This window comes from Panthera uncia (assembly GCF_023721935.1).
Source record: "Panthera uncia isolate 11264 chromosome B2 unlocalized genomic scaffold, Puncia_PCG_1.0 HiC_scaffold_25, whole genome shotgun sequence".
Lineage (NCBI taxonomy): Eukaryota > Metazoa > Chordata > Mammalia > Carnivora > Felidae > Panthera > Panthera uncia.
In genome coordinates this window covers 16,125,453-16,197,541 of record NW_026057581.1, presented here as the reverse complement: position 1 = coordinate 16,197,541, position 72,089 = coordinate 16,125,453, and the positions used below count along the sequence as shown (strand labels likewise).

Genomic DNA, 72,089 nt, shown 5'->3' with positions numbered 1-72,089 from the left:
AAAGGCCATGAAAGATGCATGGGAAGGGTGGAGACTGGAGCCTGGCAGGCTAACTAGGGCATTGCTGTAGTAATCCTTCCATGAAGCAGTGAGGTCATGGACTGGGGCCGTGTCACTGCAAATATAGTGGTTTAGTTTCATTCTTTTGCATGCGGCTGTCTAGTTTTCCTAACATCGTTTATTAAAGAGACTGTCCTTTCCCCATGGTATGTTTTTGGCTCTTTTGTCATATATTAATTGACCACATATGTGTGGATTTGTTTCTGGGCTCTCTGTCCTGTCTGGTCGGTCTATGTGTTTGTCTTTATGCCGTACCGTCTTGATTATTATAGCTTTGTCATATGGTTTGAAATCAGGGAGAGCAAGGCCTCCAGCTTTGTTCTTTCTCAAGATTGCTTTGGCTCTTCAGAGTCTTTAGTGGTTTCATACAAGTTGGGGGGGTGTTCTATTTTGAGGGGAAATGCCATGAGAATTTTTTATAGGGATTGCATTGAATCTGTAGATGACTTTGGGTCACATGGGTATTTGAAAAATACTCTTCAATCCATGAGTATGCCATATCTTACCATTTATCTGTGTCTTTTTCAATTTCTCTCATTAACGTCTTCCAGACCACATACTTCAAAGATTTACTATCATTTATATTACCCTTCAGAGAAGATACTCTGGAAAGCTAGATTCTTATTCTAATGACATTGTCATTACTTAAAATACTTTTTAATTTTCTTTCAAACCAAGTTATGAATTATGCAGACAAAAGTTTCACCACTTACGTTACACCTCACTTTTGACATCATAAGATTTTCCCAGGCTGGTCACTCAACTGACATTATACCAAGTAACTTCTGATTATTTCCAAATGACAAATCCAGCCTCAAATGGCAAACATTAGCACCATTGATACGGCATTTTTAAAAAGAGTGCTGTTTATTAAAGTTAGCCTTAAATACCCAAATATGAAGAAAAACATTCTGATTCCAAATAGAAAAGCAACCTTATGGGCATAAATGCTTGACTTCAAACCAAGAAAGCTTTTTCACATAACTTTTTAAAAGTATATGTCAGTCTTTTCCCAGATTTTTAAGTAGTTATCCCTGACTGGCTACTTTTACTGAAGCAATGACAAAATTTTCAGGGATGTATTTCCAACTGAGGTCAACTCAGCAATTTCAAAGAAACTGACCAATTTAAATACATGCATTTAATCCTTCCTTCTCATCCATTAGCTCTCAGTATGTATGAGAAGGAAATGGCCCTATTTTTCAAAGTCTTACAAAAAATAGAAAGGAATAAATAACGATTTCAAAATGCTTCATAATCTATTCACATCATGTTCAGACTTTTATTAAAAAAATTTTTTTTAATGTTTTATTCATTTTTGAGACAAAGAGTGAACAGGGAAGGGGCAGAGGGAGAGGGAGACACAGAATCCCAAGCAGGCTCCAGGCTCTGAGCTGTCAGCACAGAGCCCGATGCGGGGCTCGAACCCACAGACTGTGAGATCATGACCTGAACCGAAGCTGGACGCTTAACCAACTGAGCCACCCAGGTGTGCCAGTGTTCAGACTTTTAGAAATGAAGGACAAGCAAAAGGACAAAGGGTCTTTCATTTGCCCCCACTTTAAGTAACTTCCCCAGAGTTTCCAGACCAAAAAAAACAAAAACAAAAACAAAACCCCAAAATCAAAGCAAAACAAAACAAAAAAAAACCCAAATTATCATTACAAAAAACGTCACTTTGTTTGAAATGAGATCTTTTTAAATACTCCTCTTAGTACACATGGACCATAAATTTTTCACTGCTGATCTTCCTTCTGGAGTAAATGAAAATGCTTATTTATCCTTCTGCATTTTGTGCATCATGTTTCACGGTAAAATACTAAACTGCACTTTATTTAAGCTTGGAAATCCAGGATGAATACAAGGAGGTTGAAATAAAAGAGGAGGTTCCCTTGGAAGCCAGACCTTGAGAAACAAGAAATGCTCCCTGGTTGCTCAGAGGAAGTTGCATTTTATTGTGCAATTTATTGCTTACACACAACCCTTGGCCTAATTCTGAGAGATGCCACCAATTCAACTGTTGCCCAAACACAGTGCCTTGCTCAATCAAAATCTGTTCATTTGATTTTTAAGACACGGTCTTCCTTTCCTTTGGTCGTTGGTAACAATAAATTAAGAGGCGGAACTGAATGCCCTAGTTGATACAACCTTTTCTCATACTTGGAATTGAGTCACGTGACCTGGGCTGTAAGGAGAGCACTGATTTATCCTATCCCACTCTTATAATTCCCTCAGCATTTATGCAATATGTATGTGTATATACATGTACACTTACATTTTTATATATTTATATATTATGTAATACATAAAATATATAATAGATATTATTCACATTATGTGTAATACATATATGTATATGATTATATATATTACTGTGCATATTATATACAATATATATAATCATATACATATACATACCTTTATAAGTAAATAATAATTTGATTGTATATCATATATAAATGTATGATAATACAGGTTAGATATGTGTGTTTAAATTTTATTTTTGTTTTTATTTATTTCTTTTATTTTTTTAATGTTTATTTATTTTCGAGAGAGAGAGAGACAGAGCATGAGAAGGGGAGGGGCAGAGAGAGAGGGAGACACAGAATCTGAAGCAGGCTCTAGGCTCTGAGATGTCAGCACAGAGCCCGATGCAGGGCTCAAACTCACGAACCTTGAGACTGTGACCTGAGCTGATGTCAGACACTTAACCGGTTCAGCCATCCAGGCGCCCCTAAATTTTTTGGAATGTTTGTTTATTTTTGAGAGACAGAGACAGAGCCTGAGTGGGGGAGGGGCAAAGAGAGAGGGAGACACAGAATCTGAAGCAGGCTCCAGGCTCTGAGCTGTCAGCATAGAGCTCTAGGTGGGGCTCAAACTCACGAACCGTGAGATCTCAACACTGATCCGAACTCAAATACTTAACTGACTGAATCACCCAGGCGCCCCTTTATATGTGTATTTAATATGCATATATTATATATGTATATTTTATATATAATGTTAGTGTATACTCAGTCACAGGTTGTTTTTCACCGGTTTTTTATTGTTTCTAATGTATTATTCTCCCTTAAACCTATGCCGAGGTCTTCAAGGGTAGGAAAAATGGCTTCTTTGAAAAAGGATTATAATTAAAATAATGAAAGAAAATTATGAAAACTATTAACTTGGGTTCAAACTTGTGCTTTTACAATGGGCCCAATATTCTCATTATGTTCCCAATTGCCCCAGATATTTACTATATGAACTTGAAACAGTTATATTATCTAAGATGGCATAAAAAAATGGCCACTGAAAAATTTATGTTCAGAGTTCTTGCTTTTCTTTAATGCAGCAAGATATTTCCAGTTGAATTCAATCTACTATGGTAACTTAATCAGATGGAACTTTAGCAGGGCATGACGTAGCAGGGTAACCTTCATTCTGTAGGCGATACAAAAAATTAGGCAGTTGGAATGGGTAGAGGATGCTGGCCTGGATGAGTTAGCAGCATTCTGTGATAAACTCAGATTGTTTTGGCCTGATAGAAAATTTGGATCACCTAGATTTGATTATTAAACTGAGTTCACCAGTAAATGCCAGGAAATAAAGTCACTGGAAACATCAAGTACAAACGAAGGCACTCCTAATAGGAACAGTATTGGAGTATTAATTAGGTTAGCTAAACTGATAAAACAAAACTCCCACAACACTATAGCTCAGCACTGAGAAAGTTCAAAGTAGGTTCCAGATCAACAGGGGTGTTCTGTGCCCTGTTCTGTGCACTCTTTCAAGAACCCGAGCTGATGGCCGCTTTGATGTCTTCAACCTGTGGCTTTCCAAGCTGCTTGGGTATCACCAGCCCAATGGGTCAGAAAAATGAAAGAGTGTAAAGGGAGGTTATTTATAATAAGAGGCTATAATAACCTCTGGGAGGTTATTATACGCCAGGCCAGGAAGGGGCACACATCACAGCTGGGCACATTTCATGGCTGTCCCTAACGCTGAGGAAGTCTGAAGAACGCATCTCACTGCATGCCTTCGGAGGATGAGAAAAAGAGAATTCAGTGAATAGCAGATGTCTATGCCACAAAGGTCATACAACAAACAGGTCTGCTTCTATGGTTTCTGTAAATTTCAAGTCTCGGAAATCTTACTAAAATAAGTCGTTTTGGGGAGTAGCAGTTAAGTTTCAGGGAGCTGAAGTCAAATGGCATTAGGCTAGGTGACCTTGGCAGGTTACTGGCTGCTCAGAGCTACACTTCACTCATTCGAAAAGTAGAATGACAGCAGAACCTTCAAAGAGTGTTGTGAGGGTCATAGTCCAGCCCATGGAAGACAGAGAGTGTTAAATAGTAGCTTTTAAGCTGTTTGTAACACTTCCTCTTTTCATTTCAGAGCTGCTTTCAGTAATATGAGGGATGTCCCTTCTGCTGAATATGTTGTATAACCCAGGCGTCTTCAGATCTCCTGAATTTCTTGGGTTACCTTTGTGAGGGTTCATTTTATGTGTCAACTTGACTGGGCCATGAGGTGCACAGATATTTGGTCAAACGTTATTCTGGGCGTTTCTGTAAGGGTGTTTCCAGATGAGATTAAGGTAGACTGAGTAAAGCAGGTTGCCTACACTAATGTGCATGGGCCTCATCCAATCAGGTGAAGAAGCTGGGGGGGGCTCTTTCTCCTGCTCTTCAAACCACAGCCAGAGGACTTTCCTTGATGTTCTCTCCGTTGATGCCTATGTCCCCGTCCAAGTTCTGTGCTGTCCCAAGCCTGGGCCAGGGAACACGAGAGGAGCCAAATATAGGACACTAATGGTCTGTCCGATGGCACTTCAAATCCTGAGCCCCAGGGTCATGAGCCAAAGTCAAGAGGTGGACACTCAACTGACTGGGCCACCCAAGCACCCCTTCCATAAACATTCTTTTCTTTTCTTTTCTTTTCTTTTCTTTTCTTTTCTTTTCTTTTCTTTTCTTTTCGAGAAATGGAGTACATGCTCTGGGAAGAGTGGCAGAGGGAGAGACAGAGAAAATTTTAAGCAGTCTCCACCCTCAGCGTGGAGCCTGACATGAGGGGCTCGATCCCACGACTCTGGGATCACGACCTGAGCTGAAATTAAGAGTCAAACGCTCAACCGTCTGAGTCACTCGGGCACCTCCATAAACATTCTCAATGTCAATGATGAAAGAATAGTATGAAAACGTATAGAGTTGGGAGGGAAAGAGGGGGAAGGGAATGCTTAAGTACTCAGATTTCCTCACCTTTCGTAGCTGGGTTGAAATGATATTTAAGGTGGTTAAGATTTAGAAAGAATCTACAGAAGAGCTAATACCAGTGGTTGCCTGAGGGGTACCAAGTGGTACTTGGGAACAGGGTTCAAGAAGACTTTTCACTGAATACGTTTCACATGATGAGAGTTTTCAGCCATGGGAATGTATACATTAAAAAAAGGGACGAGAAGAAATAGAAGTAGATGCTTGCCCATCAAGAGAATCCTTGAGGCACCTGGGTGGCTCAGTCGGTTAAGTGTCCGACTTTGGCTCAGGTCATGGTCTCATGGTTTGTGGGTTCGAGCCCCATGTCAGGCTCCATGCTGACAGCTTGGAGCCTGGAGCCTGCTTCGGGTTCTGTGTCTCCTTCTCTCTCTCTGACACCTGCCCTGCTTGTGATCTTTCTCAAAAACAAATTAATTAATTAAAAAAAGAGAGAATTCTTTACAAGTCCTTCTTGCATATTCTTTAGAAGAAATATTGTTCAGAAAGCTGGCATTTCCATATGGTTTTATAAAAATCTATTAATATTTAAATACACTAATAGTAAAAAGCTAGCATTAATTATTTATAGCTCTCAGACTCCATTCTGAGTGCTTATCTGACACTCACATTAGCCCAAGGAAATATTAAAATAAAATATGTAATATATAAATGAAGAGTATAAATAAATATACATGTATTTCCCATTGTATGAGGAAATTGGAGATTAGAGAGGTTAAGTAATTTGCCTAACATTAAATGTTCACATCTGGAAAAACAGTCAAAGTAGGATTAGACCCGGGTAGTTTAGCAGTAGAAGTAAACAGTGGAAAAAACATACAATCTGCTATAATCTAATGGGGAAGAGGAGGGAAAACATATGTAAAGAAATGGAGGTAAGTAGTTTTAGGATTGTGTGGAGTGGGTCAATAAATACATTCCAAACAGAAGATGATGTGCATATATATCAGTGATGGTGATAGAGATTATCATAAAAAATAAAAACAGAATTTACCCTTTTAAATTATAAGGAATGCACAGACAAAGCAAAAGAAATACAAACTATACTAATTAAATACATTGTTTTAAAAAGCAACAAAGGGGCGCCTGGGTGGCGCAGTCGGTTAAGCGTCCGACTTCAGCCAGGTCACGATCTCACGGTCCGTGAGTTCGAGCCCCGCGTCAGGCTCTGGGCTGATGGCTCGGAGCCTGGAGCCTGTTTCCGATTCTGTGTCTCCCTCTCTCTCTGCCCCTCCCCCGTTCATGCTATGTCTCTCTCTGTCCCAAAAATAAAATTAAAAAACGTTGAAAAAAAAATTTAAAAAAAAAATAAAATAAAATAAAAAAAAAATAAAAAGCAACAAAAATAGAAATCATAACATAACTGTGATACAACTAATACCACATACCTTTTATAACAACAAATAGAAATGGTTTAGATTCCTCTATTAAAATAGCCTCATGCAAGGGAAATTGAAGCAAAAACGAACTTGGGGGACCTCATCAAGATAAAAAGCTTCTGCACTGCAAAAGAAACAATCAACAAAACTGAAAGGCAACCGAAGGAATGGGAAAAGATATTTGCAAATGACGTATCAGATAAAGGATTAGTATCCAAAATCTATAAAGAACTTACCAAACTCAACACCCAAAAAACAAGTAACCCAGTGAAGAAATGGGCAGAAGACATGAATAGACACTTTTCCAAAGAAGACATCCAGATGGCCAACAGACACATGAAAAGATGCTTGACATCGCTCATCATCAGGGAAATACAAATCAAAGCCACATTGAGATACCACCTCACACTGATCAGACTGGCTAAAATTAATAACTCAGGAAACAACAGATGGTGGGGAGGATATGGAGAAATGGGAACCCTCTTGTCCTGCTGGTGGGAAACTGATGCAGCCACTCCTGAAAACAGTGTGGAGGTTCTTCAAAAAATTAAAAATAGAATTATCCTACAACCCAGCAATAGCACTACTAGGAATTTATTCAAAAGATACAGGAGTGTTGATTCATAGCGGCACATGTACCCCAGTGTTTATAGCAGCGGTATCGACAATAGACAAACTATGGAAAGAGCCCAAATATCCATCAACTGATGGATGGATAAAGAAGATGTGGTACACACACACACACACACACACACACGCACACAATGGAATACTACTTGGCAATGAAAAGAATAAAAACTTGCCATTTGCAACAACATGGATGGAACTGGACTGTATTATGCTATGTGAAATCAGGCAGAGAAAGACAAGTATCATATATTTTCACTATGTGTGGAATTTGAGAAACTTAACAGAAGACCATGGGGGAAGGGAAGGGGAAAACATAGTTTCAAACAGAGAGGGAGGTAAGCCATAAAAGACTCTTGAACACAGAGAACAAACTGAGGGTTGATATGTGGGTGCAGGGGAGGGCAAAATGGACGATGGGTATTGAGGAGAGCACTTGTTGGGATGAGCCCTGGGTGTTGTATGTAAGTGATGAATCATGAGAATCTACTCCCGAAGACAAGAGCACACTGTATATACTGTACATTAGCTAACTTGACAATAAATTGTATTTTAAAAATAAATAAAATATTACCAATACTGTTAAAATATTTTTAAAAAGTCTCATGGCATATCAATCATAAAGTCAAACTCAACAACAGAATCCCTGAAAGTTGTTCAGAAAGTTATTCAGAAAGTTGAAAAAGAAAAGACAAAATTATGCTTGGCAATGGTGCCTGGATGGCTCAGTCGGTTAAGTGTGCGACTTGGGCTCACGTCATGATCTTGTGGTTTGTGGGTTCAAGCCCTGCGTCAAGCTCTGCGCTGACAGCTCAGAGCCTGGAGCCTGCTTCAGATTCTGTGTCTCCCTCTCTCTCTGCCCTTCCCATGCTCGCACTCTGTCTCTCTCTCTGAAAAATAAATAAACATTAAAAAAAATTTTTTTAATTATGCTTGGCAAATACAAGCAAAAAACATTTCTGTTAGAGCCAGAACCTTAATATTAGATAAGATTAAATTAAATTTAAAAACGTCTATACTACAAATTAAGAGATTTTTAATTACAAGGTGTTAACCTTAAAAATAAAACTTCCAGTTATTTTACCAGCAAAAACGGCTTTGTTTGGGAATTAGTTGTTAAGCAAACTTAGGCAAAAACCAAAGGCAAGTGGGCTGAATAAAGGAGAGGAATGCTCTTTATAGAGTAGAGGGGAGGCTGATATAAACAAAAATTCCATTGGAGTAAACTGGGAGTTTTAAGTGTAGTGGATCCTCATTGGCTGGGCTGTTGCCAGGTTAGGAGGAAAACCTTTCTTCCTCCTGCTGGGATAATAAAGCAGTGTCCATGTGCAAGGTCCATCTGATGACAAGTAGTAGGGCCCCAGGGCTCCCCTGATCCAACCTCCAGACTCCATTTTAGTGACGTTTCTCTTTATTAATTTTCACAAAAGAAAAAAATCATAATCAGACTCTAATAGACTTGAAAAATATAGAATCGAAATTCATAAAGGTCAAACCATAAAAATAGGAGAAATATGTAGAATTAGAGTATCGGTAGGAGACTGACCTCACTCAGCCTGTATTGGACTGTCTCATCTGTTTCAATTATTTGTTGCTTCTACACACCCATCCTTCCCCTCTTTACTTGTAGGTAGAATATATTTCTTTCTCCTATTCACTTCGGTCTTGATCATGCAACGTGCTTTGGCCGAAGGAATGGGAGTATGTGCATGGACCATATCTGTTCATAAACTTTAAGTGCACCTGCTTAGCCTGGAACTGACAAACTCGTTCCCTCCAGCACTGGGATCAGGGTGAGGTGGGTGAGGTAGGATCATGAAAGTTCAGGGTGAGACTCTGTTTCGTGCAAACATTTTGACCTGTTGTTCAACATGGATTTTTGTCTTAGTATCGATGTTAAAAATATTGAGTGAGAATGGCATTTATCTTGATCCCTGAGTTTTTGGAGTCCTCTTAAAATTTGTATGCAAGGCAAGAGCCCTGGTTGTGACCCTAGTTCCTGCCCTAGACCATGAGCACAGCCTGAACCCAAAGGGTGGCTTCTCCTCCAGTTCTGCATCTGAAATGAAAAGGCCTGGAGCTGGGCTGAGCCAGAGCAAGCAGGTACCAGGGAACAGCAACTGATCTTCAGTTCTCACGCACCACAGACAAGAAACGAGATGTATTGTTAAGCCAATGAAAATTTGAGTTTGTTTGTTACGCAGCATGGGCTAGTGAAAATCTAAGGTACAGCCTATGTATATTTAGCACATAAAAGTAAGATGGCGAAGACTGTTAGTAACACAATAAATATGGTAGATCTTACTCATGTATATACCACACTATTCCCTAAAAATGGAATACACCTTTTTGTGTACATACTCACTTACCAAAGTTAACCATACACTGGCTCATAAAGAAAACGTGAATAAATTCCCCAAAGTAGAAAATAGTATAGATAACATTCTTCGACCACACTGTAAAAGCATTATGAACTGCTAATAAATATAAAACCTCCTCCCCTAAAAGTCAAAAATGAGAAGGGAGTCTCTCTTTGAAGTAATTTTAAAGTAGACATCAAAACGAAAGTGGCAGAATTTCTGGAAGGTAACAATAGAAAATGTTAATGGAACATTATGTCTCGAAAGCCACAGGATAGACCTGAAGTAGCACTCAGTGAACAAACTTAAAATACTTGTACTTCCTAAGAAACAAGTAAGAATAAAAGTAAATGAATCAAACAGCTAACATAAAATTTATAGAAAACAACAAAACAATGCAAAGGAAAGCAGCAGAAACTGATAATGATAAAATTCAAAAAAATGTGAATGAATATATAGATACATGAAGGACTGACAAATATCTCTAAGACCCAGTTAACTGGAAAAAATATAAAATGAACAGCAAATATAATTGAGATAAAGTGAGGGAAAGCGTAAAGTCACAAAATGAGCAATGTGTTGGAGAAATTAAAGGAATTACAGGAGGCGTTGGTTAACTCTGAAAATTATTTTTCAAAATGGTGTCAGAGAGCTAAAAATAGACCAAAATAAAAAAATATATAGGAAAAAGGATCAAGAAGAGAAAAAATATCTAAGTATATTGATTGACCTAGGAAAAATAATAAAAAGTAAAAAGTAAAAATAATAAAAGTAAAAAGTTGACAAAAGAACTGCTTCCCCAAAGCATGGATAGCAGTTTTATGGTTGAATTGCTCCAAACATTTAAGAAAAAGAGAAGCCCACATAAGGACAGTTTCTAAGTATTTTGTATAAAGCCAATACAAAATTAATTAGAAAACAAACGAACAAAAAAACCCCTAAATCAAACATGTCTCTAAACAGAACTGCAGATCAATCTCACTTATATCAATGGTGCAATTCTAATAAAAGATTAAGATGCAGAATTGAGTAGCATATTAAAGGAATGGGAAGGAGTGCCTGGGTGGCTCAGTCAGTTAAGCATCTGACTCTTGGTTTCAGCTCAGGTCATGATCTCACAGTTGGTGAGTTCGAGTCCCGCATTGGCTCTCTATTGTCTGCACGAAGCCTGCTTCAGATCTGTACCCCCTCACTTTTTGCCCCACCCCAGCTTGCGCTCTCTCTCTCTCTCTCAAAATAAATAAATAGGCACTTTCCATAATTTGGCTATTGTTGAAAGTGCTGCTATAAACATTGGGGTACAAGTGCCCCTATGCATCAGCACTCCTCTATCCCTTGGGTAAATTCCTAGCAGTGCTATTGCTGGGTCATAAGGTAGATCTATTTTTAATTTTTTGAGGAACTTCCACACCGTGGCCATGACCAAGTGGCATTTATTCCAAGAACACAAAGAGAATATATTAGGAAATACATTAATATCATTCACCGTGTACTTACAACCAAAGGAAGAATCACATGGCCATATCTATAGATGCTGAACAGACATTTTCAACAACTTTTCAAAACCAAAATTCTTAAAATAAGAGATCAAGATTTCTCAATTTACACTACACTCATTTGTAAATTAAACATGATTCCACTAAAAATATAACCAGTAACATTTTTAGAATTAGGAAGCTTATTTTATTTTACCTTATTTTATTTTATTTTATTTTATTTTATTTTATTTTATTTTACTTTTTAGGAAGCTGATTTTAAAGTTTCCCTGGGATAATACACATTCAAGATTAATCAGAAAAACATTGAAAATGAGTAATAGACAAGAGGGAACTATTTCAGGTTTTGAAGGAAATTCTACTGTTAAAGAAAATAAAAACAGGATAGTACTGACACATGAACAGACGAATAGATAAAACAATGAAAACCTGAAAATAAATCCAAGTATATAAAGAATTTGATACACGATATAGCTGGAATTTTAGGTAGTTACATATTTTAGGTATTTAGGTGGGAAAATGATGGATTTGGGGACAACAGTACCCATCTGGAAAAAAAAAATTGGATTTTTACCAAACTCTTTACATTAAAAAAATTCCAAGTGGACCAAAGTTGTAAACAAAAACACCCATAAAATATTTAGAAAACATATAAGAAGGTTTAAAAATAAAATCTGAGAAAGATTCTCTCTTTTAATGTTTGTTTATTTTTGAGAGAGAGAGAGAGAGAGAGAGAGAAAGAGAGAAATTGGGAGGGAGATCCGGAAGCCAAACCAGGCTCCAGCTTTCACCACAGAGCCCAAGGCAGGGCTCAAACTCATGAACCCTGAGATCATGACCTGAGCAGAAGTTGGACACTTAACTGACTAAGCCACCCAGGCGCCCCAAGAGGAAGACTTTTTAAAGCATGAGTGAAGATACCATAAAATGAAAGCCTGACAATGTAAATATCAGAAATTTCTGTATGACAAAAAAAATTATTAAAATTAAAAGAAATTGACAAACTTTTTGGAAACAATAAATGAAATGCATATCCCAAAGATTAATTTGTTAAATGTATAAAAGCCCTTACATATAGTTTTTAAAAGATAAATTATGTGAAAGGAAAACGGGTGAAAGTCCCTAGAAAAGGTAATCCAAAAGTTCCTATACACGTAAAAAAAATGTGTAACCTTACTGAAAATCAGAAAAATGTTAATTAAAATACAGCGAAATACCATTTTCACCATTTTGATCTTGGTATACAATGCTTTCTGATGTTTAGCTCAATAGTGAAATAATTTAAGAACTGAAATGTAGTGTAGATTATGTATCACAAATCTACAGATGCTGTTTAGTTAACACATTATTTTATGTTTTTTTAAAAAAATATTTGGCCTTTCATCTATAATATGACCAGGGTATATGCAGGGTAATTTGTAGACACTGATTTTTAGGGTGAAAACTGCATCTCATATGTTGTAAATGCAGAAGTGTGTGTGTGTGTGTGTGTGTGTGTGTGTGTGTGTGTGTGTGATTTTAGCAGTATTTTTCTTCTTATGCTCATATTAACCTTCAGAGTATGAATTCTCGGAGTCCAAATATCATTATGTATTCTCTTTCTAAGACTTGGGATAATAAATAAGGTGGTAGAGGGAGGGCACAAAAATAAGGTGGAAAATAGGACTGGAAGCATTGGCAGTTATCTGTCTGTCCTGCCATCTCAAACATGCCCCTCACCCTTCATGACTGTAGATGGAGGTCATATCCATTGCCAATATGGATCAGCTTTTCCTTTTCTGGGCAGCCCCATAAAGTAGCTTGGCATCCTAAGTGTGTCGTATCTTACTGGGGAAATAAAACAGGACACACCTTTGTATTTCCTGGTCCCAGAAATTTCAGCTTTTTAAATTCCCGAGGTGGGCAAATTGGAATGATACAATTTTAGTAGGTAGACTAACTACATTTAGAACGTGAATTTCCACAATGTCATTTTGCGGCATTGTTTTTAGAATTAGAGCTTTTTGAGAAGGAAATAGTCTTGTACTTTGTTTCTCTGATTTACTGTGATGGAAAATGTCTCTTGACTTTAATAGGTATGCTGAGAAACATTGCAACATGTAAATTTCAGTGCAGTAGTTATTTTAGAATAATAATTATGACTCTTCTTCCTTTTGTTTCTGTCATTTCTTCCAATTGAATTTTCTTTTCTTCAAAAAAGAACCAACAGTGCTCTCATTTCTGTGTGTGTACAAAGATTTGCACAGCCTTGTATATGGATTGTGAAAATAAAATAGTCTAATAGTGTTGAGAAATTTCAACTCATCCTTGTGACAATTGAATCTATAGTTTTGTTTTTTTTTAAATTTTTTTTTCAACGTTTTTTATTTATTTTTGGGACAGAGAGAGACAGAGCATGAACGGGGGAGGGGCAGAGAGAGAGGGAGACACAGAATCTGAAACAGGCTCCAGGCTCCGAGCCATCAGCCCAGAGCCTGACGCGGGGCTCGAACTCACGGACCGCGAGATCGTGACCTGGCTGAAGTCGGACGCCTAACCGACTGCGCCACCCAGGCGCCCCGAATCTATAGTTTTAATTTGACACGGGGCCTAGCATAAGGAAGGAGGTCTGTGTTATTGTTACTTAAAAGACACCAAAAATTTCAAGAGAGAGATACTATCATTATTCCCATTTTAAAGCTAGTAGGTAGGTGCTGGAGCCAGTGTTCAAGCCATATTTTCCAGGTAATCAATCTATTGAACCTACCCCACCACTCAGGGTTTAGAACCCAGTGAAATGTGTAAGAACATGAAATTAGGTTGCCTACATAATGTGACTCTGTGCTATAGTCCTGGATAGCAAGAAAGGACGATAATAAAGTGAAGGGAAAAAACCCTCAATAATGTTTTTCTCCAAGGATCAATATCATTTTATATTCCAATTGATTTTGAGAGCTTTCTTCTGAGCCCTCTTTGGACAATTAATAGGATGCCTAAGACTTATGGATGTTCCCTTATCTGAACGTAAAAAATAAACCAAGAACTGTTTATTTCACACTCAAGAGCACAAGATTGAAAGATACCTCTAGGGTTCGTTTCGTGTGTTCTCTGACTTCTGGCAGGAATGTGACTCAGCCATTCCTTGATTGTTATATTTATTCAATATCAAAAATCTGCAAGGAAAGAAATTATACAACCTCTACTTGCATTAACTCAGTTTTGAGTTTCATAACTCTGGCTATTGGGAAAATGTTCAATTCTCTCAAGAACATAGGCTTCCAATACAGTAGGTATCATTACCTTTATCAAGGCAAAGACAAGTAAAATGCAATGCATTAGCCTAGAGTAATGACCTTAGTCTCCTTAGAATCCTATAGATTCTGCTTAGCATAGAACATTATGGATAGTAGGTGCCAAATAAATGCTTATTAAATTGAGCTGAAAAGCAGTGGGAAAATTGTCAACTTATGAAAGCACAACTTGAGGCTTCATTGCTGCGTCTTACTTTCTCAATTCCTAAAGTCACTTAGATTTAGTTTTAAAAAAATATATGGAACAAAAAAATGCTGACTTTTCTATGAAGTTCGTTCAATTATTCATTCAGCAAATATTTATTGAACATCATGTGCTAGGCACTGCCCCAAGTTCTGAATATTTTAAATATATGTATTTAATGAATGCTACTATGTGTATATAATAGTGTGTAACCATAAGAACCGCAATTGATTCCGTGTTAACTGACTAAAAGTTCCTGATGTGCGAATTTAATGAGCTGTTGCTATAAACCCTTCACGGAACGTGATCACATTCTCTAATATCACTAATCAAATAATGCCAAATCTTTTAATGTTGCCACCAGGTAACCTGCACGTCCCCATTCAGCACCTTAAATTATGGAGTTAATTAGTGAGTTGAGAAAGGTAATGTCATAGCAAGAAAGAATTCACAGACTAGGAATTTCAGAAACTAGGCTCTGAAGTGGCGTCACCTACGTCAAATCACTTAATTCTGCAGGATGAGTTCTCTACCTGTAAAGTGAAATGAATTAGAAAAATGTTAAAGCCTCTTTTAAGTGTCATATTCTATGATATTAAATTGATTAACATCTAATACTTCTAAATTGTAGAGGAAGATAAACTCCACATTATGAGTTTTGGCTCAATTCCAAATCATGATGCAAAAATTTCCCTTTCTTGTGATATCAGGCAGGTAGTGCATACATGTGTACAACGGAGGGGTTGAAAAAGGAGGGGTGCAGAGAGCTGCCTTGTGCATATTTATGCTATCGCCAAAACTGAGCTTTTATTTTGCAAGTTAAAAGGTTTCAAACATCAAGGAGGAGTTTAGTTCGCTGTGGTTGTAATTTAGCTCCTCCGGCTAATATTGGATACAGAGAAAGGCAGCAAACCCTGGGAAGAGAGTCTATCTAGTTTCAGTGGTAGGGGGAAAAAAATAACGGGAGACTTTCACAATTTAGATAAAAAGAATACCGCAATGGGAGAAAAAAAAAAAAAAAACTAGATCAGGGGATGGCGTGGAGGAGTAGGACACCTGACAAGCCTCGTATCAATCGGTGATTTCAGATGCTAGAGCGACGGGAGGCCCAAGTTCTTGCTGAGGGAAGGACTGGATGAAGATAAAACGGGTCTATTTCTGTTTTAGTGGCTTAAAAATGCATTCCGCAGGTAGTGACCTATCCAGACCACCTGACTTACTTAAAAAAAAAAAAACCCGCAAATAAATGAATCTAAAATGTTGAGATATTTACGCCCTTTAAAAAAAAATAGTAACTTGTACGCAAACATCTTTATCAAAAGCATTTTATTCGAGGCCGAAGATCTGAAATGCCACAGAATCCATCACACGGGTTTGAGCACCCCTCACACCACCGCAAGGTGGGTCGGGCTGCCCCTCAAGCCGGGGCTCCAGCATCTCGCAGCATGTCGGTGCCTCGCTTTCCCCGGGCTACGACTCCAGCTCTCACCAGGCGCGCCCCCGGGGCCTGGGGGCGGGGAGGGAGTGGAGGCGGTTCCCTCGGAGCACCCAATCAGCAGTGGGGCCGGGCGGTGGCGCTAGTGACGTAGGCCGCGCTTCCCTCCGCCCCACTGCGGGCCGACGCCGGGCGCCGTCAGCCGCGCGAGCTCGCGCGCGCGCGGGGAAGGGGGAGGAGGAGGGCTTTGGGGGCCGGCCGGCAGTCGGAGGGCGGCGGGTCGCGAGAAGGGGGAGAGTGAGCATGCGCAGCGGCTCCGGGGACGGCGGGGGAGGTGGGGACCTGTGCGCGCGCGCACGAGCGGCCCGCCGGCGGCCGCGGGTGGAGGGGGCGGTTCCTCGAGTGTCGGCGGCCGGAGGGTGGGCAGGCTGGCGGCAGGTGCCGCCGCGGCCGCCGCCGCAGACTCCTCCGGGCCTCGGGTCTCTTCGTCCTCCGGCGGTAATGAGCTGGGCCCCGTCGGGGGCTGCACCTGCCGTCTGCCCATCACCCCGGGCCTCCCTGCGTGACCTCGGCCTCCTCGCGTGCCCGGCCCCCGCGGCGCGGGGCTGCCCCTGAGAGGGAGCGACAGCGGCCTCTTCCGCCCCGAGTCTTCGCTCGGGGGCCGCGCGGGGAGAGCGCCCGGCCCCCTCCCCTCCCCCGTACGCCGTCCTCAATGTCTCCCCGGCGGGGAGGGGGCTGCCTGGGAGACGCGCTGAGCTGCCCCCCCCCGGAGGCCCGTCGGCGGCAGCAGCAGCGCCCGGCCCGGCGCCCCGCAGCCTTCCCCGGCGGCGGCGGCGGCGGCCTGGAGGAGCCGCGCACCCGCCGCCGCCCCCGGAGCCTCGCAGCCGCCGCCGCCACCCGGCGCCCGAGGAGAGGGCGGCGGGCGCCCCCCGGGGAAGATGAAGGCGGAAGGGGGCGATCACTCCATGATCAACCTGTCGGTGCAGCAGGTCCTGAGCCTCTGGGCCCACGGGACGGTGCTGAGGAACCTCACGGGTAATTGATGCGCCCGGGGTGGGGACGGGGATGCGGTGCCGCCCCCTGCCTCCTTTCTCCCTCCCGAAGAGGGGCCGCGCTTCAGCCGCCGCACCCCCGTGCGCGCCCCGCTCTCCGGCTCGCGGCCCCTGGTCCCAGAGAGGAAGGTGTTAACTGGGTGCACTTCGCGCCGGTCCCCGGGGCGCTGCGAGGGTCTGGATCGCGGGCGGAGAATCCCCGACCCCCGCCTCCTGCCCGGCTCGGGGAGGGCTCCCGACGGCGCTGCCTAGTGTAGTACGCGCCGAATAGCGTTAGTGCGAGTCTCGGGCACAGTTCGCGTGGATTTACCAGCCCCCCATCCACGCGCGCACGCACATAGACACACGCACGCACACTCCGCTTCTTGATGCTTAGGTCTGTTTCTTTCTGACACATCTCAGACCGGATACAGGGCTTAAATTCTGTATTCACAACGATCAGATCAGTTTGCCTCACCTGTTAAATTTTTGTTGCTGTAGATGACTAATGAAGTAGGGTGTAGTGGGCCAGAGACTGGGCCAAGGTCTAGTGCATTCTAAGCATTTCAGCTTTGACCGCATTATCTCCTCCCTCCTAGTTCCTATTTCCTTTTGTCTGTCTGTCTCTCTCCCTCTGGCCTCAAGCTGCCGCTTCTGTGACATTTGATTATTTATTTACTTACTTATTTATTATCATTTTTTGTATTTCCCTTCATTCGTCAAGGCTGTCAGGAGGGAATTGGACTTCACTACATTATAATAACCTAAATTGTAGTTGCAAAAGTGAGCAGTAATGCCCATAGATTTTTATCGCATCTGTAGGTTTGCTTTGTGAAGAAACTTCCAGGTTTGTTAAGGTGGAGATTCTTACACTCTTGAGTTCTGAGTTTTAAAAATACCCTTTAAAGATGAGTGTTTACAAGAAGGAAATTCGGTTGCAATTTGGCGACTCCTCAGTTCTCTGCTTCTCAGAGAAAAAACTTAGAAACATACTCAGGATTTAATTCTTGAAAACATATAAGGCTAATTTTGGTAGAGCATTAGTATTTTAAAATCCATTACGTCAAAGTGGTTAAGAGTGTGGAGAGTATTTTACAAATATAACCTGTCCTGACAAGGTACACACGTGTGAATTATGTATATTGTCTTGTATATGTATATTTCTCAGATATTTGTAGAAAAGAAAATTGATGGAATTTTATACCACAGATTTTCTTGAGCACTGATTTTCTTGACACCGATTTTCTTGAATGTGGCAACTATAAAATTAACATCGGTTCTGGATTGATTCATGGTGTCCTCACTTTGAATCTGTGGTTATTTGCTTTGGAGCAAACTGACCTTACATGATGGTTGAGGGTCAGAAATACGTTTTTATTTCAAAAAAAAAAAAAATACATCGACATGAAGACCATTTCATGATTCAGTTGAGTTTAGAGATACCTTATGTTCTCTTACTTCTGGCTCTGCTTGTATTTATCCACCATTCATTTCTCAAATATTGTATTGATAGTGTTCGTAGGAGTGAAGTGAAAAGAACTTAAGAGTTGGTATTTTTATATGTTAAGGACTGGCTTAGCTCATCATTTATTTAGAGAAAATTAGTTTGGGGAGTCATAGAGCAGTGTAAATGTAACTTCCCACTTGGCCAGATTTGCCAATATTTTTTAAATGTTTAATAAGATTCCAGTCATTATAGTGGCTTCCAGTTCTTCAAGTCCCCCATTAGGTTGATAATAGCAGTTTCAACCCAGGATTAGCTCTCATTTCCCCCTAACATCATCTCAATAATCATTTTCTCATCAGACTTTGCCGTTTCATGCAAGATATGCTGAACATCCAAAACTAGTTCCTCAGGTCGGACTGAGGAACACAGGGACCTCTTTTACTTCCTAAATAATGAGTCTGAATGTGCAAAATTCAGTTTGTGAGGATAAAAACGGAGGGAGATAATAGATTAGACGTCTTCTTTGCCAGCAGGTCGGCATACCACATGTTAGGAATCACTTCACGTCGAAAAAAGTGGATTCTAAAAGTGGCAATATTGTGATGTGGTTCCTTATGGCCTTTTCATGCTGGTGACCTTAGTGATCCCTTATGTAGCTTGGTCATTAGTCGAGAGATGCTCCCTACAGTGCCATTTAGAATTTGGTCTACTAAAAACAAATACACCTCCTAGAACAAGACAGCCACCACTTAGTGAGTGCCTGCTATCTATCATATATATATGTCACTTAACATATATATGATTTCTAATCTTAATAACTTTCCAAAGTAGAATTACAGAGAGGCCCAGAGAGGGAAATTAAATTGCCCCAAATCCTGTTGCTAATAAGTGGCTGAACTAGGATTTCAACCCCAGGCTTTGTCCACAGAATTACTCTTTCCGCTTTTTCACGTGACTTTTACTCTTTACTTTCCTCAGGCAGAATGAGTTACTTGCTTCCCCCTGCAACTTCTGCTCCATGTATATGCCTTTATTATTATATTGTTCAGTTATATTATAATTTTTGTGTCTACTAGACTGTGAGCTTTTGGAGGGTGGGTCATTGTCATAATCAATGGAATTCTGGAATTTTAGCATTCTACCTAGTACATATAAAAATACTCAATGCATGTTTTTTGAATTGCAGTTCCAAAATAATACTTAACAGTTGCATGCTTTAAACATTCTAGTTGCATTATTTTCCAGACACGTCTGTTGGAGTGAATGTGCTGTTAATCAGGAAATGAGTCGTTTAAGCAGCTTTTATGGATTGATGGCCATACCTTTAAACCACACGTATGCCTATTAAATGCACTTTTTGGGGCTAGTTACCATGTGTTCTTATATTTTATTTAATCTTTTTAGTAATCTGGAGAAAGATGATTGTTTATCCTTATTTTGTGGATTCAGACATTGAAGCCAAGAATAATTTGGTTAGCTCTGATAGCTAATATGTGAAAAATAATTACCTTTTTTCAGATTATGGTAACACATTAACTCAGAAGGCATATAAAGTTGGAGCTGAGATGGCTAATACAGAAAAAAGCGTAGTGTAGAACCAGACTGATTTGGATTTAAGAAGTGACTGTGTGAAAGACTTATAGAAATCTGGTTAGTAGGAATTCTGGTTAATTAAAAACAAAAAACAAAAGGAGAATGTATTCTCATTTCTATTTCTTTTCTTTACACAAACCGACAGGTGTTATTTATTCTTATGTTTGTATTTTATCCCAGACGTGAAGCAGGGAAGTTTGTTTTTTTTTTTTTTTTATGTTTTTTTTTTCTTTTTTGAGGGAGAGAGTGTGAATGGGGGAGGGACAGAGAAAGAGAGACACAGAATCCGAAGCAGGCTGCAGGCTCCGAGCTGTCAGCACAGAGCCCGACGTGTGGCTCAAACTCACAAAGTGTGAGATCATGACCTGAGCTGAAGTTGGACGCCCAACTGACTGAGCCACCAGGCGCCCCAGCAGGGATGCCTTTTTGTATTGACTTTTATTTTTCTTAGAGACCTTTAGAAAATAGTCTTGTGTATGTATTACTTTGATAGAAATAAAATTTTTAAAAAGTGATAACAAAAAAAAGTGATAATAAGAACCAGAAATTAGAACTAACTTTAGAGCTAGAAGTTATGTAGTTTGACTACTTCATTTTAGAAATAGTGACACATCATCATGGAAGTGACATGGCTGGGGCAGTTAGTGACAGAGACAGGCCTTGGGATGATGTTCACTGACTTTTAGTTCTGTCCCTCTCACTTGATTCCACATAGATTCTTAACTCTGGCGCGTCTGATGATAAATCTTTTTTTTTTTTTTTTTAATTTTTAACGTTTATTTATTTTTGAGACAGAGAGAGAGACAGAGAGAGAGCATGAACAGGGGAGGGTCAGAGAAAGAGGGAGACACAGAATCTGAAACAGGCTCCAGGCTCTGAGCTGTCAGCACAGAGCCCGACGCGGGGCTCGAACTCACGGACCGTGAGATCATGACCTGAGCCGAAGTCGGACGCTCAACCGACTGAGCCACCCAGGCGCCCCGATGATAAATCTTAATATACTTAAGAATAGCCCGGCAGTATTCGCCCCAGTGAGCCCAAGAGTGTGTGAATGCAACTAAGTTTTGGCCAGCAAATAAAAGATACTGGAATATGGAAGATATGATTGAATAATAATGCTTTCCCCAAACTTGAAGTTACGATTGCTGGTGTAAAAGTTAGTGATCCATATTTATTATATATCCAGTTTTAGAAATCCTACCAAATTTGGTCTATTTATTTTTTCTCCTTCCTGAAGACCTAGTATAGGGATTGCCTGTAGAACAGATTCATATCTGGAGACCCCATCCCTTCAGTTAATCGCCATTGCTAAAGTTCTCTTCTGTATTCACCACTTCCCAAACCGTGTAATTCACAAGATTCCAAAATTGTTAACTGTGTGTAGGTTAGATGCTTCTTCAGCTTACCAAAGTAGAGATAAATGCCTTCCCCTATGAAATAGTTTTTCATTCTCTCCATATGTTCTAACCCCCCCACCCCCGATCTAAAATTATAGTCTATGAATGTACTCTTTCCGTTTTATGGGTAATTTGACTTAAAAAAATAATCTACAGTGAAATGCATTCCTTTGCTTTACTTTTATTTTCTTCATCTACTTTGGCTTCCAACTTTGTGTTCTGACCCAAATTTGGTTGCTAAGAGTTTAGAGGAGAATTTTTTGCTTACCACAAGGCAGGATCCCTAAGCCCGTGGGTAAACACAGAGCCAGGCTGGTATTGGGAGAGGGATAACTGGTCCCTGAGAAAAAAGGCACAGGCTGGCCTCAGGCTCATCTCCTTTCTCACTGCCAGCTGCAGATGTAGGGCGGGTGCTCCTCTCTTTCTGTTGGTACAAACATTGAGAAGCTGGGGATTCAAACTGGAAAGAAGGTCAGATGTCTTTGTGTATAAAATATATATGTGCTCATTTTTCTGTTAACATACACTTACAGTAAGTTCCCTTTTAGATTTTATAGTTGCTAAGCTACTGTAGTGTTAATACTGACTGTCAGCAAAAAAATAAAGGGGGGGTAGTTTGTATCTACTGTACGTAGTTGGAATGGTTCACACTCACATGTATAGCCAGCACCCTCAGTATGTTCCCAAGTAGGTATGCATCTTCCGGGGTGCCCTGTGCCCCAGCTTCTCATTGGGTTAACTTCTTCCTAAATGCTCTGCTACAGGAGGTTTTTCCTGAAGTATAGGTGAAAAATTCCTTACTCTTTTGTGGTACAGAGCCAGTAAATTAGTGGTGGTGTGATTCGTACTTTATAGGATTTTGCTCTTTGGAAATTTTACCTGTGTATCTTATTGAGAAAGAAGCTACTGTAATTTTTCAAAAACCGGAATTGTCATCTTCAGTTTCTTTCTTAATTTCCATCTCATTATCTTTGACTCATGCATCCGTATCCTCTGGCAATACCAAGTCTGACATCCAGGTGACATTTCTTAAACCTAAAGCAATTTCAGGACAAGCCTTAGGACTGGGTAAGCTGTAATTGTGACTCTTTCGTAGCTAACTACCAGAATATAAACTTATCTGTGCTTTGTTTAGTAATTGAAAGGAAGGACGGGAAAAGTAAGATAATTCACGAGGAGGAGTCAAAATGACCAGAGCTATTTTTTCTTGTAGAAAGGAAGCCTAAACAGAGGAGGAAGGATGGGTCGGGGATGGGGAGGAGTCACTGGAGCCAGGAAAGGAAATTGGGATTAAGAATAGTTAGATGTAAACTATAAAACTCCTGGAGAAAACAGAGGCAGTAATCTTTTTGACATGGGCTGTAGCAACATGTTAACTATGTCTCCTTGGGCAAGGGAAACAAAAGCAAAATCAAGCTGTTGGGACTACACCAAAATAAAAAGCATCTGTACGGCAAATGAAACCATCGACAAAACGAAACAGCAACCTCTTGAATGGAAGAAGACATTTGCATACGATCTACCTGTTGAAGGATTCATACCCAAAATATATAAGGAACATAATAAATAAGAAGAATGAATAATCCAATTAAAAAATGGGCAGAAGGCCTAAACAGACATTTTTTCCAAGGAAGACATCCAGATGGCCAACAGACTCATGGAAAGATGCTCAACATCACTCATCATCAGGGAAATGCAAATCAGAACTACAATGACATCACCTTACATCTGTCAGAATGGTAGAATCAAAAAGACAAGAAATAACAAGTGTTGGTGAGGACGTGAATAAAAAGGAACCCTCAGGCATTGTTGGTAGGAAGTAAATGAGTGCAACCACTGCGGAAAACTGTGGAGTTTCCTCAAAAAATTAAGAATAGAAATGCTGGATGATCTAGTAATTCTACTACTGGGTATTTATCTGAAGAAAACGAAAATGCTAATTCAAAAAGATACACGCACCCCTACTGTTACTGTAGCATCATTTACAACATTTATTTACAATAGGCAAGATGTGGAAGCAACCCATGTGTCCATTGGCCGACTGATGGACTGACTGATGAATGGATGTAGAAGGTGTGTATGTATACAGTGGAATATTCCTTAGCCATAAAAATAGGGTGAGATCTTGTCATTTGTGGTAACATGGATGGACCTCGAGGGTATTACGCTGAATGAAATAAGTCAGACTGAGAAAGACAAGTGCCATGTGATTTCACTTACATGTGGAATCTAAAACCAAAACAAACCAATAAATGAACAAAAAGAAACAGGCCCGTAAATGTAGAGAACAGTCTGATGGTTGCCAGAGGGGAGGAGGATGGAGGGATGGACAAATGGGTAAAGGGGAGCGAGAAATACAGGCCTCGGGTTGTGGCATGAGTAAGTCACCAGCCAAAAGGTATAGAAGAGGGAGTATAGCCAATGGTATTCTAGTAGCATCGTATGGGGACAGATGGTGGCTACAGTTGGGGGGAGCACAGCATAACGTATAGACTTGTCCAGTCACTGTGTTGTGCACCTGAAATTAACATTGTGTGTCAACAACACTTCAGTTAAGAGTCAGATGTAAGAAGAGAACCCCCCCCCCGCCCCAATACAGCGTGTTGAATTTACCGTAGTATCAGATGAAAAATTCTAATAAATTCCAGAAGTCTTAAATAGTTGTGTTCATTGAATATTCACTGCAGGCCCGATACTGTGCAAAGCATTTTGCACGCATCTCTTTTCTTATAATTGAAGTGGCCTCGTAGCTTGCCGCTTTATTAAATGTATACGATTAGATCAGGTACCATAGGCTAGTTGTGTTTTTAGTGACTAAGTATTCCGGCAATAAAAGTTGGTCATAGAATAAACAGTGGCAGTGGAACCATTTGAAAAAGATCTCATTAGACTCTCAAATTCCAGTAACCTTAGGTAAATAGATTACACTTGAAAAGAAAAGGAGATTTTTCACCAAACTTGGTACAAGTAGGAAGAACCAAACTTTTACATGGGTCCAGTTGAATGCGTTCTTATAAATCTTGGGATATGATCTAGGAAGTCTTTTGTAAAAGTGAAGTGGTATAATGGAAGCTTTTGAAAAGCAGAGGATACCTGTATGCTAACTACTCTTGCCTAAAAGTGTCTAGCTAAGATGTTTTTGTCAGGGTTGTGACACTGGATTTTCATGATAAAATTCCTCCCTTCTCCCATTTCCTACGGTCGATTACTTTGATACAACATAGTTTCTGAACCTTGCTGCCTATCACAATCACCTGGGTCTGGTTAAAGGTACAGATCCAGGATCCCAGTCCATATTTATGGAATTGGGATTTGGGGAACAATCCTATATTTTTAAATCTGAAACTACATTTATAGCTAGCCCTTCTGGTGATTTTGTTATTGAGAGCTCAAGGATGGGGGACATCCGATTTTTAAAAATTAAGTTTCGTTGTGATCAGTTTGTAGTTGTGTTGTGATATATAAAGCAAATTAATATGGAGTATTTAGTATAACTAAAGACTTATTAAACTTTCAATATAAATGACTCATTTATTTCCAAGAGGTTGCTGAAACCCAGTTTTTAAAAAGTGACTATCTTTTAATATTATTAATTATTAATAATATTTTACTGTTTTAGTGATGTTTTCTTTATATGTACTACTAGCGATAGAGAATGATTCCTATTAAATGATAGGATTTTGAAAATTCGAGGTGGTTTAGGTATGTTACATCTGAAGTACATGAGAGAATTAAACATTAACAAGATTTATGTAAACACTTAGATAATGTTATTGGAATTTCCCCTACAGAATAAGTGGGGTTCTGTTAGATTTTTGTATGCAAATAGAGTCTAAAGAAGCAATAGAATCTCGAAATTTATGGGTCAAGAAACTTGGTTTTATCCTTAAATGCTACAGATTGGTTTTTGTACTTTAGACAAGCCACATTATTTCCCAGGCCTTGGTTTCTTCATTGGTAATACAGTCTGATGTTGGCAGTTTTCATGTTGATGTTAAGAGAAGGCTGATTTAAAAATTAGAAAGTTCTGAGAGAAAAGATTAGTAACTATGAGCTAAGAGAAACACTTACCATTTGCATATAAACTTGTTTCTTTAATCTTTAAAATTAAGAGATTTTTAAATTTCTTCAGAGCTTCTTCAGGCCTTTAATAGGGTGAGGTTTAGGACCTAGAAATTCTTTGTTCTTGGAACATCATTTAAGAACTCTTAGAATTAGGCCTTTTTTTGTTTTGTTTTGTTTTTAAGTTCATTCTTAGACATTTACTGTCTCATTTTAGTGATAATTTTATCTTTTTTTTCCAACTACTTTATAAAGAATTTTTTATTATGGGAATCCTAAGACCTACATACTCATCATCCCCTTTCAGCAGTTATTAAAATGTGGCTGATCTTGATTCACTTTTTCTCTTTCATAGGGGAGGGGAGAGTCTGGAGTATTTTATTTAATTAATTACCTAACTAATTTAAATTTTATTGAAATTCATGCTAGTTAACAAATTATGTACTAATGGTTTCAGGAGTAGAATTTACGGAGGGCACTTGTTGGGATGAGCACTGGGTGTTTTACGTAAGTGATAGAATTAGGCCTTTTTAAAAAAAAATTTTTTTAATGTTTATTTTTGAGAGAGAGAAAGAGAGGCCCCGAGTGTGAACAGGGGAGGAGCAGAGAGAGAGGGAGACACAGAATCCAAAGCAGGGCTCCAGGCTCTGAGCTGTCAGCACAGAGCCCGACGCGGGGCTCAAACCCACAAACTGCAAGATCATGACCTGAGCCGAAGTTGGATGCTTCACCGACTGAGCCACCCAGGCACCCCAAATTAGGCCTTCTTAAAACTTGGTTTAGGAAACTCTGGATTCAGGATCGGAAGATCCCTTCTAGTTCTGAAATTATGTCTTTGTTTTATTTTGTTTTGTTTATCCTTGTGCAGTATGACTGCTTCCTCAGGATCACTGTCAGTGATAGCCACAGTGTGACGGTCCTGACCATGCACGTCCATTACTTACTTGCTGAATTTTCCTGGTTGTGCTTTTATTTCTGAGCTGTCACTCATTTGGTCCTTTATTTAGATTTAACTTTAAGAATTTGTCTATATTGAGAATTTCATTATACGCTCGTTGATGTAAAAAGTTCATTTTTCAGTGTTCAGTGTCAATATCCCTTGGAAATACCGTATCATGAGATTGTAAAGCATTTTGACAATTGCTGAGAAGACGTTTTAGATCAGTAACTGATTCAAACAAACATGTAGTTACTGACTTTTTTTTCCTCTTTTTTGGTGTGGCATGTATAATTTAAGATACTTGAGGACCCACAAGTGATGACAATTAAAACCATTGTGAAATGCTGTGTTATAATTTCATAATAGATTCAGATTTTGACACTTAATTCTTACACTTTTGTAACTGAGTAGCTAATCAATTATGAGGAAGAACAAATTGAATGACATCTTTTAGGAAGACAGTGCTATGACTTGAATATAGAGCAGTTTTTTAACTATTTTAAATAGCCTTAACCTGATTGCTTTAAAGCAATGATACTCTGATTGTTTTAAATTAAGAACTTGCTTTTCTAAGAAATTTCTTTTAGTATTCAATGATAAGTACTATAATTTACAGTTTGAAATTATATAATTAGCTGGAAAAAGGGTAATTTCGTAGAAGTGGGTAATAACACAAGTGTTGCCATAAGCTTTGAGAAGGGCGATATATTAAAGCAGCTCTTGAAGGTGTCACAATTAAATTTAAAAACTAGTGTTTTTGCTTTCTTTAAGAAGCAGAAGCAGACAGCTATTAAATATTTACAGTAGATGTAACTTCTGTGTTAAATGAGGTTTCGAGTGGACAAATGCAGCAGCTTATTTTTAAGTCTGGTTAATATGTTAAGAGTGATTAAAAATAGATGGCCAACCAGACACATGAAAAGATACTCAACATCGCTCATCATCAGGGAAACACACATCAAAACCTCATTGAGATACCATGTCATCCAGGTCAGAGCGGCTAAAATCAACAACTCAGGAAACAACAGATGTTGGCGAGGGTGTGGAGAAACAGGAACCCTCTTGCACTGTTGGTGGGAATGCAAACTGGTGTGGCCGCTCTGGAAAACAGTGTGGAGGTTCCTCAAAAATTAAAAATAGAATTACCCAAAGACCCAACAATAGCACTACTAGGAATTTATCCAAAGGATACAGGTGTGCTATTTCAAAGGGGCACATGTACCCCAGTGTTTATAGCAGCACTATCAACAATAGCCAAGTTACGGAAAGAACCCAAATGACCATCAACTGATGAATGGATAAAGAAGATGTGGTTTATACACAATGGAATACTACTTGGCAATGAGAAAGAATGAAATGCAGTTGCCATTTGCAACAACATGGATGGAACTGGAGGGTATTAATGAGAAGTGAAATAAGTCAGAGAAACAGATCTGTGTTTTCACTCATATGTGAAATTTGAGAAACTTTAGACCATGGGGAAGGGAAGGGGAAAAAATAGTTTCAAACAGAGAGGGAGGCAAACCATAAGAGACTCTTAAATACAGAGAACAAAGGGAGGGTTGATGGGGGAGGTGGGGGAGATGGGGCGGGGTGATGGGCATTGAGGAGGGCACTTGTTGGGATGAGTACTGGGTGTTGTATGTCAGCAGTGAATCCCGGGAATCTACTCCTGAAGCCAAGAGTACACTGTATATACCGTATGTTTAGCTAACTTGACAATAAATTCTATTTGAAAAAAATAGTAAAATAAAAACATCACTGCCAAATTAAAAAAAGAGATGATTAAAAATAAGGAAAATATATTCTATGTTTATATTCATTTTAACCTTTTTTGTTCGTTGCTTTGTGTAGAGTTAAGCTTCCATCTAGTATCATTCCTTCTGTCTGAAGAGCTTCCTCTAATAGGTCATGGAGGTGCTCAGGTGGTTCATTCTCCCAGCTTTTTTTCTTTCTGAAAAAAAGTCTTCATTTCTGAAAGCTGTTCCTCCTGAATATAGGTATCTGGCTTTACAGGTTTATATTTTTTCCTCTTTCAGTCTTTAAACAATGTCGCTTTATTGTTTTTGTTTGATAGTTTCTGACGGGATGTTTGCTGTACTTTTTATCTATTTTCCTCTGTATGTCATGTGTTTTTTCCCTCTCACTACTTTCAATATTTTCCCTTTATCTTTGGTTTTTATTCATTTCACTGTGATGTATCTAGGTGTGGGGGGGGGCTTATTTTTATTTTATTTTGTTTTGGTTATTTTGGGAAGTCTCTATCTTTGCTTGAGATTCTCTGAGAGTCTTAGATTTGCAGTTTGGTATCTTTCATTATTTTTAGAAAATTTTCAGCCACTATCCCTTCAAATATTTTTCTTCTCCATTCTCTTTTTCTTCTCCTTCTGGGACTCCAGTTTCACATTATGTTAAACCATTTGAAATCATTCCATAGCTCTTAGATGGATGGTTCCTCTTTTCCCTCCTCCTCCTCCTCTGGTCCTATTCTTTTTTCTCTCTTACCACAATTTGAATAATTCCTATTGGTCCATTGTTAAGTTCACCGATTCTTTGCTTAACTGTGTCAAGTCTGTTGATGAGACCAGTTAAGGAATTTTTCATCTCAGATATCATGGTTTTTGTTGTTGTTGATGATGATTTTTTTTAATTTCCAGCATTTCCATTTGCCTTTTTCTTGGAATTTCCATTTTTCTGCTAAAATTCCCCATGTATTTATATGAGTTTGCAGCCTTCTCCATGAGAGCCTTTAACGTGTAAATTACAGTCATTTCAACATCCCTTTCTGATTGTTGTAAAATCTGGATCATTGCTGAGTCTGGTTCTGTTGATTGCTTTATTTCTTGACAGTAGATTGTTTTTCTTATTTACCCTCATTCTATCTCCAGTATGTTTATCATTTGGTTAAATTAAATTTATTTTTTTAAATTCAGACATGGCAGTGAATTCTCCTGGGGCCTTTCTTGCCATTGTTCTTCTTGTTCAGGCCTCTGTTTCCCATAAGATCGACTACCTATTGTGCCCTGAAGAGCCCGAGGTATTAGAATATATCCCATTGAAGTACCATTAACTAATGATTCAAAGTGTCAGCTCTTGCTAATATATGAAAGTACTGTACAAAATTAATTAAAGTACTGCAGTAAATATTTTCAGCTTTGCAGACCATATTATCTCTGTCATAGCTACTCAGCTTGCTTTTATAGCATGAAAGTAGCCATAGGCAGTATGGATGAGTATGACTGTGTTTCGGTAAAACTTTATGGACGCTGAAATTCAAATTCGGATTAATTTTGATGTGTTGTGATGTACTGTTCTTTTGATTTTTTTTAACCACTTCGAAATGTAAAAACTATTCTTAGCGCACAGGCTATACAGAAACAGGTGGTGGGCCAGCTATGGCTCATGGACCATACTTTGCTGACATCTGATTGAGGGGACTTTTTCAACTTTTAAATGCATCATCCCCCAGAGAGTCTAATCAGCCACCTATATGGGACATATCCCCAAACTGGGAAGTCACTGATGTTAGAAACTAAGGGCTGTGGATTCCACACCTTAGGTTTGCTGGAATGAGAACAAAGCTTGAGATAACCTAATGTGAACACAGACTGTTTAAACATACAATGTGCACCATTTCTATAAAGAAGGTAGAAACCATGAACAGTTTCAAACTATGGGCTTACTGGTATGGTATTTTCAGCTTGGGGCATAGACTATGTTGAGTACACAGTTAGGGCTCGGTATCTGTTGGTTAATGATTTTATTAGAATGGTCAAATATCCTCTAGAGGATTAAAAAATGTGTTTAGTATTTGTCTAATGAGATGGTTTTGTTGTTTCTAGGACTTTTGGATGTTTTAATAAATTTCTCTTAAGTAACTTTAGCCTAAAGTAGTGATTTCTGTCTCTGTCTCGTGTTGTGATTGATAGAGCTGACGGCAGTGTTGCTGTTTACGTCCTACCTCCAGAGCCTGCTTTCCTTTTCTATAGGTTAAGTTTTGCGAGCAGCCTGGGTTGAGAACCTTTGGCCTAGTGGGGCGTCTTCGTTGATGAATTTTAGAATCAAAACTATTTTTTTAAAGACAGTATGTTTGCAGCAAAATTTATATATATATGTGTGTGTGTATATATATATATATATATACACACACACATATATATGTATATATATATGTATATACAGGCAGGTGCTAAAAATAATGTATACAATAATATAACCCATCTCTTATCTCTAAAAGATAGCCACTGTTTTCTGTTGGTGTATTTTTCTGGGCATATACAAACATTCTTCAGCAAATAAGATCATACAGTAGGTATCATTCTTTGACTTGTTTTTAGTCAGCTAGTATATTTTAAACATCTAGAGAAAACCATTTCTCATAAATAATTTTGTCCAAGGATTCAAAACAAAAGCACAGAAGATAATTTTGAGCAACTTGGCAACGGGGGCTGATGAGAGACAGAGATTGGGAGCAGGGCTATTTCTAGTCTCGTTTGGAGGCCGGGACACATCACAGTTCTCCGGCAACAAACACAGTGCAACAATCCAGGCAAAATTCGTCTAGGCTGAAGCTTATGGTAGCCTTGACTGGGAAAAAATAACGAGAGGACTTCAGGAGGTGTGCCCAGGAAGAAGGAATATTTCCTTCCAGTGAATTAAGGTGATTTGTACAATGGCATGCTTCAGAGTTTTCTGTTTTGTGCATTGTATTTTTAAAATTTTGTTGTGCATCTTGCTTAGCACCAGCCAAGGCTCCCTCTGGCATCCTCTTTCCACTGTTGCTCACTTTCTAGAAGGTTGGATGCGGCAGATGGACCAGTGGGCCCGTGGATGTCTACGTTAGCTGTGCGACCCGGGCAGTTTCAGAAAAGGTGGCGATATGCCACACCTGTCCTCTTAGTACCTGTCCTCCCTCTAGGCCTCTCGGATGTATGTTCTTGCTCTGCTCTTAGGATACTGCAGTTCTCTTTGCCTGAACTAGCCCAGTAGGTTTCCTGAGTTTGCCAATAGTGAGCAGGGGCCTTAGACAGACTTGCCTTATGCAGAGTAGATCAAGGTCTTAGGTCCTGTCCGCTGACCGGGTTGTGTGCATCTAGTGGGGAATTGACAAGAATAGTAGTAACCTGAAACCTAGGTTAGTTGTAGATATTCTCAGCGGAGTTCAGTGTTTTCCACGGTGAATAATAAGGTTTTTAAAAAAGAGTGAGAAATGTGAAAATAAGTTTGAGTTTATATAGTTTGTGCTCAGTCTGCCTAAGCGATAACCCTGGACTGGTCATGAGAGGACCATTTGAGGTTCTATTTTAGCTGTATAATGTCTTTGATATCTTGGGGCTTTATGGAACATTAAATTTACATTCCCCAATGATTAGGTCAATTTATGGTTGAGGCCGAGAACTGTATAGTCACTAGGCAGACACCATTACTTGTAATGTCAAATAATCCCTCACTCATACTGTTAAATATAGTCAAGAAATTTTTCGTTCTGTTTGTATTTCAAGAACAACATAGATCTGGTAAGCTGTCCGAACGGGGGCTGGGATCTGAGGCTGATTATTGACTTCTGTTTAAGAGTATGTGCCTGCTGCTGTAGAACCTTTCCTTATCTCTGAGCTCCCTTGATGAAAATGCCCCGCTCCATATTATTATTCCTTTCTCTTCCTGCTTTATTAGGTTCGCTTCGGAAAATTATATATTTTAAAGTAGAAATGCCTTCTGAGCAGGTGAAGCCTTTGTGTCCTTAAAGCATTTATTATCAGCTGAAGCCGTTTGTTTGGGAGTGACAGTCCAGAAGCACGCTTTCCCTGAAAGCTGGCAGAGAAAAACCTTAAAAGGCAGGCTTTGTCCACTTTTCCTTAATGACCAGCATCTGTCTCTTAGGCCGTTGAGAAGCAGGCCCGGCAATTCACCACACACTGGAAAATACACCTGCTGTCTTTTTCTCCAAATGATTTCACATTATCTGAGTCCATTCTGAGTGTTGATTCTTAAGAATTTGGCAGGGTGGAAATGATTTTATTTTTAAAATCTGTTTTCTGTGTATCCTTTTTTAAAAAAAATTAAACTTTTTACTTTGAGAAAATTATAGATTCACATGCATTTGTAAAAAATAATACGGAGAAAACACGTGTACCTTTTATCCAGTTTACACAATGGGAACATCTTGGCAAACCACGGTGTAATTTCAAAACCATGATACTGACATTCATCCATGAACCTCATTCACATTTCACCAGGATTACGTGTATATGTGTACTTACTTATGTGTGTGTGTATTACATATTTTTGTACAGCTTTATCCCTTGTGTATGTATCCACCACTGCAGTCAAAATTCAGAATAGTTCCATTGCCACAAAAGTCCCTAGTATTAGTTTCTTACATCCACACCTTCCTTCCTTAACGAGCTTTTTGCTTGTTTCCAGTCATTTGTGGGCATGACTTAAAAGAATCATCTTTTAAATTTATAGCCACTTAAAAAAACGTATTTAGTTTTTTAGTGTGGTGAAAACATAAAATTTAATCATCTTAGCTATTTTTAAAAAACATTTTTTTAAATTTATTTATTCTTGAGAGAGAGACAGAGCATGAGCAGGAGAGGAGCAGAGAGAGAGGAGGAGACACAGAATCCAAAGCAGGCTCCAGGCTCTGAGCTGTCAGCACAGAGCCCGACGCGGGGCTCAAACTCACGCACCGCGAGATCATGACCTGAGCTGAATCCGGACGCTCAACCCACTGAGCCACCCACCCAGGCACCCCGATCATCTTAGCTATTTTAAGTGTACCCCTGAGTAGTGTTACGTACATTCACATCGACATATAACAGATCTTCATATCTTTTTCATCTCATCAAACTGCAACTCTGTACCCATTAAACAGCAACGCCCCAGGAAAGGAGTACTTTCCTTTTTAAGGCTGAATGATATTCTGTGTGCACATGCAGCCCACTCACTGTTCATTCATTCGTTCACTGGTGGACATTCGAGCTGCTTCCACTTCCTGGCTGTTGTGAATAACGCTGCTATGAACACGGGTGTGATCCTGCTTTGGATTCTTTTGGGTACATACCCAGAAGTGGAATTACTGGATCATATGGTAGTCCTTTTTTAAAATTTTTGAGGAACCACCGTCCTTTTTCCATAGCAGCTGCACCATTTTACGTTCCCATCGGCACTGTATATCTGTACTTGAGTGATGTTAGGATGAACAAGTTTTAATTCTTCCATTTCTGTTCTCTTTATTTCATGACTGTTTTGTTGGCCTTTCCTTCACATTTGCTAGTAAACGCTAGCACAAATAGATATTTTGCATTATAGAACGTTTGCGCACCAAGGATGATCCTCAAGGCGTCATCCAAGCATTTTGATGTCCGCTCTTTCCGGTATGAGTAACAGAAACCTTACCTGAACCAGTTTAAGTAAAAAGGGCATTTGATTACAAGGAAACGGAGGTGCTACCTTGAATCTAAGGGTAGTGATGTGGCAGGCTTTGGAAATCACGGGAGTAAGGGACCGGCTATCTCGTTGAGGGATCCTCCATCCTTCCATCCTGTATCGCGGCTTTCCTCACGTGCTGATGAAATGGCTGTTCACAAAACCTTCGGCCGCCCAATGACTGAGATGCTCCCGTGGTCCCAATCCAGAATTCCTGGGGGAAGGGAATGATTGGCCCAGCCGGGACCAGTTGCCTGCCATGATGTACCTCACGACAGACTTGGTGAGGGAGACGGAGTCAACGCGAGGACCTGGCAAAGCCATCAGGAGATGTGTGGATTGACTGGGAGGCAGCAGGTAGCCAGAAAGAAAGGGAATGGGCAGAGAGACAGAATGAAAGGTGTGCTTATCAACCGTAACCTAAAATGGACAGCAACCGAGGACACATTGAAGAAAGGACAGTGGTGCTTGGAAAGGTCTGGGTAAGGACCGTTAAAATGATCTGAGGCAAAGAATTAAAAAAAAAAAAAATTCTGAGTGATGCTTTAGTATATAAAGTTGAAAGCCAAGAGGGGAATTGCCTGAAATTCTTAAAATCGTAAAAGAGAATCACTGATTTCTGGAACGATTTGAATTAAGGAGTAGATTTCAGAAATGTCTTAACACTGTTATTTAGTGTAGAACATAGAAAATGACATGTCAAACAGCAATTCGTTAACTTTGTTCCAAGAGCTCTGCAAATATATCAGGGGTTCGTCAGACACATTGATGGATTATAGCTCGATGATGGAGACATTTAGAGGAAATTAGAATGTAGCCTTAACCTTCTGAAGTCCTGGAACTATTTCCCCAGCAAGCATTAGTGACGATGATAACTGCCAAGCAGTGGTTAGTATTAGTATTTAGTGATACTATGTATGAGGTACTGTACTGGGCGCTTTTACCCTCCTCCAGACCGTGGGGGCTCACCGTTTGTTAAACCGAATTTTCCCGGGTGTTTTCAACTGAATTATTAACACTCTGCTTTTCCTTTCAGAGATGTGGTACTGGATCTTTCTCTGGGCTCTCTTCTCCTCTCTGTTTGTCCACGGTGCTGCAGGAGTGTTGATGTTTGTAATGCTGCAGAGACATAGGCAGGGGAGAGTAATCTCTGTCATTGCAGTCAGCATCGGATTTCTGGCTTCTGTAACTGGAGCGATGATCACTAGTAAGTTGATTTTGTTTTGTTCAAGGACCTAATTGTATGTGCACCTAACAGTTCTAGTAACTCTGTTCTTATGATGCATGTGACGGTAGTGTAATCTTCCGTGTGGAATATTTTCAGCCCTGATCACACTTTTGGAAGGAAAGATCAGTTCATTTATTCATCAAACAGATAGTTTTTGTGCTTCTGGGTGAAGACTCATTACGCAAGGTTTGGTGGGAAATAGAAAAACTTGTAAACGTTGGCAAGGGGTGAAGAAATTCACAGGAAAATTTCTCGTCTAGTGGATGTAGTTTTTGCTTTAAAGGAACTCCCTGTCTAGTAAGGGAGAGAGGTAGGCACACAAATTTGACTTTGGTAATTGTCTTAAAAAAAAAAGTGAAAATATAGCCCGTAGGTCCTTCACGTTTTCTGCCTGTGACTACAAAATAAAACTGCACTTTCTTCTGAAGCACAAGTTATTATGACACGAATGTCCCCTGACCTAGTAGAAATTGGCCCCTTGAGAAGGTCCCCTGGCCGTGTACAACTTTGCTAGTGCACCGCCCCGTGTGCATTTCCTACAAGCCCTCAGGTGCCTCCCCTCCGGCCGTTTCTTAACACTGGACGGAGGCCCCAGCCTCTGCCTTTGGTTCAGCGAGTTCTAGCTCCTGCACCGGTCGAGCCAGGACTCAGCTGCATCCTGTTGGGACCGGAGGACACTGAAGCCGCTGCCAGGACAGGGCCCTGCAGACAGTGGCTGCTGGGCTCTGCTGCCGTTGGTTTCTGTCACAACCAGTGAATAGTGGGGGCTCCCGTTGCCCTTAGTTTCCGGCCTCCATCCGTCCCTCTGGGGCGGCTCACTGCTGCCACAAGAAGGATGTCGAACTCTCTGGTTGGTTCTTAGCCCTGGAGAGAAGAGTGAGTCCTTTCCTTCTGTAGTTCGAAGGCCTCCTTTTGTAGCCCACCGTCACCTTTTCCCAGAGTGACCGGCATACCTCGCACCCTGGGAGGAGAGCCCTGTTTCCATGTCTCTGCCTCTGTCCCATGGCACTGATATGACAGTCATGAAATAGTTGTTTTTTCATCCTTCATTTACCGTCTGGTTTTTCTGTGTTATTCTGTATTAGGTTTTCGTCGTTGCTGCCTGCAGCCTATAACTTTATCATATGGCATGTCGTCCATTTTGCCACAGAGAGGCCTTATGATTATTAAAACATTTTTAATGCTTATTTATTTTTGAGAGAGAGAGGGAGAGCATGTGCGGGAGAGGGCCAGAAAGAAGGAGACAGAGGATCCGAAGCAGGCTCTGCACCGTGAGCACAGAGCCTGATGTGGGGCTCGAACCCACAAACTGTGAGATCATGACCTGAGCTGAAATCAAGAGTTGGACACACCCAACTGAGCCACTCGGGCACCCCTGCCACTAAGAGGCTTTAAAACAAGTACTCCAGTTTAGCTGAAGCACAGGATATGCATAGTAAAGGAGTAGAGATTCAGCTGGAAAGACCCAGTAGAGCCAAATCCTAGAGGATCTTGGAAGGTGAGCCAGAAAATTTGGGCCTTTTTTTCCTGCAGGGCATGGAAAACAAGAGTCTTGAATGGGGTCGGCAAGGGACAAAGCAGTCCAGTGGAAAAATTTGTTTTAATAGATGATATGTGTAAAGGACCGAGAGAGCACTCTGAAAGCGCCTTCGTCCCCACTGGATTCCCAACAACAATAAAAGGGTACCCGGATCATAGCAGATACTCAGAAAATACTGGTTGGGGGGATAGATGGAGTAGGGGAGGAAGTGCAGAGGGAAGAGAGGAAGAAACGGGGGAGAGAAGAAGGGAGAAGCAAGGGGAAGGAAGAGGGATTGAGAGGCATTGACTGCGATCTGAACTTGAGCCTGGGATCTAAACTAGCTGTGGTTGGAGATGATCTATGGACAACGGCAAAGGGAAAAAATCCGAGTTGGTTTTATTCACTGTGTGTCATACAGAGAGGCTTGAAAGGGACTGCCAGTCCTGTGCACCACTGTTATAATTGTGGACCCACCACCAGAGGAGGGAAGAAGGGATAGCTTGTTCAGAGGTTGTAAGTAGTGTGTGGATATACGTGTGTTTACTGGCATAAATTATTGTAAAAGGTTAGAGAGCAGGAGAAATGTCCTTCTATTTCCATTTATCTCTAATGATGCATCTGTGTGTGTATTACCTACTTGCAGTTCATCCAAGAATAAAATAAGCCAATGATTTTAGAGACGGCAGTCTTATATTTTACGCCCTTAAAAACATAAATAGTCTGGCATAATTTCAAGTAAAGATTCCAGGTCAGCAATAAAACATTTAAATTTCTTCTGGCTAATCTCTTGACCTGGAGATACTTGAATTAAGAAAACTAGCCCAAGTGTGAATATTTTAACTATATTTATGTTCTCAATGTTTGTGTCTGTGCACTCATAGCTGTATATTCAGGTCTGCAGACGATTGATTAATATCTATTCTGAATGGGAAAATTGGCTGAATATAGATACATCTATTAAATTTTGCTACTTCTTAGATTTTATTCTGAATACAGTGATCTTTCATTTTAGTTGGTATTTTTTTAATGTTTATTTTTGAGAGAGAGAGACACACACATACACAGTGTGAGCAGGGGAAGGGCAGAGAGAGAGGGAGACAGAGAATCCGAAACAGGCTCCAAGCTATGAGTCAGCACAGAGCCTGATGTGGGGCTTGAACGCACGAATGGTGACATCATGACCTGAGCCGAAGTCGGACACTCAGCCGACTGAGCCACCCAGGCGCCCCTCATCTTAGTTGGTATTAATGAGAGTTGGGAGAAACTGGGTTTGCATATAATGCCATCAGCTGGCAGTGTAGAGCTAATTTTAGCAAATCTGAAGGTATAAAGTGACATGTCTTTGTTCTGATCACTAATGAGTTTGAACTTCTCTTCCCATGCTTATATATTTAGAATTCTTTTCCTGCAGATTGCTTCCTTAAGTTATGTGTTTACTTTTCTTGGGGGTTCTTCTTTTCTTCTCATTAAACTACAGGGGTTTCTTACACACTTGAGATACGGGTCCCTTGTTGGTTTTGGATTTCGCAAGGAAATTCTCAGTCCTTTATCAGTTACCTTCCTCTAGAAATCCTTAATTTCCATGTGATCAGCTCAAAGAGCGTTTTGCCTTATGGTCTATGATTTAATTTAAGAAGTTCTCCCCCACACCAAGGTCAAAGTATATGTTGATATATTTTCTAACGTTAATTTTATAATTTTACCTCTGATATAAAGATCTTTACTTCATCTAAAACAAGAGTCAGTAAACATTTTCTTAAAGGGCTAGATAGGAAATATTTTTTTAATGTTTGCTTGTTTATTTATTTGGAGCACCTGCGAGTGGCGGGGGGGAGGGTGCGGCAGAGAGAGAGAGAGAGAGAGAGAGAGAGAGAGAGAGAGAATCCCAAGAAGGCTCTACCTGTCAGCCGATGCGGGGCTTGAACTCATGAACTGTGAGATCATGACCTGAGCTGACATCAAGAGTCAGACGCTTAACTGACTGAGCCACCCAGGCGCCCCTGGATAAGAAATATTTTAAACTTTGCAAGCCAGGTGGTCTCTGTGACAGCTCTTCGGCCCTGCCATTATAGTGTGAGAGCACGTATAGACTTGTGTAAATGAATAGGCATGGCTTTTTCCAGTAAAACTTTATTTACAAAAACAGGTGCCTGGCATTCAGACATAATTTCATCAATTCCTGACTTGGGTCATGGTGAGTCTCATTTTGGGCTTGGTATTAGACAGCATTCCAGGTATTTCCTCCCACATAGTAAGTCAGTTTCTACCACACCACCCACTGGAAAAAAATGCATCATTTCCACACTGATTCACCTTGTTTGCGTATTATGTTCAAGGTACAAGGGTCTGTCTCTGAACCCTGTTCTGATTTGTTAGTCTTTTTATGCGTTCTTACAGCAAGGTCACATTTTCTTTATCGCTACGGTTTTGTGGCATTTTGCATCTGGTAAGGCTAGATTCCACTCATTTCTTTTCCTTCTCAAAGTCGGCATAGCTATTTATGGGCTTTTATTCTTTCATATAAATGTTAGAATATGTCTACTCAGTTGCTCAAAAAGTATAATTATGGTTTTTATTGGGATTTAATTGAATGGAGAGGTTGCTTTGGGAAGAACTGGCATATTAAACTGTTCCACCCAAGAACATCTAATGGATTTCCATTTATTTAGGTCATCTTCTAGTCTTTTGTTAGAGTTTAAAAATGTTTTTCTTAACAAGGGGGTTGAATACTTTTGGTGAACTTAATTCTCAGACTCTTCCTATATTATGGTGGTTGTGCTTGGTATCTTTTGAGTACATTGCTTAGTTTTATTGGTGTAGAGAAACACCGTTCCGTTTTCTTTTTTTTTTTTTTAATTTTTTAAAATATTCACTTACTTTAGAGAGAGAGAGACAGAGCGTGAACATGGAGAGGCAGAGAGAGAAGGAGACACAGCATCAGAAGCAGGCTCCAGGCTCCAAGCTGTCAGCACAGAGTCTGACGGGGGGGGGGGCCTCGAACTCACAAACTATGAGATCATGACCTGAGCCAAAGTCAGACGCTTAACTGACTGAGCCACCCAGGCATTCCAACACCGTTCAGGTTTTCCGAATTAACCGAAAGATTAACAAAGCAAAAAACTGGCTCTTTGGACAGATACTAAGATGAATAGATTGCTGGCAAACTAATTTAAATAAGTTGAAGGCAGAAAAGTAAAATATAGAACAAAATAGAATAAATAACTACAGACTCAATAATGTAGAATAAAGAAATATAAAAGCTTTTTGAACAGAGATATATTCCTAAATATAAACTGTCAAAATTGGCACAAGAAGAAAGAAAATATGAATGGGACAATCAGTATATTTAAACAATTGACATGTTGAAGACTTTCTCCTCCCAAAGGAACTCCAGGCTCAAACGGGGCTCACAGAGGAGTTCTACCAAATTTTGAAGGAACGGTTTAGTTCCTGTTTTATCCAAATTATTGCAGAAAGGGAAAGAGAAAAAGCTGTGCACAGCTTATTTGCTGAGGCCGAAGTAATCTGGGTAAGCAGCATAAAGAGTGCACAAGAATAGGAGGGTATGGGCTCATTTACCTCGTGAGTGTTATCCTAGGAATGCAGAGATAATTTGGGATCACAAATGACTATGGCTGTATGCCAGGAAAACACGATTTATGGAAACTGACATTTAAATTTTGTGTAATTTTCATGCATCATGCAATATTCTTCTTTTGACTTTTTCAAAACCATTAAAAAATGTAAAAACCATTCCTAGCTCCCATGCCGCGTCCATGTGATGCGGGGTGCAGGCTGGACCTACGGACCACCGCTTGCCAGCCCCTCATCCGACCGCACAAGCTGACGGAACCCACGCTGTTAAAACCAAATCTGCCTTGGCCTTCACGTCCACTCTCTCTCTCAGGAACTATGGAGGGCGGCCCGAATCACTTTCACTGGTGTGGCGCCGTGGGCCCTTTGTGTTGTTGGATATTGACATCTTCTGTCCACTGGTGGCTCTTCGTCTAGTCTCTCCTGTCCTTGTAGGTTCATATCTTTCACTGGCCTCCACACCATCGCAGCATTGCTCTCCCCACTTCATCCTCACTCTGCCAGCCTTCGCTAGTCCCTTGGTCCTCATGGGGTCTTTCCTTATTTCTAATTGATTCTGTCTGCCATTGTTGGGAGGGGCAGTTCCGAACATGTATCATTTACTTCAAACATCCTGTTTTGCTTGTGTCTTCTTCATTCTTGCATAACTCAGCCTTGTATTTCCCCAAGAAAATAAAGACCATAATATTTGTATTCTTTCAACTGGCTAGTGTTCAGCCAAATAGACCTTAAAGAGAGTAAAAAAACTAAAGCTCAAATTGGGGGGAAGACCTTTGTTAGCATATATAAATATAGAAAGATTAATATCCAAACTATATTCTAGAAACCCTACGAATCAAATAAGAAAAGGACAACTCGGTAGAAAAAAGGACAAAAGATTTGACAAATGTTTTATGGGGCGATTAGGTGGCTCAGTCAGTTGAGCGTCTGGCTTCGGCTCAGGCCATGATCTCACGGTTCATGAGTTTGAGCCCCCCATCAGGCTCTGTGCTGACAGCTCAGAGCCTGGAGCCTGCTTCAGATTCTGTGTCTCCCTCTCTCTCTCTACCCCTCCCCCACTCACACTCTGTCTGTCCCTCTCTGCCTCTCAAAAAGAAAGAAACGTAATTTAAAAAATTAGAAAAAAAAAAAGATGTGACAAACATTTTGTAAAAGTAGAAAACCCTACTGGCCATTGATACGTGAAGAAGAGCTCAGTCACATTAACTATTATCAGGGAAATGCAAATTAATCACAGAGATACCTTTTACCCATCAGACTGACAGAGATTTAAAAAAAAAAAAAAAAAGGTACCAACTGCTTCTGAAGATCCGGAGTAACTAGAATATAAATTGGTACAACTTCTTTGGGAGACAGTTTAGCGTCACTTTAGCCAAGTTGAAAATGCCCATAACATGAGACGGAGAAGTCCTACTTTCACCCATGTGATGAAGAGAAACTTTTGACTGCTTATGTGTGCCAAGGGTTGCACGCAAGGATGTTCACAGAAGCAGTATTTGTCATTGCTCAGTATTGGAAACAAAGGTCATTGGCAGTGGAATGGATCAATTGTGGTATATTCATGTGTCGAATTCTATGCAGTAGCGAAAATGCATGAATTATACCTACACCACACGCACGATACCTTTCAGACCTGTAAGGTATACAGTATCCGTTTACAAAAAATTAGTTTATTCAGAAAGCTAAGTCATATATATTTTTAGGACACAGGAAGGTGGTAAAGCCAAAGAAAAGCAAAGGAATGATAAAAAACAAAAAACAAATACAGGGAGGGAATGGGACGTGACTGAGCAGAGTCCATGGGAACTTCAAAGGAAATAGAGACGTTCTTTTTTCTTCAGCTGGATAACAGTACTTGGGAATTTGTTATTTTATAACCTACACGTAGTTTTATAAATACTGTTTCCTATCTGCTCACTATTCAATAGCAGTGTTCCCAAGTCCATTTAAGAGGCACACGAAATTGTTTGCCTGCAGATCTTTCAGATCGAGAATTCCACTGACGCAGTCTTTTCTGACCAGTGCTTCTGGGTGTGAAATCATACAGGACTTCTGCACATCTGCTTCTTTTGGAGCGAGGTGGTAACTTCCAAACTGGTCCCTAGCTGATTATCCACAGGAAAGAAAATGAAAATTTATATTCTCATTTGTTTTATTCTCTGCATGACACTCTTGACGACACCCCCAAATCAGTGGTCTGCTCAGTCGTAATCCCTACTTTCAGTTTGGTATGTATCTCCCCAGATTTCTATTTACTTATCACATTTGTTTGTATTTTCCTATAGACATGTTTACATATAGGTGCACTTACATGCGGGTGTATGTACTAGTGGAGAATATATAGTCTTGTGTTCCATTGTCTTTGTTGCATAAATGACATGTCTTAGGTCTTTTCTGAGTTGGTTCATAAAGTTTATATTTTTCCTTTGAAATTGTATGGGTTTCGTGGTGTGGACTTGGTATAGTTTAACCACTCCAGGCTGATGGACTTGGGTTCTTGCTTTTGACTTTGTGGAGTTTTAGGGTTTTTTGTTTGTGTTTTTGTTTGGTTTTTTGTTTGTTTTGTTCTGTTTGCTTTTACAAAAAGTACTGCCTCGGTTATTCTATGTGTGTTTGTGTGTGTATATGTGTGTCTGTATTCTGGACATTAATCAAGTATATTAATCAAGTGTTCTAGTCTGTCCCTTGATGGGTTCTGCTTATTTTTGTGTAGTCTTTCAGCAGTCCTCTTTTCCTAAGATCATAAATATATTCTCTTATATTTAAATTTTTTTAGCATTTTTATTTATTTATTTTTTTTTTTTTTAAATTTTTTTTTTTTTTCAACGTTTATTTATTTTTGGGACAGAGAGAGACAGAGCATGAACGGGGGAGGGGCAGAGAGAGAGGGAGACACAGAATCGGAAACAGGCTCCAGGCTCCGAGCCATCAGCCCAGAGCCTGACGCGGGGCTCGAACTCACGGACCGTGAGATCGTGACCTGGCTGAAGTCGGACGCTTAACCGACTGCGCCACCCAGGCGCCCCTTTATTTATTTTTTGAGAGAGAGAGAGAAAGAGAGAGAGGGAGAACATGAGCGGGGGAGGGGGAGAGAGAGGGAGACACAGAATCCAAAGCAGCTCCAGGCTCTGCACGGTCAGCACAGAGCCCGACGTGGGGCCTGAACCCATGGACTGTGAGATCATGACCTGAGCCGAAGTCGGACACCCAACCGACCGAGCCACCCAGGCGCCCCATATTCTCTTATACTTTAAAATTTACATTCGTAGTTTCGTTTTTAACATTTTGTTCTTTAACCCATCTGAAATTTATCCTGGGGAGCGGTTTGAAGTAGGGACCTAGATTTATGGCGTCCGGTGGCAGCCACGTGTTCCGGCACCATCTGCCGAATGCCGAATGCCCCATGGGAAACACCTGTCTCATCCACTACTGTGGCAACTACCAGCCAAAGTTGAGAGCGCATCCTAGGACCGGTCACTCTCCCAAGACTTACCAAACATCACCTGTCCGTCTTCACATGCGCCCATTTTACAGCTGAGGAAACAGGGCACACAAGAGGGGAAGTGATTGCCGTGGGTAACACATTTGGAAGGTGGTGGATTGCAGACTTTAATCCACAGGTCTAGCTCCAGAACCCATGCTCTTCGCGCCATGTAAAGGTGTGAAGAAGTTTGACTTGACAGATTTGCTTCCCATTCCCTAGGCCGCTGGAGCTAGTTGAGTGCTCAGTGTTTCCTCTCCTTTGGATCATTTTTGAAAACTTCATGCTGGAAGGATGGAGGCCAAATGGTGTTTTTAAAATTGACGATAGTCTTGGAAATCTGGGGTAAATCCTCATAAAAGGAGAGTATTTCTCAGGTTTAATATAATTTCTGATAACAGAGAAAGCATAAGATCTTGACAATTTTTTAACGTTTGTTTATTATTGAGATGCAGAGCATGAGCGGGGGAGGGGCCGAGAGAGAGGGAGACACAGAATCCGAAGCAGGCCCCAGGCTCTGAGCTGGCAGCACAGAGCCCCACGCGGGGCTTGAACGCACCAACCGTGAGATCATGACCTGAGCCAAAGTCGGACGCTTAACCGACTGAGCCACCCAGGTGCCCCAGATCTTTACAATTTTTAAAGACTGTTATCCAATTCTAAAATTTGAGGATATCACCAATTACACTAGTGAAGTTTATTACTTGATTAAGCAAATGCAGGTGCCATTAGAAGTTTTATTTAATGTTGAGATGATAATTATTCACTTTATGATTTTCTGAATTCCTTGTTCTCTTTTTCAAACAGTGTCAATGTGAAATGATAAAATGCTTTGGGGATTTACAGCCAGACTCACCTAGATTGAAATTCCAGCTCTTGTACTTAGTATTTCCACGGGCTAGTAACTGAGCCTCTGTGAACCTCTGTTTTCTGTCTTTAGGTAATAATACTCTGGAGTGGTGTGGATATTTAAACCAGGTAATATTTGTAAAGGTACTATCAAGAAACATAGTATGTAGGAAATATGATATACATTTTAATTTCCTTCTTAAAAAATGTGTCTAGGGGCGCCTGGGTGGCTCAGTCAGTTAAGTATCCGACTCTTGGTTTCGGCTCAGGTCATGATCTCACAGTTCGTGAGTTCCAGCCCCGCGTCGGGCATTATGCTGACAGTGCAGAGCCTGCGTGGGATTTCTCTCTCCCTCTCTCTCTGCCCCTCCCCAGCTTAGTCTCTCTCTCTCTCTCCCTCTCAAAATAAGCAAACATTTAAAAATGTGCATATAAAGTCCTTGGCTTAGATTAATAATTTGTTTTTCCCTTGTGTATCGCTTTAGAGAAATACGGTTCCTTTTATTTGGGAGATTTTAAGAGAAGTACAGAGATAATTCTTAGCTAATTTTTATGAACAGATTTCTATCTCAAATCATTGTCATTTCAGTGTCTCTGAATCCTCTACTTCTGGTCTTGCTTTTTATTTGGTCATTCTAGGATAGAGAGAGAGTTTTTTTCTAGAGGAAAGTTTTAAGGCCATCTCAATCTGTAAGAAGGCATACTGTAACTTAAATGTTTCATTATATGTACTATATTAATAAGGTGAAGTATTCAATCATATGGGCTCTGCGACTCCTGGGAGTTCTCTCAGGAATTCTCCTGGAGAATCTCTGGGATTCTCTCATTCTCAGAAGTGTGCATCATCTAAACATTTCTCCCAGAACAGGTGTTGAGTTCATCTTCCATTTTTATTAGATGTCAAGATACTAGTCTCTAAATAACTTTACAGGTGTATGCTTTATTAAGAACTGCAATAAACTACTTTATATGGTAGATTCTGAAATGTAGCAGTCTGCTATTCTGATTATCTTATATGACACCTAAGAATTAATTTTTTAAAACATTTCTTAGTTAATTTAGAATTTTGATTAAGTTCTGTAATTTTCTCTTTTCACTAATAATTATTAATATATTGCATTGTATGTTGATAAAAGTAGTGGTGATGTCTGGCCAGTTCAATGCCCAGGTGAGAGATTCCAATAGCAAATTATTCCTTTTCTGTGAACCTGTTCGGTGCCTAGTGACAGCGTGTACTATAAATACGTATTTTACAGTTGAATAGGAAAATAAGAGGCCTGTCTTGCAGTTACGTGACGTGGTAAAGCGTGACTTTTACCCATCCCCGGGAAACTTCCGCGGACGGTTCACAAAATGAGAATGATCGATTGCTGAAATGCAAACACCGACGTCGCCTCGGAGCAGGGGGTCACGGAGGGAATGCGTGCGTGATCTTGTTTCTCTGCCCCTCTCTCGTCCAGGTGCAGCCGTCGCCGGCATCTACAGAGTAGCAGGGAAGAACATGGCCCCCCTGGAAGCGCTGGTGTGGGGCGTGGGACAGACTGTATTGACATTAATCATCTCCTTTTCAAGGATCCTCGCCACACTCTGAGGTTTCGGTGGGAATGTCTCACGTCACCGAAGGAAACAGATGTACAGCTTCTCAGAAAATGGCGTTGTTAACGAGCGGGAGTGAAATGGTACCCGAACGTGGAAGGAGCCGGGTCACAAGCGAAGGAAGGCCTTGAGCTGTGTGCAAAGATCGCCCTCTGGTGTTCAAGTGATTGCACTACCGCACTGCACCTTACGTGCCTCCGTCCCGGGCCAGGCGCATTACACTACCGGAAGCTACGAGAGGAAGCACCTTGTTTAGCTGCCAATCAGGTTAACACTGGTGTTGAATCATCGTTGTTAACAGTGTCGTGTTAAGTTACAGGGACGTTTGGAGGAATTGATATATGTGCCAAACTCCTCTTCTTCTTCTTTTTTTGTTTTTTAACATTGATCATGTGACAATTTGCAAGTGTAGATGTAGACGAGTGCTGTGAACCACATCCGACATGAATTCAGGTAACTAGTGAGATTTTTGTCGTGTAACGCTAAATCCCGTATGAGTGCTGAATACCGGATCATTTAATATGATAGGGAAATTACTTGATTTTTCACGTTGAGCGTTTCTGGGATTTAGGGCTTTAATATGTTTAGGCATTATTGTTATTTACTTTAATTTATGTGGAAAATAATACTTAATGGAAAACTAGCTAAACTCTTTTAAGGACTCAAAGTAGACCTGTAGGGTGCATCCTTTCCAGTCACTTAAATAACACTCTTTTAATAGTTTCCCACCTACGAAACTATTCTGTTGATATGAATTCAGAAACTTTATGGGTCACACACGTTGATTGTAGTTTGTGTGTCATGAAAATATAATTTGGAAATTTTCTTATAACCTTTGTAAGAAAAGAAGTCTGAAATGCATGTTGCATTCTTTGACCCTTCTAAAGAAAGTTTTTGCCATGTGAATCATGGAGAAAACATCTTTATAACTAGTATCTTGGTGGGATTATATTACTTGTTGCACATATCTTGATTTTTGACAAAACATACACAATCTTTAATCTTTCATTCTGGAGTATTAACTATATTTAAAGAGTGGCCTAAATTAGGCTGTGAAAACAAAAAGCCTCATTTGTAGATAAGTAACAAGTAAGTTATATACGAAGAGTAACAAACTATCTTACTTTGGGCATGTGGTAACATGATTTCGCTAAGTAAAAATTGGGGTATATAGTACATAATTTTAAAATTTGGCAGTTAATCTCAGCATATCAGTACAGTCCTGAGCATGTAGTAGAGTGATTCTGTTGTTCAGTTCTTGTTTTATGCTATTATTTACATTTACTAGAATGAAAAAGCCCTGAGCATACAACACTTTAAGAGATTCTGGCAAGATGTAATTGTTTTTAAGAGTACAGGAATAAGGGAAAACACAGAGCCTGGTTGAATTTGTCTCCTACTGAGATTTTTAAAAATACCAGGTATTCTTACAAATGTACTAACTCAAAAAGCCACTGCAGAAAATATCTTAAGGGCAATCCAGAAAATAATCTGCATACTCTAGCCTCACTGTTTTATAAATGATTTGGTAAAAAGTAGTTTTCTATTAGGTCCTGTTCAAATGTAAGAGCTTCATTGCCCACACTACTTCTGTCCACCAAAAAGCAGAATATGTATGCATGATTTACCAGTAAGGAGTTGGGGTAGGGGATACTTTTACCAGTATGGAGGCCAATTTGGGGGGTTTACTAATGCTGTGGCTTGGAAATCTGTTTAAAAAAAAAAAACAATAAGCAACTATGCATCCCTAGAGATCTTTGGAGTAAATCTTAAAATTGATTCTTTTTATTATGTACAAGCCTAGAATTATGTTCATGTGTTCTTTCTATTCCTGATGTTTTCCCAAATTAAATGTAGGCATACATTTCCCAAGTCGGTTTGATTTCTCGGTTTCTTTCAGACTTGAATTGTGTTCTTTACTTTGCCTATTCTGTCAATAATTTCAAGTGTTCATATTCTTTGAGAGGAATTACTGATAATGTGTTTACATTGTTTCAGATCTATCTACAAAATGGGTATTTATTTCAACATATGGTTATTTCATGATTTAGGAAAGTTATCATGGTAAGGGAATAGGGAGCTCATGGTTTGGAATCCAAAATTAGCCACATTAAATCCATCAAGATGTGGACCAAAGAGATTTTAACTCCTGTTTTTACTCTGGAATGGAAGTATAATTGGATGGAGAATAATTAGTCTGCAGCTGCCCCATCAGGTTGCTTTACGTGATGAAGTGTGTGTGTGTGTGTGTGTGTATGTGTGTGTGTATGTGTGTGTGTGTGTACTTTGAAACATTAGGGGAGTTTTTTGTTTCTTTGCTGTTTTTAGTTCTTTTCACTGGGATTTTGTGCAACTGTCCCTCTCTTGATGTTTTGAAATGCAGCTGAATAGAGTGAATTGATGAAATTGTCTTAATAGCTATTTCTATGGCGAGATTTTTTTTTAATCGGTGGTTTTCCTACAGAGACAATAGACACTTGATGATATATATCTACACACACGTATATATCATTACATACATATATCTAAAGCTGCTATATATGAATATAGTCTAATTGGGAAGCTTTTGTTCAGTGAACGCTTTTCATGTTCTAGTGGAGAATTTTGTATGTTTGTTCAGTTGAGTGATCTTTTAAATAGGTAAGGATGTGTGAGATTTTTGAATTTGGGGAAATTTTTCTTGGTTTAGTCATGCTGGAGACCCTTGTTTGTGATATGACAGAAGCCCTTATTGATGTATTTGGGTGACACCTTCTTAAAATTTATATGTGATCTAGCAGTAAACTTTCTATGTGACATATGTGGGAAGGAAGGGGGAAATCCTTCAGCGTTTACACTCCTTATTTAAAAAAAAAAATGTTTATTAAAATACCACTGACAGGGAAATCAGTTCCCCAAAGAAGAGACCTCTGGCCCAGTGCCCAAACAAATTCTTATTTAACAGACTGATGAGAACTGTCCATAGAGCAGAATTAGTCGGGGGGCGGAGCCATCTAAGCTAATAAGTAATAAGTCACCCTTTTAAATGCAAGAGGTGCAAGGAATCTGCACTGAGGGGTGACTCCACTGGTTGCTAGGAGGAGGAGATTTCTAGACGGCGGCCCTGTTCGGTGTTTGCGGCTTAGTCTCTCTTACTCTGGATCTCAGTGGATACTAGCCAGTGTTACGGTTTATTACCCAGTATACTTTCTTAGTATTTGCCACGTAGGTTTCCACGGCCCAAAGTAAGGGTCTGTTTGTACTTGAAGTGAGAGCTAAGGAGATGAGCTGCCCTGTATAGCATGCATTTGTGATATAAGGAAGAGGGGTAAGTTAAAATCAGTGTTGTCCAGAAGGTCTTTGTTAGAGAACATCTAATGAAGACATGAGCAGGGCCGCCACGTGAAGCCGACACTCACCAACTGACTCAATTTTGTAAATGTTTTTTGGTGGATCTGCTATCTTCAAAGTGCCGTGCTGAGTATTTCCTGTAGTAAGTACAGGGATGACCGAGACGGATCCTGCCCTTGGGTCCTCCAAGAGCCGGCAAGATGATTACAAATCCTAAAAAGGTTGGGACACTTGGCTTCCCGAGTTTCGGTTCGAGAGCTCAAGTCCTGTTCCCTCCCCTCAAATTCTGTTTTTCCCAGCTTATCCACGAAAGGAAATATCTGCAACTGAGATCTCATTACTGGGGCAGAGTGGAGAGAATACTAGACTCCAAGCCAGCAACATCGATTTGAATCCAGGGCTCAGCACTTGTTGATGTTTTGTTTGTGAACGCGAAACAGTACATGTCTGGTAGTGAATGACCAATAGTCATTCGAATTTTTTAATTACATTTTTTAATGCCAACTGAATACATTGTTTTATAAAATTCATCTATTTTCTTCAATTTCCACCTTTTCCGTGCATATACTTTAAGAAGGAAACTAAAAAGTGTCTCTTAATAATCTTGCTTCCTTTGCCTCCTCTCCATCTCTCTCTCTTTAAAAGTTTTTAAAGTTTATTTATTTTGAAAGAGAGAGAGAGAGAGAGACAGAGAGAGTGAACAGGGGAGGGGCAGACAGAGAGAGAGAATTCCAAGCAGGCTCCACACTGTCAGCACAGGGCCCAATGCGGGGCCCGAACTCACAAACCGCGAGGTCATGACCTGAGCCGAAACCAAGAGTTGGATGCTTAACTGAGTCCCCCAGTCACCCTCCTCTCCCCCTCTTGATTTTGAAAATCAGCAGATACTCCTCTAAGACCACCTCTGGGAGTTGGTGGTGGTGGAAATGGCCAGGACCAGCAGGGTTAAATTGCCAGTCGTGTTCACCACTAGTTAAAAGAGGAAAAGGGTGAGGTAACCGGCGCTGACTCCTTTGCCTTATCCTGCTCACTTCCCTTGGATCATTCAGGCAACATTCACTGAATCTCTCCCACCTGCAGCTTACTATCCTGGTAGGGACGGGAAAGGGTGTCCTTTAGGAGTCCCATCTTTCCAAGCTGCCGCCCTGGCCTTTGGGCTTCCTGTGTCGGAAAGAGAACTGGGCTTCAGTGCCCACCAAGTCCTTCCTCCCACGGACCAAAGGTGCTCACGCCCAGCCTGTTTGTTTCCAACTTCAAGGAAATACTGCTGTTTTTCATTTATGTCCACTTTATAATTCAGGAAGTCACAAGATGCTAAGAATATTGTCTGAAATATTCTCAAACGACTTCACTCTTGCTACTAAAATGCTTTCCTCTCAGAAAAGTCTTAATCAGAATCTCTTCAGAGAGTCCTTACCTGCTTGTAAGATGTGAAGAACACGGAAAGTTAGGAAGAAATTCTGGTAGGCCCAAATTACGGGGAAGTTGGCAATAAACTTGCTGGGCAGCTGCATCAGTTGTTCCTTTTAAGAACCAGAGGTGAGACTCTTGGTGCTGACAGTTGGCTGGTCATCCGTCAGACCAGGTGGCTCATAATGTCCCCGAACTCCCAGTCCTTCTTATAACGTCTTGCAGGGAGACTCTTCAGGTGCAAAAGGACATTATTTGATTAAAGATGAGAAAGTTTTTCAAGCACGTGGCAGCATTTTGTAGCAGCGGGGTGTTTAAAGATGGGAAGAAAAGCTGGGAGGTAACGCAGGAAAGCCTGGGTGCGCGCTGAAGGCCCCTACGTGATGTGAACACAGCTCCCCCTTGTGTTAGGGTCGTAAACTACACTGTGTGAGTCTGTCTCCTGCACGTTGAAACATGCTGTTTTCTTTATTTGTGAGGCTTAACTGGCCACAGAGCATTTGAAATTTGAAATCCTAGTACATTTGTGTGTGTGTGTGTGTGTGTGTGTGTGTGTGTGTGTGTGTGTGGTAGGTTTTCCTTTCTCATGAAAGGGTCTCTGTTCGGTGTAGGCAATACAGTGTTTTTGAGGAGGCTGCTGAATTAGTTATCTAAAAACATATCTGTGAATTTGTTTGGGGAAGTAGTGATTAATATATACAGGATTTTCAGTAAATGTGGGGATGTACCAGTTAATATTTTATTAATGGACAGGAACGCCCACATTCTCTGAGTGAACTGAGCTCTGAGCTGTAACTGTCTTCTCTCCCGCGTTTAGAGGCCTCACTTTTACACTCTTTGCGGCCATTGCACGTATGTTGAACTTACATAATAACGCTTTCTGGATTTTGAGAACTAATTTTGAGTTTCTTAAAAACCTCCCTGTCCGTTCCATACAGATGTCATATGTTGTAGTTTAAACATACGTACGGTGTGTTCATAGACTCAAAAGCGCTGGTTTAGAAGAAAATGTTCTTAACACCTTATGGGTAGGTATGCAGCTGTAACCTTACCGAAAAATAAATGCTACAGGCAAGCCAAGAGAGCATGAACCTCTTACATGTTGTTTTAGATTACACTCTGCACCTATGTAGATGTTCCTTCAGTGGTAACATAACTGTCCCCTCTTGGGGAACGTCTTTAGGTGTGCAACTGAAACTAGAAAGCAGTGTCACACATACATATAGAAGGAGGAACTATAATTCACACTTACCATAACCGTAACACGTTCTCTCCTAAATACATACTGATAATTGCTAAAGATCATCTCTCGTTTTAGAGCCCTGTACGAATGAATATGAACTTGGTAGTATTGCTGCTGCCAAGTTACTCTTGTTTTTAGATGAAAATATTTGCACATCATCACTAAGTATCTTGGGGGAAGGAACATTTAAAAGTTTTCTCCACGGAGAGCAAAATAGAGGCACTTGTTGGAAAAGTAATTAAAAGTGATTTACTTTCAATACTGGATGAGTTGATGGTCTACACTTTCTTGGTATTTGTGATATCAGATGCATCTACGATGGAGAGATTTTTTTTACAGTTTTGGCTCTCAACACACACACACACACACACACACACACACGAGCTCTGTATATTTAGATGAACAAACAAAAGTGCACAGTATTTTTCATTTTAGTCCTATAACTTGGTAAAATTTGTAGGATTCTACCATGAAGTATTAACCCCTGACTCTAGTCATTCTAGGACAAGGGGATCAACTTCACGTTAACCAACAAAACTGTCTTGATTTAAATAGCAAAAATATAGCTTACCCGAGAGGTATTAAAAACTCACTTTCAAATTGTGTTAAGTCTCAGACCACCGATGAATCATTTAGCAAAACGGTCCAGTTTTTAAAAGCTAAATGATGCGTTAGTGCCTTGCAGTTAAGACACGTTTGCAAAGTGAATGTGGCAGGATTCAGGATTGGCACATTGTCACTGGAGGCTTAGAGGTTAGGGACGGCGTAATCGAAATTACTCCTCGTGGTTTGTAAAGATCAGCCATTTTGCCGTTGACTCTGACAGATGACAGTCCTTCTCATTACGCTTTCGTGATGTGCTATTGGTCTGTATCTTTTTCTTTTTTACAAGAAAGCTTGAGCTGGAGAAAAATGTAGTCCAGACAAGTTAACGTGGGATTTTAAAATTTAGTTTTGTTGGAAACTCGAAATTCTGGTGTGAGCAGTGTCAGTTTTATACTGTAGTTCAAGGGCAGACACTTTATGTAACCTTTAGGCATACGTTTACCATCAGGGATTTATTTTTACTATAGAAATACTTAATGTACTGTGAAGTTCAAAGACGGGAAGGATACATGTTGAACGGGGTAACGCACAAAAACAAAGGCATACGTGATGAAGTACCCTACATTATGTGAACACGGTCTCCCCCTTCTGTTAAGACTGTAAACTACACTGTATGAGTATGTGTTTGTATTGTGCATGTTTACATAATACATTTAATTTTGAAGGATTATTTTCAAGACTGTGTTTATGTATAATACCTAACAAGCTGTAAATATTGTATACTATTGATTTTTAATTTTATATAAGCAATTTTTTTATTTCCCAATTCATGTATAAATCTCATTGTGTACATAGCGTAATTTCCTGGACAACACAAATTTTGCAGCGAACTTGAATTATCTCAACTGTGGTAAGCATCAGGTTAGCCTTAGAGATGTCGGTCTTGGTTTTAAATTCTTTCTCACCACTCATTTTCTTCAAAGGGCAGCAATAAACTTAACATGTGAGTTGTTTGTGACTATAGAAAGTTGGTCTGCAAAGACAAGACCGAGGTTCCAGCCCATTGCTTTCAAGAAAAGATGCACAATTGATATCATCCACTGTCTAATCACAGGACCGTTTCCGAGGCCCATGTGTCTCTCCTCTTTGTAATAGACAGGGCGAACCCTTTCCCGACACACACATGAAACAACTGTTAAGAGCAACTCCAGAACTTCAGTGTTGTCATTACATGAAATTTACTGGGTTAAAAATTTGTAATATACAGTATTTTAATAAAATTTCTGTATTCAATTTCATGCACTTATATATAAATAAACCTGTCTTTAAAAGCTTTATGGGGCGTTTGACTGCTGATGACAGAGCTTTTCAACTCACTCCCTGTAGTCACGAATGTTTTCTCGTACCCTCCTGTCAGTTCTTCTGGGCCGGTTCTGCGTGCGGGTTTTGGAGGGGCACCGAAAAGTAAGCGAGAGGTCCTAAAGACAAACTCGGCTGACTTTACAGTTTTGCCTAGGACCAGTTGGAGGCCACATAAACATCTTCTTCTAAGAACGATTGTCTTGAAAGGCACACTATTGCTTTTGTTAATAAATGGCTACCACTTACTGAGTGCTTATTATCGCTTCAGATACTTCACGTTCATTCTTTAACACTTTCCGGGGATTCTTTAAGTGGATTACTAAGGTTTGCTATGGTAGTCCTTCACAGACAAAGCATTTGAGAAACTTCTCAAGGTCGCACAGCTAAAAATGCTGTGCTGGGGTTTTCTTACTCTATTACCTATTGTTTCTGCACTGTGCTATATTGGTTTCTACAGAGCATTCTGGGAGCTCCTACCTGTAGTAAGATAAAATCTCATTCTTGACCAAGACCAGATGGCATTCTGGGGATTTGAAAAATTATCGACTCAGGATTTGTATCATCAAATGTAATGAATATTTTGAATTTTTGTTAGGGATTTCTAGGGGCGAGGGCTAGGTACCCAATTAGGCTCATCTGTTCTCCTGCCTGAGAAAAGATCGGGACCAACAGAGCCAGTCGCTGTAATTGTTACAAGCCCCGCGGGAGTAACAGCTAGCTAACTTGAAAAACTGTGCCAGCAGGGGCGCCTGGGTGGCTCAGTCGGTTAAGCATCCGACTTCGGCTCAGGTCATGATCTTATGGTTCATGGGTTCGAGTCCTGCTCTGTGCTGACAGAGCCTGGAGCCTGCTTCGGATTCTGTGTCTCCCTCTCTCTCTGCCCCTTCCCCGCTCATGCTCTGTCTCTCTCTCTCAAAAATAAATAAGCGTTGAAAAAAAATTTAAAAACTGTGCAAGCAAAGTGGAGGTGAACTTTTTCACGTACACCAAGATATTCATATAATTACTGAATTGAAATGTACTTTTTTTCTAGATCGCTTTTTCATTCAACCATAAGAATTATAAAATTATTATTCCCTTCCGTCTTAAAAAAGTTCTTGAGCTAAGTATAAATCTTGAGATTAAAAAGACATTTTCAGGGCGCTTGGGTGACTCAGTCCGTTGAGCAGCCAAGTCTTGATTTCGGCTCAGGGTTCCTGGGATCGAGCCCCATGTTGGGCTCTGTGTGGAGCATGGAGCCTGCTTGGGATTCTCTCTCTCTCTCTCTCTCTCTTTCTCTCTCTCTCTGTCTCTCTCTCTCTCTCTCGCTTTCTTTCTCTCTCCTCCCCCTTCCCTCTCCCTCACTCGTGCTCTCTTTCTCTCTCTCTCTCTCTCTCTCTCTCTCTGTCTCCAAAAATACAAGACATTTTCATTTTGATTCTATTATCTTTGGCTCTTGAAGTATTTTTATAAATGGGTAAACTATCTTTGGGAATTTTGCTATTTACCAAGCATGGAAGAGGAAATGTCAGTTTCAGATTTATTGCCATGGGTGCAGAACAAGAGCAGAAGGAAAGCTAACCTGGGGGAAGGATGCTCAGTTATGGCACTGAGCTCCATGACAGAGAATGGGTCGGGGTCACACTTGTGGAGGAAGACTAGCCCAGACTTACTGAATAGGTACTTAATGCCACCGATATTTTAAAGTTGAACCCTTGTTAATTGGTTTTAAGGTACAGGGAGAAAGGTTAGCGGGACCTGTTGACAGATCTTTGAGGAGTAGAATTTGGGTTCACCTCCAGCTTCTAAGGGAATCTTTACAGAAGAATCTTCCCCATTCCACTGTGCTTGTTGATCTGCCATTAATTTCTCCATTATTCGTTGTTATCAGACATCTTTCTTTCGGCCAGTTTTGTGAAGAGCTTTCAGGCTCAGAGAATCCTGGGGACGGATTTGCAAAATGGAATCCCATCAGTTGGTTTTCTTGCGCAGCGAGAGTTTCATCACTAGGTGGCGCAGTGGTTCTATCTTATTTTCCCCTGCTTTTGTCTTCGCCATTACCTGCAAACTCCACGGGCGCTTTTGGATTCCTTTCCGTAGGATACATCTGATGTTCGTTGTTTCCGAAAAAAATACGCGTGAGGAAATTAAATATGAGAACAATCAAGAGCTACAGGTTATCGCCAACCAATTTAACTTGCCAGAGAACGTTTTAGATCGCGTTCAGGGATTATTTGCAAATCAGAAAAGCACATTAATTGTACGATTTTGGTAAGTCATCAGTCTGGACCTTGATTTATGTATTTTTCTCAAATTTGTTATTCTGACTCTTAACACAAAATGTTTTTTTTTTTTTAATCTAATAGCCAATATTGTAGTAAGAGTTACAGGGTTGGTCAACTTGTTGGAAAAAAAAAAAAAAAAAAAAAGCAAATACACCAGTGTAACGCTATGGGCCTTGTACCATGAGACTCGGTTTAAAATTCCTGCTCTGCCATTTAGTATTTGAACTTGGCCAAGGGTTTTCACTTCTGTGACCTTTAGTTCTCTCATGTTGCACATGATGGGTGCTCAGCAGACACTCTGTCCCATTGGCTTCTCCCTCTTGTGTACTGAGTGCACAAGGAAGGGGATGTCCTTCTAGACTTTGTGCTGAGTTTTGGTAGTAAGCCCGGCTAGCTATGTGTTTCAAAGTTTGCGTACAACACACAGTGCATTTCCAGAGAGGGCTTCCTTCACGTTTAAACTGTCCCACGGAACCGTGTGCTGCTTTGGCAGCAATCTGCTGAGGGAATTTTTCAGAAACATACCTCAGTAGCAAAGAGCCTGGTTAGGAAGAAAAAAAAAAAAAAGAAAGAAAGAAAGAATGGCTAAACTTGCCCAGCAAGCAAATTCCTTGCATTCCGCAAACCAAATACGTACAAGATGAGGAAGCCAAAGCAGCCAACATAAATTAAATCCCCCCCCCCCCCACCGACGATGGCTGTGACTCTCCTGTCAGCTGTGCCCAGAGCCCTCAGATCCTGTTGTGAGCGGGGGTTCGTGGCTTTGTTTATTGTTCTGCAGAGACAGCCTGTAGTTCAAACTCAGGGAAGTGTCGGTCTTTTCAGCTCTAGAGTTTCAGACCTTAAGAGCACAGAGGGAGGGAGGCAAACCGTAAGAGACTCTTAAATACAGAAAAGGAACTGAGGGTTGATGGAGGGGAGGTAGGGGAGAGGGGAACATGGGCGACGGGCACTGAGGAGGGCCCTTGTCGGGATGAGCACTGGGCGTCGTAGGGAAGCGGTGAACCACGGGAATCTACCCCTCAAACCAAGAGCACGCTTTACACACTGTTATGTTAGCCCATTTGACAATAAATTATATGTAAAAAAAAAAAAAAAGCCTCCTTACACAGGGTGGTCTGCAGAAGCCATGCAGAGAAACATGCCCCTGCGCTCACAGTCCTTGAGAAGTCGAGACTGAACTTCAGCGACCAGAGAAGGTACCAACCAGATTTTCATAAAAAGACACTTCTCCCCTTCCCTTTGCTTATTTTTTTCCCCCAGGAATTGGCGTTGGTGGGTGAGCCCAACTTGGGATACAAGACACTTGTGTTATCTTTGATGCCGCAAACAGGAGGAGGGACAGAGATGGTGGGAGATGTAGGACTGGGGGAGGGACATTTTTGAGAGACTTGGGACTTTGGAAAGCTCTGTGCATGTTGACTGACTGGGAAGGGATCAGATCTGGGACTTCTCCCCAGTTCTGACCCCTTGTGCACATGAGGCCCCATCTCTCTATGCCAGTTTCTTCTGGAAACAGATCAGCTTCTGTTGTCTTCTCTTAAATGCAGGTTGACATTTTCAAGGGGACAGCATCAGTATAGATCCATCATTCGCGGACTTTCACGGACCCAGATGACTTTGGAATCACGAATTTGACATTTGCCATATCATATCTGTTGTAGTTCCAAGCTTTAGTTCATCTTTAGATTTCTTATTTGGAGCTTGTTTAACTTGGGAGGCTTTTTGCAAGATGAATGAGAAGGGATGGAATTTTCAAATCTAGAGGCGCCTGGGTGGTTCAGGCAGTTAGGCGTCTGGCTCTTGAATTTGGCTCAGCTCATGATCTCGCAGTTCATGGAATCAAGCCCTGCATCGGGCTCTTCATGCTGACAGTGGGGAGCCTGCTTGGGATCTTCTCTCTCTGCCCCTCCTCTGCCCACCCATGTGCACGCTCTCTCAAAATAAAAAACAATTGTCGGGGCGCCTGGGTGGCTCAGTCGGTTGAGCGTCCAACTTCAGCTCAGGTCATGATCTCACGGTCCGTGGGTTCGAGCCCCGCGTCGGGCTCTGTGCTGACAGCTCAGAGTCTGGAGCCTGCTTCAGATTCTGTGTCTCCCTCTCTCTCTGACCCTCCCCAGTTCATGCTCTGTCTCTCTCTGTCTCAAAAATAAACATTAAAAAAAAAATTAATTAATTAATTAAAAAAATAAAAAATAAATAAAGAAAAATAAAAAACATTTGTAAAAAAAGAAATTTTCAAACCTGAAGTATAACATTTTTCTACAAGTATTTGGAGGAAATACGTAAACCCTTATTATTAATAAGATAATCTTTAAAAAAATATTTTTGATGTTTATTTACTAACTTTTGAGAGAGAGAGAGAGCATAAGTGGGGGAGGGCCAGGGAGAGGGAGACACAGAATCCGAAGCAGGCTCCAGACTCTGAGCTGTCAGCACAGAGCCCAGTGTGGGACCCGAACTCATGAACCTCAAGATCATGACCTGAGCTGAAGTCAGATGCTCAACCGACTGAGCCACCCAGGTGTCCCTAGGGTAAGCTTTATAATAATGTTGATATTCAACTTTTACTCAGAAACCATTTTTCACACCTATGATCTCACTTTATCCTCATAATTTGCTCTTATTTGAGGAAAAGATAAAATGCTTTAATTTTTTTAAATGTCTTCTTCTTCTTCTTATTTTTTTTTTTAAGTCAAAGCCATTTACCTGAATAAACACAGGTATTTTATGGGCAGCTCTTTGGACAAATGCTGATAAGAGCAGACTGGGAATGGCCACAGCATCCTCATTGCCTGGAGTCAGGTAATCCTCAGAGGCCCAAAGAGATCCCCTTGAAAACTGATTACTTCTTGGATAACCCACAACTAGCTCATTCTTCTTCCACGATGCTTTGGCTTAAGACATTTTAAGAAAGGATGCAGAAGGCCCATATGTGTTCACTCGAGACCTTATTGGGGAGTTAACCTGTTCTCTTCCATCAGAAATATCTCCCTTGCGATGAATGTGTTTAGTCCTAAGACTCACACACCAGTGTTGATAGAATGCTCATGTCAGTAGACGTGCCGCCATCTTTAACTAAGGCTTTCCCAAGAGTTAGCTCAACCAAGCAGGCCATGACTTTCGTAAATAAAGTGGCGTGATTGTCAAAGATTCTTGATTCACCTTAACGGGTTCAATGCACGCCACAAATTACCTGGACTGGGAAAGTTGCCGTGTCAAAGCAAAACATTGAGTCTGCCTAGACATTTTGCGTTCAAAAGAGACACAAAGACAAAGGTGTAGTTTGGGTATCATAGGGATGGGAAGTAGGGACATCCGTGCTCCAGGGACATCCTTAGATCAGGGCCTGCAGGATGTCAGCAGCGGGCTCGTTGGCTCTGATAGGAAGAGTCGACAGCACGAATCAGGATTAAGTGAAAACATATCCACCCGTGACATCAGGAATCCGTTTGTGGCATTTGAAACTGCGTTGGGAAAATTATGAAAAGCTCGAACCAAAATTTAGATTACAACAGTGCCCATAAATAAAGATAGGCTCAACATTCTGTCAGCTCCTTCACATGGGAGGAAACAAGAGGCAGAGATCATAAATCAGTGAATAAGTCCCAAGGAATTTTTGCCTGACATCGAAATTTGCACCACTTTACAAATATCTTATCTCTTAAAGCGTTTCTTTCTCAAATGTACATCAACTGTCTTCACTCGCCGCCGTCTCTGGAAGGGGAGCAGAAGTGGTCCAGTGTCAAAGGATTTCTTTACATGCAGAATACAGAATTGAGATGGATCAAGAAGACAAGATTTTTTTGGCAAAAGAATAGCCCCCAAAAGTTTACAAAATAAGCCCTTGAAACAGGTTTTGTCACGGGGGCGCCTGGATGGCTCAGTTGGTTGAGCGTCTAACTCTTGATTTCAGCTCGGGTCACGACCTCACGGCTCATGAGTTCGAGGAGCCCCGTGTCAGGCTCTGCACTGAGTGTGGAGCCTGCTTGGGATTCTCTCTCTCCTTCTCTCTCTGCCCGCTCCCCTGCTCTCATGGGCATGCATTGTCTCCCCCCCGCCTCAAAATAAATAAAATAAACCTAGAAAAAAGAGAAAGAACGGGTTCTGTCATAGGATCAGGGCTTTCTCCATATGCTGAAATGAGAACGATCAAGCTAGAAATAACTAAGAATTTTTTTCTTAACTATCCATTTAGTGTCTTTATTAGTAGAAAATATCCGATGTCCACTTCAGAAATACATCAAATCATTTGGGAAGGTTCCAGTTTTTGGATGTGTACCTCAAAAAGAGTTCTGTAGTTATCTTGGCTGTGGATAATTCAGCCTGGACTTCTTTTGTCCAAAGCTACCAATAACTTGGGCTTTTAAAAAATATTTATTTATTTATTTATTTATTTATTTATTTATTTATTTTATATGTAATTTATTGTCAAATTGGTTTCCATACAACACCCAGTGCTCATCTCAACAGGTGCCCTCCTCAATACCCATCACCCATTTTCCCCTCCCCCCAACCCCCCCCTCCATCAACCCTCAGTTTGTCCTCAGTATATTTAAGAGTCTCTTGTGGTTTGCCCCCCTCCCTCTCTGTAACTTTTTCCCCCCCTTCCCCTCCCCCCTTCTGGTCGTCTCTTATAACTTGGGCTTTTCATGCAGTAAAACTTTGGTGACATAAGGCCCAATCTCTCTAAAATTTCCCAGTCTTGCAGTTTTTTGAGCCACAAGGAAACATGGGTTTCACGTAAATATAAATAGCATTTATTAAGTGTGTTCCAAACATCGCTAATTGGGAGAGGCTCTTGAGAAAAAGAATTCCCTGGACAAGTAAGTGATAAAACTTTGCCTCTGTATTCCTGACTTGGAGAGTCACAACTCACACAAGCATATTAAATAAGGACTTTGCAAAGCTCTAAGAACCCTATTTGGCTTTGCCTCGTTGCCGTGAATGTTCTGAAAAGTGTCTAGGGCAATAAGAAGAAATCTCACTAGCTGACTCTGTGGTCTTCTGGAAAGCACTTCCAAACATTTTTAAATTTCTACCTGGCGGGGGGCACCTGGGTGGCTCTGTAGGTTAAGCGTCAGACTTGGGCTCAGGTCATGATCTCGAGGGGTGTGGGTTCCAGCCCCCGGTCGGGGCTCCATGCTGACGGTGTGGAGCCTGCATGGGATTCTCTGCCCTTCGTGGGATTCTCCCTCTGTCTCTGCCCCTCGCTCACTCACGCATCCGCTCTCAAAAATAAAAATAGAACTTAAATAAAAAAGTTTTTTTTTTACCTGCTGTGCTCATCCCAAAGATGTCTGCCTCAATCACACTAAATATGAAGTAGAGTTTTAATATCTGAGTCTTAACCTAAGTTTTTGATCCCCACCACCCCGTGCCGCTCCTTGCTGGCTTCCGATATATGCTGACCTTCCGATTCCTGGTCCTCCTCCCGGTCTCTGGCCGTGGGTACCTTCTGGGCCTGACGATGTCACGTTTGCCAGATGTATGTCAGGCACTTCCTAACTTGTATGTCCTTCTGGGGCTTCCCTGTCCCCAGTCCCCTGGCTGGCATTTACTCTCCGTGACCTACTCATATTCAATGGGACCTTCATGTAAAATTCAAGGTTGCATCTGGCAAATGTCAAGTGAGGGGGACAGGCTAAATGTCACAGCGTTGCCAGGGGCTGGGAAGGTCAGGGGCGGCTTCGTGAGGAGGAAAAGGATGCACACGGATAGTGCAGGGGGAAGAAGAGTGGAAACCCAGGTGGCGATCGGGACGTGCAAGAGAGTTGCAGACAGGTGCGGGGGAAGCAGGAGGCAGCAGAAGGTAGGGCTGGGAGGCTAGTGGACACCACACGGAAGAGCCCTGAACTGGGCCCATGAACTTGAATTGTATCCTCTAGGCAGAGGGAGCAACGGAAACGTTCTGAGAACGGCTGTAAAAGCCCATCTGCAATGACAGGGGAGGAGAGGGCTGAGGAGAGGGGTGGGGTCCTGGCGCCTTCCCATCCTTCCTGTGTCTGCTTCTATTTTTTTTTTCTTTTTTTTTTTTCAACGTTTTTTATTTTATTTTTGGGACAGAGAGAGACAGAGCATGAACGGGGGAGGGGCAGAGAGAGAGGGAGACACAGAATCGGAAACAGGCTCCAGGCTCCGAGCCATCAGCCCAGAGCCTGACGCGGGGCTCGAACTCACGGACCGCGAGATCGTGACCTGGCTGAAGTCGGACGCTTAACCGACTGCGCCACCCAGGCGCCCCCTGTGTCTGCTTCTAGCTGCTGGACGACAAAAGCGAGGGCTTTGGGTCCGAACCCTCCACCACGTCCCTCCTAGTTTGGCCACTTAGCGTATGATCTTGGGAAAATGACTTCATATCTTTGTCACTTAGCGTATGGTCTTGGGAAAATGACTTCCTATCTCAGAACCTCAGTTTCCGCACGTGTGAAACGATTTCAAGCTACCTCGTCGGGGACTAGTTCTTGTCCGGGGGACGAGTTCAGGCCTCGAAAAGGAACTGTGCTCTGGGAATAAACCACGGCTACAGATGTAGCTGGGAAAGCTGTGCACCTGGCCAGCGTCCGCAGCTTGCACAGCCCCATTTTCCAGAGACATCGATGGGCGTGCTGGCCTGCGGGACCCCCTGAGCCTGCACAGCCCTAAGGGCCCACGGCAGAGATAATCCTGCTGCTGGGGTATTTCTTCCTCTTGAGTTGCTGTGTTAGTGCGGTTGCCCAGGAGCCCCTCCACTCTGCGCTTTCTACATTAGCAGGAGAGGCAGCCTGAACTGTCCTTAAGAGAAAAGCGGCCACCTGGGCTGGCTCTGGGGAATGACTTCTTAAAACCCAATCTGCCCAATTACCTCCCATGCAAAGGAGACAGTCAGACGGAGGTGAAACCAATTGACCCCGACCTGGCAGTTTTTGCCGAGAACTGGAAAACTGAAATCCCCTCGTGGCTTTTCCCTTCCTTTTTTCTGAAGTTCGTTAGCCGGGGGAGGGACTGCCGGATGGGAATTGTCTGTAATAGCTCTCACCCGGACACGACTTGGGGCCCAAGGTGTTGCGAATAAGTAAAAGTAGGCTCTCGTCTGTGAGGGTTTATTTTAAACAAAAGACACTTCGTAAGTAGTTATTAGCAGCCAACATTTCACATTCCTTCTGTCCTTATCCTGTCTCTCCACCTATCGGGATTTTTCTAAAATTGGTTTTAACCCCTCACCCCAGACTCTCACTTTCTGGAACTAAAGGCCTCATCTTACTCTCTCCTCACGTGTAGCTTCTTTATCAAGTGTCTCTTTGGTTCCTTGTTCCCGCTCCTGCGTGTCTGACACCCTCCCAGCACGGCACCCAACACTGTAGCCTATGGGGTGAGAGGAGCTGTGCCTGGACTTGGTCTTGAGGAACTTGAGTAGGCTCTGAGTTACAAGGGAAAAGCCAACGGAGAAGGAGGGAAAGATAAGAGAGACAGAGACGGGGATGGAGGGTGGGAGAGTGAGGGAGGGAGGGAGAGAGAGAGAGAGAGAGAAAGAAAGAAAGAAAGAAAGAAAGAAAGAAAGAAAGAAAGAAAAGAAAGAGAAAAGAAAGAAAGAAAGAAAGAAAGAAAGAGAAAGAAAGGGAGAGAGAGAGGAAGGGAAGCAGAGAGAGAAAAGGAGAGAGAGAAGGAGAGAAGGAGAGAGATTGAGAGAAAGGAGAGGCAGAGAAGGAGGGAAAGAGGAGAGGGGGAGGGAAGGAGGGAGAGAGGCAGAGAGAAGGAAAGAGAGAGAGGGAGGGAGAGGAGGGGAGGAGAGAGAAGGAGAGAGAGAGAGAAGGGAGGGAGAGAGAGACAAAAGGAGGGAGGGAGAGAGATTGTTGGGGCAAAGTCTCAGAGGAAAGCAGGAAAGAGAGGCGATAGCCTTTAGAAGGTCGCACATGATGGGAGAGGGAGAAAGCATTGGCCTTATAAGGTGTCTCTTGCAATGATATGGAAGAAAGGGATAGAAGACTGTGTGTGTCTGCAGGCAAGTAGGTACTGTTGATTCAATATCTGTATCACCTTATTAGGAAATCACCAGACACACCCTCCCAGTGGAGAATGGCAATCTCTTTGCCTTTAAGAAGGAAGAGCCTTGGAGCTTGGGTTGGGTCTTGCTTAGTTCAGTGATCTCACTGGGGGCCCCTGATATGCCTGTTGACTGTGCATTTTCTGGTCTTATGGCGCCCGGGGTAACTTTCATAAAGAACATTTCAAGTCGACATTTTCATTCTTGTGTGCCCCCAGAAGCCCAAATCCCGCTAAAATTTTACAGGCTGTATTTTGTCTCATCAACGTCCCTACTGATTAATTGCATTTATAATGAAATATCAGATCTTTCAAATGAACTCGATACCAGCGGGATTGTTAGAATATCTTCGTGGATTTACAAATAGGTATTTAGGGGCCTTCAAACGCTAGGCAAGAAGCAAACTACACAGAGCTGGATCAATAAATAGTTTACGGAGCAAATCATTTGTTTTTAGTGTAAACTGGTAGAAAGTTCCTCAGGAATGGTCTCCGCGGTAGGTGCACAGAACATTTTTCTCTGTTTTATTACAAACACTAAACAGCTTAAAGCTGCACTAAGACCTTGGGGATCCATTAGAGACATATGTTATGAGCCGTAGATTTAGATAACAGTATCCTATCAATGGAAGTTTCTTGAATTTGACAACCGCTGTGGTTACCTAAGAGGGTAGCTTTGTTCTCGGGCCAACACTGGTGTCCTCGGGGGTAAAGGGACGTAATGCGTACAATCTGCCCTCAAGTAGTTTAGGAGAAAATATATGAGGATGGGGGGGTGGGGTCTGGCTTCATGGACTTTGGAGGATTCTTGCTGAACTTGGACAGTGCAGAGACAAACACAGAAGCCCAAATGTCAAAGCCTAGTTGAGAAGAGAGTTCAGGAGAACCTGGACTTGAGTTTGGTCCAAGAGAACTTCTGTCAAATGGCCAGCAGTGGTTTACAGAAGGAATAATGTGAATTGAGTTGAATGACAAGAATGAGTTACTCTCTGCAATTAGCTTCTTTTACTCTGTACACCCTTTACTGCCAAGGCTGACCTTGACCAAACTTCAGTTAGGCTCCTCCGAGCCCTCTTTTCGACTAGGCCTCCAGATTGGCCCCCTTCCTGGATTTGGCCTTCCCAGCCCAGACTTAGCAAAGAATCCTGCGAGGTCATCTGGCAAGAGTGCCCTCATCTTGACATGTCCTCTGAGTAATATCGACCCACCCCTCCCCTCCGCCCTCCTTCCTTGGGTATAAGTCCTCATGTGTCCTTGCCTTATTCAGAGTGGAGCCCAGTCTCGCTCTCCCTTCTGCAATAGTCTTGGGGAAAAAGAAAAGCTTTCATACCATTTTAACAAGCATCCGAATAATGTTCTCCTTAACAGCACACCTTGGGTCTCAGGTCTTATTTTTATGGAAATGCTGAGACAGCTCCCAGCTTGGATGGAAGTGCTTATGGATCTAACAGGGAGAGGGAGTGTTCCACGGGAAGACAGGCGTGCAAACAAGTAAATGGCAAGTTAAAAGCTGTAACGGTGGTTGGAATCAGCTGCTGTGGGAATCCAGAAGACAGGAGCATTTACCCTGAGCAGGTAAACTGAGCTGTGTACTAAAGAAGGGGCAGAATTTTGCCAAGTAGAGACACAGAGGCAAGAATATTCGAGGAGAACTTTGAATGGGGTTCTTCCATGTCTTGGCTCAAGCAAGTAATTCCGCTGGTAGGGACTCCAGGTACTATTTGGGGGTCCCCCTCAAATCACTCAATGGGGCGCTCAGCTGCTATGTCTACCCTCGGGGGGTCAGGTGCACGGGCATCTGGAGACCCTGCCCCAAGGGAAATGCTCATTTCCACAGCCCGCATGCAACAGCGCCCTGCCCTTGCTGTTATAAAGGGATTTACTAAAAAGGAACTTTGGCCCTGTGGTTTTAAAGGTCAAAGGAATGTTTCTCTCTTCCTTTAAAAATAAAATCTTTCTTTTGGTTCTTCTGGAAGTTACGGAGAAGACCGAAGGGGGTGAAGAGGGAAGGAAGAAGGACAAGAGACATTTGGCACTGGAAAATGACTGGAAAATGATTCCCTGCGTATGGAAAATGTTTTAGTAGTTTCTCTGAGGCAGGACTTGAAGCAAAGAAATCATGCAGAAAAGCACATGGAAAATCAAGCAAAATATTTTTAGCTAGTTGACCTTTTTTGTAAGAGTAGTATCTCCTTTATAAGGAAAAATTACCCGAAGAATGTTCTGGTACTGATAGTTGGAAGGGAGGCCAGAGTGGGAATAAGCCAGAGGTAAAAATAACCAAGTTCATGGTACACGTTTGTGGGGCCTGGGGGCGCAGCACCCCATCTTTCTGAACTGGGTGATACTGGGGCTCTGTTCTTGCATCTGGTGTCACTGCCTCCCTGGCCCTGCTGGGACGTGTCTCAGAAGCACGGCTCCGTTCTCAAATGTTCCCTTCCAACTCCCTCCCTCCCTCCCTCCCTTCCTCTACTCATTTTTCTTTACTGTGTTCAGGAGAGGGCAGCACCTGGGAGGTGGTCTTGAGAACACAGTCGTGAGAGTCACAATGGCCTGAACTTGAGTCCAGGCTCCGCCTACTCTATGAGTGACCTTGGGTAAGTTACTTAACCTCTCCGGGCTTCCGTTTCCTCATCTGCAGGCTGGGAAGGATGGTAGTACCCACCTCACAGGGTGGCTGGGGATGGTTAAAGCAGAGAACAGTACGAGGGAATTCTCAGGACAGAGAGGGGAGCTCTGTAGAAACCAGACTGACCGGCCGCTCGAGGGGAGAGGAGTAGGAGATAAGCCAGCTGCTGGGGACGCCCCATCCGGCTCTCATTTGCCTTTCGTGCTTTCTGGGTTCATGCCAGCACGCCCTGGCTTTACTCTCTTGTACCTGGGTGGATTGCTCTGACAGAATAAACTCTGAGCTAATCCCACTCTGGGTTCGGCCACATTCTCTGCTAACAGGTTCTTTCTCAAAATCCGCCACTGGCCCTGGAACAAAGCCAACGCCAAGTGAAATTATGACGCATATGGGGCTTGGCTCTGCTCTTGTTTTGTTTTTGCTCCTCTCTACCTCCTCTTTCTGCAGGTTTCTCCACGTCTTCCCTGTCCCCAGTACCCAGGGGTCTTGCTGTCTAGACGCCTTTACTGAAGCACCCTGTCCAGTTCCGTCTTCTTCCTCGTTTTCCAGAATGGCTTTTCCAGGCAGCCTGCCCCTGCTGTCATTTCCTGGGACAAGAGATCCACAGGTGACCAATCCACGCAGGTGACCGCACGAACGGCCTCCTTTTCCTGGGGCCTGTCTTCTCATTTGGATGTGGAAGGCACACCTCTTCCAGGGAAATGGTAGGCGCACATTTCCGGCACACCCCCAGTTGTACCCATCACGTAGGAATTCCTTTCTCCCTTGCAGTTAGGTTGGCTCCAGCCACACCGGGGTCGCGACTCTCAAGAGACCCGCAGCCGCATAGAGGGCCGCAGGGCCGAAAGCCAGACAGGTCACAAAGCAGAGGTGGGAGTGTGGACAGGCCATCCTGAGACAGTGATCTGGTTGTACCGGGGGTTTTCTGAGTCCAACTTTGCTGCTTGGAACAATTCTTGGAATGGATACAAAGTCTTTTCCTCTTCTCGGAAAGTCTCGTTGAACTCACCAGGGCAGCTGGAAAGGAGTGACCCTCCAGGGTTTGCATGCTGGGATTTCAAGGGCTCTGAGGGGTCTAGAAATTCCGTGTATATTAACATTCTTTCCTCTTGAGTAGGTAGGGATTTCCAAGACCTTCTTTTCCCCAAACCTGCCAAGACCCAGCCTCACCTCTAATGGCCCTCCTCTCACTCAGCCTTGACCTTGGCCCATCCAAGGGGGCCCCCTCAGCCCCCCTCACCTGCCTGCTTTCTTTGCTTGTCCTTTCCTCCTTCCTCTCCCCTCTTTTAAGGAACGACCTTTTCCTCTGCCTTTTGAAGGCCAAAGCCTTAGTCTCTGACCTTGACATTGAGTCCTCCTGCAAACCCCACTGACTTGATTCTATTATCTGTGCCTTTTCCTTTTTTGTCTTCTGATGCTGTCCCTACAGATGACTACGAATAGTCTCACATGTGTGCAGTCTTCTCGAAGGGGAAAAACCTATGCCCCTTCCTCCTTTGAGAGGCTGCAAGCCTCCCTCTCCCTGCCGACGACAAAGGGCTTAGAGGTGGCATTTGCACCACATTTGCCCGCCTCCACAGGCCTCCAGGATGCTGAGCCCAAAACGCTCTGGGTCACTGTCCTTATCCTCATCTCATCCCTGCTACGCTGTCGTATCCCCTTCCTGAAACTTTCTCTTTCCCCATTACAGTGGTGCTTCTCCACTGTGATTTTTTTCTCTAGCTCTCGAGATCATTCTGTTTTCTCTACTGTGTTCTCTTCTCTCTTCCTCCTTCTCAATGTACAGCGTCTGTCCTGGCATACATTCTGTTTTCTTTCTGTATACTCTTTTTTTCCCCTCCCCACCGTCTGTCCATGACATCTAGATGGGCACGTTAAAGCCTTACTTCTTCTCTTCCTCTCGTCTGGTCAACAGGTGTTTATTAAGCATCTTCTGTGGGCCAGTCACTGTACCGGGACATCGAAAGAGCAATTACGGTGACACGTGGCAAGGGCAGTGAGAGGTACAGGGCATCTCGGTACAGAGCTCCTGGGAGGGCCATCTAAATCACCACGGGGCTGGGGAAGATGAGGTAAGGCCTTCCCTAAGGAAGCAGCCTCGAGGGGAATCTCTGGACAAGCTGGAGAACCGAAGGGTGGGGACAGTGTTCGGGGCAGAGTCTGCAGGACCCACGGGATGGAGCCTCAGGCATTTCTGCCGGCTCTTCACCTCTGCTCCGTTCTTGTCTGCTCACATCTCCGCCTGATGAGATGTCCCCTTGTGACAGACACTTCAGGCAGGAGGGGTTCCCGCCCCTTCCGTGCTGATCTCAGGAAAAGTCCCATCAGTATCTTTCTCCCAAGCTTCCATAACGTCGTAGCTGACTGCTCTCGTTGGCCCACCCTTCACGTGGGCTCCCCCTCTGCAACATCTGTCCTGTCCTTCCCCAACTGCCGTTCGCCTGGAAGAGTCCCCTGTTCTTCTAGCCCTTTCTTCTGCGCCGAGGCCTCCAGTCTCTTTCTCACTCAATGACCCCACATACTTCTGTTGACAGATACTTCCCCGAAATTCGTTGTTAGTCATTTCACCCGCTTCCTCAAAAACTGTCAGATCACCATAAAATAACTTACCTGACTCTGACGTCACGCGCTTTCGCCATCTGACTCAATGGAATATTTCAGCTTTCTCACCGTTCATGTCCAGTGTGGGGCCCGGGCAAGGCCGCGTGGGTGTCGCGACGGGACTAGGCGTGCACTCTGCTTTTCCCCTCCGGGATTTGCACAAACAGTCCCCCTGTCTGCAATACCCTCCTTTTCAATGAACTTTTTAAGAATACGTGTATTACAAATATGAACGTTGACAGAGTTCATCTATGTTGTGGCAGGTGTCAGAATTTCCCTCCTGTATAAAAACCGAATGATATTGCATCGTTTGTACAGACCGCGTTTTGTTTACCCATGCATTCACCGAGAGACCCTTGGGCTGTTTCCACCTTTTGGCTATTGTGAATAGTGCCGCCATGAACACGGGTGTGCAAACATCTGTTCTCGTCCCTGCTCTCAATTCTTTTTGGTATATACCCGGAAGTGGAGCTGCTGACTCATAGGATGATTCTATTTTGAATTTTTTTGAGGTGCTGCCATATTGCTCTTCAAGTAAGTGTATCATTTTACATTCCTAACAAAGGTGCACTGGGATTCCAATGTCTCCACATCCTGGTCAACATTTGTTATTTTCCTTCTTTTTATAAAAAAAGTCTTAATGTCTATTTTTAAGAGAGAGAGAAAGAGAGAGAGAGAGAGATTGAGCACGAGCAGGGGAGGGGCAGGGACACGATCTGAAGCAGGCTCCAGGCTCCGAGCCGTCAGCACAGAGCCCGATGCGTAGCTGGAACTCACGAATCGTAGGAACGTGACCCGAGCCGAAGTTGGACGCTTAACAGACTGAGCCACCCGGGCACCCCTCTTTCTCTTTTTTTAAATAGTAGCCATCCTAATGGGTATGAAGTAGTTCCACAGTCTCCCTTTGAAACCCTTTTGGATATTTTGAAACATCCTCTTAATATTAGTAGATTATTTTCGTATCTTTATTACTTAATGTTAAAAACAAGACATACCCATTAGAACAAATTCAAAGAGGGGCACCTGGGTGGCTCAGTCGGTTAAGCATCTGACTTTTGGTTTCGGCTCAGGTCATGATCTCACGGTCCGTGGGTTCCAGCCCTGGATCAGGCTCTGTGCTGTCAATGTGGAGCCTGCTTGGGATTCTCTCTCTCTCTCTCTCTCTCTCTCTCTCTCTCTGGCCCTCTCTTACTTGTATGGTATCTCTCTCCCAAAATAAATAAACTTTAAAAAAAACATATTCAAAGATTCCCTTAAAAAAAAACCAAAACCAAAATCAAAACACACACACACACACACACACACACACACACACACACCAGAAAAACAAAACAAAACAAAAACCTTGTCAGGCATTGGAGTTGCTATAATATTCCTTTGGCTGCTCTTCTCCAAACCTTTCTCTAGTCCCAAACTTCTTTGACATCTTGCTTCTGTCTTCCCCACCAGCTGCACCCCTGCATGTGGGAATGATGTTGGCAGGCACGCACCTGCTCAGTTGTTTACAGTATGTCCATTCCCACTGGTTATTGCCTGTGCCTTACTGGTCACTTGATATTTAGAATATCAGTCTTTGCCTGGGAGTCCTTTCTCCTGGATATCTCAAGCTCACGATAAAGTCAGAGAACAGGCTCTGGGGCAGCAGCCATGAGCCAGGGGAAGCAGCTACCCTGAAGGACTTCTCATTTGGCTCACTCAGTAAGAATCCCTTTAAGACCCTGCCCTGTGGGTCCCAGGTGAAATGAAGTCTTTCTCCCCCATCTCTTCCTACTTCCTGCTGCCAATGGAAGTCCTGTCTTCTTCTTCTTTGTGCTCCCACAACACTTTATTTGGGTCTGTAATAACGTATGATTATTCATAAACATGCTGTTCTTTATTAGTTATTTGTATATATCTATCCTCATCACTGGAACGGTTGGGTTTTTTGCTGCCTTTAGCGAGGGCCAAACTGTGCATGTAATGGACATAAGATAAACGTTACCCAATTCACCTGCTTCGGGGCTATGGCTGTGGAAGGCACCGGTGATTTCATCACTGCACTCGTTTGAACACGCGTGCAGTATTGAACTTCTCCAGGTTTGCCCGTGTGAGTTCCAGCGGCAATAGCCAGACCGCTAGTGATGTGTGTTTCCAGTGCTGACTGGAACCCTGGATCTGGACTGTGGCTTAGAAATGACACCGAGGGTTGCTTCCTGGGGTCTCTCTGCCACCGAAGTCACTTCCCGGGACAGACTTTCTGCACCCCCAGGGGTGGGGGGAGGCAAGAAGCTGTTATGTCAAGACAGAAAATGGCGATGGGGAATCCGGTTTCTCTTCTGAGATCATTCTCATCAAGACCCATTCTCAAGCCTTCACTCAGGTTGATGCACAGGTATCTGGCTGGAATCCAAAGGCCAGAGGTTGCCATGCGTGATGGCTCACCCACAGT

At 41.8% G+C, this 72,089-nt stretch overlaps 1 protein-coding gene across 2 annotated transcripts; it reads left to right on the top strand.

The window, feature by feature from the left end:
- Positions 1 to 16,397: 16,397 nt before the first annotated feature.
- On the top strand, positions 16,398 to 55,527 carry TMEM170B (transmembrane protein 170B). 2 transcript variants are annotated; one of them, XM_049655040.1, is made up of 3 exons: positions 16,398 to 17,118; positions 35,021 to 35,191; positions 46,119 to 55,527. In XM_049655040.1, the coding sequence occupies exons 1-3, from the start codon at positions 17,022 to 17,024 to the stop codon at positions 46,247 to 46,249; spliced, it is 399 nt and encodes a 132-aa protein (XP_049510997.1). In that variant the 5' UTR covers positions 16,398 to 17,021; the 3' UTR covers positions 46,250 to 55,527. The 2 variants fall into 2 exon arrangements, 1 of the variants encoding a protein (XP_049510997.1); XR_007463098.1 differs by lacking the exon at positions 35,021 to 35,191 and having other exon boundaries at positions 17,030 to 17,118; positions 46,119 to 46,207.
- The last annotated feature ends 16,562 nt before the right edge of the window (positions 55,528 to 72,089 follow it).

What these genes read in the sequence shown, in the direction of transcription:
- TMEM170B (XM_049655040.1), top strand. Translation starts at nt 17,022, where the DNA reads ATGAAGGCGGAAGGGGGCGATCACTCCATGATCAACCTGTCGGTGCAG. An exon ending in GGTGCTGAGGAACCTCACGG is followed by an intron (nt 17,119 to 35,020) that starts GTAATTGATGCG and finishes TTTTCCTTTCAG; the next exon opens with AGATGTGGTACTGGATCTTT. An exon ending in AACTGGAGCGATGATCACTA is followed by an intron (nt 35,192 to 46,118) that starts GTAAGTTGATTT and finishes TCTCTCGTCCAG; the next exon opens with GTGCAGCCGTCGCCGGCATC.